The sequence below is a fragment of the Malania oleifera genome, chromosome 7 (genome assembly GCF_029873635.1).
Source record: "Malania oleifera isolate guangnan ecotype guangnan chromosome 7, ASM2987363v1, whole genome shotgun sequence".
Classification (NCBI taxonomy): Eukaryota; Viridiplantae; Streptophyta; class Magnoliopsida; order Santalales; family Ximeniaceae; genus Malania; species Malania oleifera.
Genome location: NC_080423.1, coordinates 3,877,059 through 3,949,147, shown reverse-complemented (window position 1 = coordinate 3,949,147; position 72,089 = coordinate 3,877,059). Strand labels below are relative to the sequence as shown.

The following is a 72,089-nucleotide window of genomic DNA, read 5'->3' as shown; positions in this document are numbered from 1 at the left end:
GCACTCCTTTGCTCTGATACTTTTCGCAACCTACGGTCACATACGAAGCATATCAGGGCACTTACCTTACTCAATAAGCCCTCAGGTGATTAATTTATCTCGTACTCACACATTTATACAAAGATTTACCGGTAGAAGTTCCTGAGAATAAGGAAGATTACTCGCCCATACAAGTAGCTTCCCTCTGCCCTAATACGTTATGCAGCCCACAGCTACACCTGATACCTATCAGGGCACTCACCTTCTTCGGCAAGCCCTCGAGCAGAGTGTATACCTCGCCCAAAATACATATTAGAATACCATATATAACACAGTTCTTTCTTTACTCTGTATCGTTCATTACATTCATATTCATATTCCATATTCTTATAATCTGTTTCCATATCATTCTTGTCCATATCACTTCCATTTGCCGATTTCCATTTCTGTTGTTCTCTTATCTACCATTTCCATATTATCCATGGTTAAAATAACAATTATGCGTGTAAAATTCTCTATACTGATCGAAGATTGTAGTCATGCTTCCACTCCATGACAGGTTGTGCGGTTCGAAAGCTGGACTTAACTCTAGTTGGCCTACTAGAGCTAAATCAACTACATTCTACTGTCTGTAAGTCTAATTGGCTGCTCCCACACTAGTCTAGACTCTAGGGGGACAATATCCTTCCCAGCACAATTGACCATCCCATCTCCACACTCTATCTAAGACGTGTGGGTGCACTAGCTCCGCCAAATATATCCGCAACAGTACCGTGCCCATTTTCCAGTTTACTAGTTTCCATTTTACCAGAGTTCTCAAACCATACATTGCCATTTAACAATCCTAAACACATGCATAATAAACCATATCCCATTTTGATTATTAATACATTTCTAGTATTTCTTGCATCTCATACATATATCGTAGTTCAACATAGAAATTTCCTTTTACTCAATTAAAAATAAGCCAACCATAATCATCGTTAATACACTAAAAATATATATTTAATTTCTTACATAATTGTCCAAAAAATCTGCCATTTTATATTTCCTTTTCGCAAATATGACTAGTAACACAACTCTAAGCTCATAAATTTACCATTTAAAAAGTTGGCTTTTCAGAACTCACATAAAAATCATATACATATATACCTATTATTTCCATTTTTACCAGTTAATTTCATAAAAACCCTGATTTAATATATTTCCCTTACCTGCTTTTTTGAACTACGCCAATAGGAACCCCAGAATGATGCGTGTGGCTCTCACCCAAACCCTGGATCAAAAACCCTAGTTTAATCAGATAAATCCCAAATAACCTACTATTTCAACATTTTCTCAACCTTTGAACCTTCAAAAACTAAGAATACTGACCCTTACCTCGACTTTGGAGCTATACATGGAAAGCCCAGTTTAGAAATCTGCTCCGCTAGATGTGTAAAGAATCTCCCCTAGAACACCATAGTGGTTCCCGTTTGTTGATTTGAGCTGAATCAGGACCGGATTTGAAGATAGAAGGCAGAGGAAACGATTTTTAGAGAGAGAAAATGAAGGAAAACTATTTTTTTCATAGAGAAGCAACCTTGGTTCCTTTTATACATGATGTTGCCACGTGGTTTCATCGATGAGAAGACAAGATTCGTCGATGAACCACAAAAGGGACTTCATCGACGAGAGGATGCATTCGTTGACGAAACTTAAAATCAGGAATTCACTCATTAGAGATCTTTTCATTGATGAGGAACTGAACTTCATCGATGATCTCGTGTAAAATACTTGTTGATGAGGACAAGATATTCGTCGATGAGGTCTATTGTTCTCTTTTCCACAATTTTTCTTTTTTCCCTTATCATTTATTTATCTATTCCATGATTATCTTTCCTAGTTTTTTAAATAATTATTATTTTCCAGGTCTTTATAGCTTTCCCCGTAAGGTCCCACCATGTGAACTTGTTTTATCACGAACTTCGTTGTCCCTTCTTAATTGTTACTACATAGGCTTATAATGGTCACGTGAAGACGAGTAAATAAAGCTAGTGGAGGTATTGTTTCATTCAATCTCATTCTGTCACGTGGGCATATTATGAATCTATAACTATAAAATTTCTCAAAGGAGGAAGGGTGGGGACAGGTGCTATGGGTCCATAAATCCTGCTATCTATTTTTTGGGCTCGTGATGTCATGGTCTCACAATGAATAGCAGGAAATGTATGATGAAGTTAAAAACTTTTTGTCAAAGGATGACAAAAATTGAAAAGATGAAATTCTATTAATCGTTTAACTCAAGTTGAATAAGAATTTTTAACGAAGAAAAAAGGAAAAGAAGAAGAAGGAGAAACACTCAAATACTTGTAAAGAATTGTTTCGTTATGTAAGTTTGAAACTTATTTTTAAGATTATACATTGATGTTTCAACCCATTAAATTGGTGTGGAGTTCATGTCATTGGGATTTATACCAAAGTATTACCTCATCCTTACAATTATTAATTTGAGATCCACATTTGGTGGGTTTCAAACCATTTTTCACTAGTCTTTCTTGAAAGAGAAAGGCAATCATTTGGTCCATTTGAGTCAAATGTTTCATTTGGAAAAATGATAGGAAAGGAAAGGAAAATAAATTCATAAATTAAAGGGCTTGCTTTACTTTGGGATTGAATCTTAGATGACTTTTTGTTCTGTGTAACCCTAGATTCAATCAAGTTTGCAAGTTAGTTTGGACAATTTTAGTATATTATTACAGGAAGGCAATGAGTCAACAAAGCAAGTAAATCCTAAAGCCCCCAAGGGCATGGAGGGTGGAAAGACATCAGCACGTAAGAAGGAGCATCAGGGGTTCAATTTCAGGTAGATACACTCACGGAGCCAGCAGTACCTATGGATGGTGAGAATTTACTCTGTGAGTCAGCAGCGATTGTGGATGGTGAGAGTTCGCTTTGTGAGCCAGCGGGGTCCGTGGATGGTGAGAGTTCTCTGTGAGCCAGCAGGGACCGTGGATGGTAATGGAGATGTGTCCCGGGGGTCGAGTTGGCCAAACGTCCAACTAATGCATGGAAGTTGTGTCCGCATTCTGACTTTACCTGATTAGCGAGACCTAGGGGGAGGATGTTGATCCGTAGATTTGGTGCCGCACTAGGGGGTCCGAAGGGCTTGTTGGTGGCTGGAGTTCCTATTTTTTTTGTTTTTTAAAGAAGGACAGCACCTTCATTTATTTATTAATAACCCTCACTTTTAGCGGAGGAATACCGTAGTTACAAGCCAAGCAATGAGAGATTACAAAGACAAAACTTTAAAGGCCTCCTAAACAAAAAACAACACCCACATCTAGCCCAAAAAACTGAATTACAAGTCCAAACCAAACCAAAACAAAACAAGGACCTACAAAAACAAACCTCACACAACAAAACAAACAAAAGATAAATAACATAAAGCATAAACCAATACCAACAGGAAATTGGTTAAACATATCTTATATAAGCCGTACCCATCTTCTCCAATTTATACAAACCATTAATAACTCTTTATACAAACCATTAATAACTCTAGGGAGTTGACCATTATTTGTAAACAAATTATTCCCCCCCAAAGCACCTTATCGAGCCAAGGCATCTGCCACTTTGTTCCCTTCTCTATACCAATGATTTATCGAAAAGTCTAAAAATCCCACAAATACCACAAGGAGCACTTATTGGATCTTATCCAATTTACTACAATATTCTAATCACATTCAATATCAATACTGGTATGGCCAAAATGTTTGCAAATCTTTATTCCCTCCAACACCGCTCCCAATTCAGCTTCATTATTTGAACAAGAACCAAAATATTTTGAAAAATCAAAAACAAAAGAACCTGTATGGTCTCTAAGGATGCCACCATCACCCGCCAGCCCTAGGTTTCCCAAGCTGCTCCCGTCCAAGTTTAGTTTCAACCTCCCTTGCCTCGGTTTTAGCCATCTCACACATTGTATAGTTTTAATTCTTTTATTCACAATTTGCACTTCCAGATTCTGCAATATCCGAAAATTAGCATCCTTTAACTGAGTCATTCCTGTTATATTTGTAACGACCCCGACCCGCCACATAGGCTCGAAGTGCTACTTTGGTGACGTCAGTGTACCTAACCTGATACCTTATTCATCAAATATAAACGCACACATACGCAGCGAAAATAAAATATAAAATCCTCAAATTACATTACCAGAGTTCTAACTATCTTTATACATAAATATATCCATTTTCACATAATTACATCCCATAAAATTAAACAAAAATAAAATCTCTATCTACACACTGCCTACATAAATTTACACCTCTAGCCCACTAGACCTGATTTCTAAGATTTCCTAAAAAGAGAGTTTGGAAAGTAGGGCTGAGGCAACACTCAATAAGGGAAAGATTAAATTAATGTCAGTGTGTGGCTAGCATGCATTTAGTGTACGTAAAATAACCAGTTCACTAAGTAGATAAACTCATTTATGAAAATATTCTTATTTTACACTCACACACATAATTGGCTGAGAATAGGGAAGATTACCCGCCTATACAAGTAGCTTCCCTCTACTCTAGTTGTAAAGACCCGAAAATTTAAAAGGATTAAAATAATTTAGAAAAATAAATAAATAAAATAACAAATAAATAAATAAAAGGAATGACGTGGGAAAAAAATAAAAAAAAAAGAAATTAAATTAAATTAAGTAACTAAATTATTAGTTGTTAAATTAAATATTATTACATTGGATTTAAATAATAATAAAAATAATATATATATATAAATATATTAGTTAAAGTAATATAATATATGTATATATATATATATATATATATATATATAAAAGATAAGAAGAGAAGAAAGAAAGAAGAAAGAAGAAGAAGAAAGAAGAAGAAAAGCAGAAGCAGCACGCCCCCCACCCCTGAAATTTCATTCCTGCCAGCCGCAGCCACCTCCGTCTCCATCTCTGTTTCTCTCAATTTCTCGGTAAATTTGTAGCGGATCGGGAAACGGAAGGTGTCGTTGGATTCCTGGTTCCGCTACCGACATTTCTACGGAAGCAGATTAGTCGTGGGAATAACTTAGGCACTACTCCTGGGGAAAGGTAATTTTTTCCTATTTTCTCAATTTTGCTTTAAATCTACTATTAAATCGATGAACGGGTACCATCACGTGGTCCTAATCGTTGTCGTCGTCGTTTTGACGTAGGTAATTTTTCAATTGAGATTTTCTAAGCCCTACTCCAAAGCGAGAGTGGGATTTGGGAAATTTGGTAAATTAGTTAAATATGTGGGTATAACTGTAAATTAAAAATTATGACCCTAGAAAATATTTAAATAGTACGTTATTTAGAAATAATTTAAATAGAATTAGGGTTTTTGAATTAGGACTCGGGTAAGAGCCGCGGGTGTAATTTTGGGCCCCGCAGGCATAATTTAGAAAATTAAGTGAGAGTGTTAAATATTAGTTAATTTGAGGTGTGTGGAGCCTAGGGAAGGCTAGATGGGTAGTATTTTGGGGAAATGAATTAATTAATTTAGGAAATTTAGTAATTTGACTATATTTAAGGGTATATTTATTTATTTAGAATTTATAGGTTTAGAAAATATTAAAATAATATTTTATTCGAGATTAATTACATGGAACTAGAATTTTTGATTCAGGATTCGGGTGAGCACCGCAGGAATTTTTCCGGAGTCCCTGTCGGTGTAGTTCAAGAAACAAGGTAAAGGAGAAATTTATATATTAAATCAGGTTTTTCATGAATTAAAAAATGAACATGTGTTATTTATGTATATATGTTTTTTATGTGGGTTTAAAATGCCAGCCATGAAATTTATGTTTTCTGAGTTTAGGATTCTCGATATAGTTATGTATGTGTGAAAGTAAACAAACGAAAGTGAAAGGAATTTTCTAAAAAATTATGTAAGAAATGACGTGTATTTTGAGCATGTAAATGTTAAATGTGGGTTGACTTATTTTGAGAAATATGTATGAATTTTACTGTTAAATTGTGTGGCATGAGAATTTGTGCAAATTATATGTTAAATGTATAAGATGCAAGTTAAGTAAGTAAAACAATAAGAATAAAATATGATATAGACAATGTTGCCTGTGTATGTTAAATGCAACCATATAAATGTAAGATAGCTGAAAGACAGCCATGTTAGCAGATCTAGCACACTTCTGTGTAGACTAACTGATGACAGCTAAAAGGAGCTGTGTTAGCAGATCAAGCACGTTTCTATGTAGACTAACTGATGATGGCTAAAAATCAGCTATAGTACGAAGTAATGAAATAAAATGTTATGCAATGAAATGACGATGAAATGAAATGACAAAGGTAAATGATGTAAATGGGAAAGAGTCACTTAAAGTGAAATGAAATGCAAAGTTAAGTTATGAATAGGAATGAATGTGCATGAATGTATAATGACAGAACATAATGATGTATTATGATAATATAAGTATGTATGTACGTAGAACATGTTATGATTGGGCGAGGCATACTCTTCGTCTGAGGCCTTGCTGAGTAAGGCGAGTGCACTAGTAGCTTCAGGTGTGGCAGTAGCTGCATAACACACTAGGACAGAGGGAACCTACTTGTATGGACGGGTAGGATTCCCTATCCTTAGGGCCTTTGTTGGTAAACTATTGTTAAACTGTGTGAGTACGAGATTAATCTACCACTTGAAGGCTTACTGAGTAAGGTGAATGCTTTGATATATTTTAATTGTGACCTTAGGGTTACCTAAGTATCAGAGCAGAGGGGTGCTACTTGTATGGGCGGGTAATCACCCCTATTTTTGCGTAATCTCATGGGTTAAATATTTGCATGTGATTATTTAGGTTCAGAAAACGATTTCAATGTTATATGATGATTTGCAAATGAAATCAAAATAATATCTATTTATCTCATGTTGGTCACACGCTGTTTTAATATGTATGTTTCTTCCCTTACTGAGATGTGTCTCACCCGAATATGATTATTTCTTTTTCAAGACATCCTCGAGGTCGAGCTTAGGGAGCTCGAGGGTATTTAGCATTTTGAGGGATTTAAAGAGAAAGGGTATATTTTCAAAACACTTTGGGAAAAAGTAAATATTATGTTTTAAGTTTTTATGTTTTAAGCCTGTTGAGAACAGAATGGTTGTGAAAATACTGAAATACTTTTGGAGATGTATGTATATATGGAAATGCAGGTGTTGGATGGATATGTTGTATTATAGATAGAAATTAGTAAACTCTGGTATTATGTTGCATGAAGATTATGTTTATGTTTTCGGCTACGTATGTTATGTTAATTATGGATTATCAAGGATTTTATCCGGTATAACACACCGGGCCCGAGTTTAAGGGTTCGGGGCGTTACACTAGTACCATTACTGCTACCAGCGCACTCACCTTTCTTAGTAAGCCCTCGAAGTTATCTTATTAATTAACCATATTCACATAAATTAACAGATATGCATATAAGACACTCCCTGTGACAAACACGTCATTTACTTCCCTATGGCATGGGTTGTGCGGTTCGAAGGCTGGACTAATGTCTTGGGGGATCCACTCAGATAGTAGTCATCTATACTCTCCGCTAACATACTCCGCGGGTACATGCAGCTCCAACTGTTGGTTCGATTGCCCTCACTAGGGGGGTGCATTCACCTTACGTAGGCAAATCGGATAAGGCCACCCTACACCTCTCATCACAGGTGTGGGCGCACACAGCGACATAACAAATCTCTAGCAACGGTACCGTGCTCACAATACACTGGTCCCCAGGGTTCCTAAAGCATATCATGCAATTTAGATAATAGAAATCACCATTTAAAATATTAATTCACATATATTTCCTATATTCCAAAAACCTAGCCCTCGGCCACAAAATACAATCTGGCATATAGCCATCAATTAAAACTCGACCCTCGGCCGTCAAATAATAATCTTGGCCCTTGGCCAATCAAAAAATACCCGACCACTGGCCATTATTTCAAAAACCTGCATTTTACAAACAGTTCTAGTATTTTCACAAGCATTTCTAATATTTCTCAAACAATTCAATATTTCACAAACAATTTAGTATTTCAAAATCCCAAATCCAGATATACAATAATCCATACAAATTAAATCATCTGCCACACGATTTTCCACATTTTAACATATCCCTATAAACAAACTTTCCACCGTTCACTTTATTAAAAAAAATACCATACCATATATCCTAAGTTTATAAAATCCATTTCGAACGACTGGTTTTCAAAATAACCTTCAAATTCCCAAATGAATGAATGAATGAATAAATAAATATATTTATATAAACATAACAATTAATTTGATTCAAGTTTCATAAAATTATTGACTTAACTTAATCCCCTTACCTGATTCCTAAAAAGGCTTGATAACACCCCGACCTACGCCCAAGGTGTTCAAAAATCCCTGAGCCTTGAAATTCAAATTTCACTATATTATTCGTCCCAATTCCTAGAGTAACTTTTCTCAAAATTTTCTTTGGTTCTGAATACCCTAAATAGCCTAATAAAAGCCTAAATTATCAAACTTACCCCCGATTTAGGATTGGTACCCTGGAGCTTCAATTCGAAAACCCGCTCCGGCTAGATTGTAGAGAATCTCCCCATGAGTCTCCTGACAATTTCCATTCATTAATGGGGCTTATAGTTTAGGAGAAATTGAGGTAAGTTTGAGATTTGGCCTTACACTCAGGAGATATGCCCACACCACTCCTATGACAAATCCGCTCTGGTAGAAATGTCGGTGGTAGCAAGTAGAACCCAACGGTATTTTAAGATTTTTTATCGGCCGAATAACAAAGACAAAATGGAGGAGAGTGGGAGAGAGGGAACGAACGAGATATTCGCTGTAGGGAAGGGGCGGCGGCTTCTGCATCTCAATCCTGAGATTTCAATCTCAGGATTGAATCTTCCTTTCTGATATATATAATATATATTATTATATTATTATTATTTAATTAAATATAATAATATTTATTTATTTATTTATTTATTTATTTATTTTCTTTTTTAATTTTAATTTTAATTTTTTAATAATAATTTTTGTTAATTTTTTTAATTTTTATTTTTAAAATTTTTAGGATCACTACATTCTCTCCACCTTATAAAAATTTCATCCTCAAAATTTGTTAACTATTACCAATCACATTCTTAACTCACTATTCTTATCTACAGAAGAGTCAGTAGCCACCCACATAGCGGCCCCGTCCCACGTTTATTAACTATCCTCACTTGTGGCGAAAGAATACCGTGGTTACAATACTACCTTTGAGAAATTACAATAACCATAACAAATTTTTCCAAAGACTATCCATAATTAAAACTATACACAACTAACCACACAAACTACTCTAATCCCTCTTTATACAACCATGCCCTTACCCGTCTGGCACTAGCCCTCGCTGAATAGCTGCGGGTACTTCTGGCGTATTTCCGTTTCTAACTCCCAAGAAGCCTCCTTAACTATATGATTACATCACAAAACCTTCACTAACGACATATCTTTAGTACATAGTTCCTGTATTTTTCGATCCAGAATCTGAATTGGTACCTCCTTGTATACTAGAGTATCCCCGATCTCCAACGACTCATAACTGATCACATGTGAGGGATTTATTTTTCCCACGCCATTCCTTTTATTTATTTATTTGTTATTTTATCTATTTTTTTATTATTTCAATCATTTTAATTTTTTGGGTCTCTACATTCTCCCCTCCTTAAGAAATTTCATCCTCGAAATTTGTTACCCGATCTTTCATTTCCATAATTCTACAATTTACTATATCCCACACCATAATCTCAACATCACAATTATATACTTTAAATCCAATACACATCCAAGTTCTCCATATAAAGACCAATCTCACGGCTAAGAAACATCACCATCGATGAATTTACTGTGGTTTTTTGAAACCGTCGACTGAATCATAATATCACAGAAGTCTGCCAAGAGATTTCTGCTTCCAAGCTATAAGACAAAATCCTATACTTCGCTACTTCATACCTACTTCTCAACACCTAACTTGACCTATCCATCTAGCATCCTAATCCTAGCTGTTTCCTATACTTTGGTATAAATCATCTCTAACCTAATACTTTAACATTTCTATATCTAGGCGATGTGAAATTAATCACACTTCCGGTTGGACACTGCTCTGATACCATATGTAACGCCCTGAACTCTTAAACATGGGTTTGGCGCGTTATACCTAATAAAATCTTTGATATTCCATAATTAAACCATACATACGCAGTGGAAAACAAAACTATGTACCTTAATCATACAAATAATACTAGAGTTTCCTAGTTCTATCCATAGACCATAATATCCTTCAACACCAGCATTTCCATAATTACATATATCTCCAAAACATTTCAGTATGCTCACAAACATTCTTTTCTCCACAGACTTAAAACATAAGGACATAAAACATAAACATTTACATTCCCCAAAACTAACATATGAATATACCCTTTTCTTTATACAATTCTCAAAATTCTAAAAACCCTCGAGCTCTCAAAGCTTGATCTCAAGGAAATCCTGAAAAAGATAATTTCATATTCGGGTGAGACACATCTCAGTAAGGGAAGAAACAATATATTAAACACAGCGTGTGGCTAACATGAGGTATATAGATATCATTTTAAATACATATGCAAATCATTATCATAACATTAAAACCATTTTCTGAACCTAAGCAATCACATGCAGAGATTTACCCACGAGATTACCCAAGGATAGGGGTGATTACCCGCCCATACAAATAGCACCCCTTTGCTCTGATACTTAGGTAACCCTAAGATCACAGCTAAAGCATACCAGGGCACTCACCTTATTCAGTAAGCCCTCAAGTGATAAATTGATCTCGTACTCACATCGTTCAACAATAGCTTACCGGCAAAGGCCCTAAGGATAGGGAAATCTACCCGCCCATACAAGTAGGTTCCCTCTACCCTAGTACGTTATGCGGATACTGTCACATCTGTAGCTACTACTGCACTCGCCTTACTCAGCAAGCCCTTAAGCAAAAGGTACGTCTTACCTAATCATAACATGTTCTACGTACATACATATTTCTAATATCATTTTACACAATTCTTTTTATCATTATTCAATCATTCACATCCTTTCATGTTTATAACTTAACATTTCATTGTATTTCACTTTAAGTGACTCTTTTCCATTTGTATCATTCACGTTTCACATTTTATTTCATTGCATTGTCATTTCATTGCATAACATTTTTATTTCATTTCTTCGTACTACAGCTGCTTTTTAGCCATCATTTGTTAGTCCATATAGATATGTACTAGAATCTGCTACAGTTAGTCCACATAGAAATGCTTTAGAATCTACTAACATGGCTGTCTTTCAGCTGTCTTACGTTTACATGGTTGCATTTAACATACACAGACAACATTGTCCATATCACATTTTATTCATAATGTCTTACTTACTTAGTCTGCATCTCATACATTTAACATATATTTGCACAGAATCTCATGCCACACAATTTAACAGTAAAATTCATACATATTCCTGTAAAATAGGCCAACCCACATTTAACATTTAATTACTGAAAATATAATTTCCATTTCTTACATAATTATCCAAAAAATTCCTTTCACTTTGTTCAGTTCATTTCCACAAATATATAACTAAATAAGTGGACTTAGGCTCAGAAATCATAGTTTTACATGATTGACATTTTAATAAATTATTACCTTTAATTTCATAAAATATGATTTAATATATAATTTCCTCTTACCTGGTTTCTTGAACTACGCCAACAGGGATCTCGAAAAATACCTGCGGCGGTCACTCGGACCCTGAAATTAAATTCCTAGTTCCAATAAATTATTCCTGAATAAAATACTATTTAAATATTTCCTAGGGCCATAATGCCCAGATAAATAGTAATAACCGCAAATATACCCAATTTGCCAAATTTTCCAAATCTCACTCTCGCTTTGGAGTAGGGCCTAGAAAACCCCAATTGGAAGTTTACCTATGCCAAAATGATGATAACCGTGATTAAGACCACGTGGTAGTGCCCGATCATCGATTTAACTGTATATTTATAAAGAAATTAGGAATATAGGGAAAAATTAGCTTTCCTCGGGAGCAGTGCCTAAGCCATTCCCACAACAAATTTGCTTCAGTAGAAATGTTGGCAGTGGAACCAGAAATCCAACGGTACATTCCGTTTCTCGATCTGTCGCAAACTTGTCGAGAAATTGAGAGAGAAAGAGACGGAGACGGATGTGAGTTGGGGCACGCAAAAGGAGTTTCAGGGGGAGGGGTGCATGAGTCTGTTCTTAAAAAAAAAATTAACTTCTTCTTCTTCTTCTTCTTCAGTTACTTTATATATATATTATAATAACTTACCTATATATGTATATATATATATATATATATATATATATATATATATTTCTGTTATTTCAATTAGTTTTTTTTTTTTAAATCCAACGTAAAAATATTTAATTTAATGACTAATCATTTAATTATTTAATTTATCTTAATTTAATTTAATTTCTTTTATTTTAATTTTTTCCTTCTTTTTCCCACGCCATTCCTTTTATTTATTTATTTGTTATTTTATCTATTATTTATTTATTATTTCAATCATTTTAAATTTTCGGGTCTCTATATTTGCAGAGGCCTGCTGAACAAATTTTGGTCCCAAAATCTGCCACTCACCTACTTCATCCTAGTACAACGGAGATCTGCATCGGCCACCACACAAAGCCTCATATGGTGCCATTCCAATGTTGGCCTGGTGACTATTATTATATGCAAACTCAACCAATGGCAAATATCAGATCCAACTGCCCCCAAAATCTAACACACATGCCCATAACATATCCTCGAGAATCTGAATGGTTCGTTTGGATTGTCCATCCATTTGAGGGTGAAATGCAGTACTAAAAGTGAGTTAAGAACCCAACGCTCCCTACAAACTCTTCCAGAAACGGGAAGTGAACCGCGGATCCCGATATGAAACGATAAACACGACCACGCCATGTATTCTGACTATCTCCTGAACATAGAGTTCTGCCAGCTTATCTATGGAATAACTAGTTCTAATCAGAATGGAATGGACAGTCTTCGTCAATCTGTCAACCACTACCCATATGGCATTCTACCCATGCAACGCTAAAGGCAATCCCGATACAAAGTCCATTGAGATATGCTCCCACTTCCGTGTAGGGATGTGCAGTGGTTGAAGTTGTCCCGCTGGCCTCTGGTGTTATGTCTTCACCTGTTGACATGTCAAGCATTGATCCAAAAATTTAGCAATTTCCCTCTTCATGTTACTCCACCATAACAATTCTCGCAAGTCTCTATACATCTTCGTGCTACCTAGGTGAACAGTATAGAGAGAACGGTGAGCTTCCCCTAGAATTGTCCTCTTTATCTCAGTCTCATTTGGCACACACAATCGAGTGTGAAATCTGAGAACTCCATCCTCAGCAACATTAAATTTTGTGTCCTGCTCATCCTGTACCTTCTCTACAATCTCCATCAACTCTGCATCTTTTAACTGAGTTGTTCTAATTCTCTCCCGTAAAGTCGGTTGAACCACCAGACTAGAAATGAATGCCTGATGATTCCCTTATACCAATTCTACACCTAACCTCTGCAGGTCCATCACGATATGATGAGAAGCCATAACTGCTAAGGCTGACGTACCCCCAGATTTTTGGCTCAATGCATCGGCTACCACGTTTGCCTTCCTAGGTGATAGCTAATGGTGCAGTCGTAGTCCTTTATCAACTCGAGCCATCTGCATTGCCTCATATTCAACTCCTTCTGGGTGAAGAAATACTTGAGACTCTTATGATCAGTAAAGATCTCGCACCTTACACCATAAAGATAGTGTTGCCAGATCTTCAATGCAAACACAATTGCTGTTAGCTCCAAGTCGTGCGTAGAATAGTTCTTTCATACTCTTTCATCTGGCAAAACGCATACGCAATGACTTTCCCTTGCTGTATTAAAACACAACCAAGTCCCTTCTGCAACGCGTTACTGTAAATTACAAATCCATCCTCACCTGATAAAAGGGCCAACACTGGGGCAGTGACTAGACGCTGCTTCAATTCTTGGAAGCTTTGCTCACATTTGTCAGTCCAGTCAAACTTCATACTCTTTCTCGTGAGTCGTGTCAAAGACCCTGATAATCTAGAGAACCCTTCGAAAAATTAGCGGTAGTATCCGACAAGACCTAGAAAACTTCTGACTTCCTACACATTCTTCGGCCTTACCCAATCAACCACAGCCTTTACTTTACTTGGATCCACTGAAACCCTTTCCTTGGATACACATGACCTAGAAATGCAACCTGCTCTAGCCAGAATTCACATTTCTTAAGTTTAGCAAATAACTTCTTTTCCTTGAGTACCTGAAGTACTAGTCTTAGATGAGCTTCATGCTCCTCAAGGCTCCTCGAATAGACCAAAATATCATCTATGAACACAATAACAAACTGGTTTAAGTACTCGTGGAATACCTTGTTCATCAGATCCATAAATATCACTGGAGCATTCGTCAACCCGAACGGCATAACCAAGATTTCGTAATGGCCGTACCGAGTCCAAAAAATAGTCTTCAATACATCATCTGATCTCACCTTTACCTGATGATATCCAGATCGCAGATCGATTTTAGAAAAAATCAGCGTACCCTGAAGCTGATCAAACAAGTCGTCAATTCGGGGTAATGGATACTTGTTCTTCACTGTTACTTTATTAATCTCCCGGTAGTCGATGCACATCCTCATCGACCCATACTTCTTCTTTACAAACAACACCGGTGCACCCCAGGGTGATACACTCGGTCTGATAAACCCCCTGTTTAGAAGCTCCCGTAGTTGCACTTTTAACTCCTTTAATTCAGCTGGAACCATTCTGTATAAGGCTTCGGAGATTAGTGCTGTCCATGGGATCAGATCAATTGCAACTTCCACCTCCTGATTAGGAGGCAACCCCGGTAAATCCTATAGAAAAACATCAGAGAACTCCCTTGTCACTGGTATATCTTCCAACTTGAGCTCCTCCTTCGGTGCTTCCTTCACCATTGCAAGGTAACCCTGACATCCCCCCAAAAGTAACCTCTTTTTCTGGATAGCCAAAAGGATCCATGATGCCGAATGCACGCACGACCCAACAAATATAAACTCCAACTCCCCAGGAGGTCTAAATACCACCTCCTTCCTACGATAGTCAATGCTCGTGTAGCTAGATGGTAGCCAATCCATGCCCAGAATAATATCAAAACCCCGCATATCAAGGACTATCAAATTAGCAAGCAGCACTTTCCCCTGAATCTCTACTAGATAATCCCTGGTCACCTTACTACACACTAACACTGACTCTGTCGATGTGCCCACTACTAACTCTGTCTCTAACAGTTGAACCCCTAACCCACATAATTTAACAAATCCCCGAGGCACAAACGAGTGGGTTGCACCTGAATCAAATAATATAATGGCACTATCTAACAGTGTGTAAATAGGATATAACCCGAATTAGAAATTTCACATTTAACATAACTAATGCAAATAAGGAATAATGGAATTGATATAATATACGGGTTCAAATTTAATAATTCATATTCTAATTCTATCACAAATCATTAAGGTAAAAATCTCCATCCTAACATTAACTTCACACACATACCCACTCATACTAACATTCCAACCTAAATTTACTGAGTTCAAGTTCCTCAACCTAGAAACGAAACCATTGATGGATTTACCATGGTTTTTTGAAGCTTGCGACTGATTCAAAAAATCACAGAAGTTAGTCAATAGATTTTTGCCTCCAATCTTTTAGACCAAAACCCATCTTAACCTACACACTCCGATCCCTATCTTATCACAATCTATACTCTCGTAATTATCAATCCTCAAAGTCTGCAGAACCAAACCTGGGCTCTGATACCACCTATAATGACCCCGACCCGCCACGTGGGCCCAGAGTGCTACTTTGGTGACGTCAATGTACCTGATACCTTATTCATCAAATATAAAACACACATACACAGCGGAAATAAAATATAAAATCCTCAAATTACATTACTAGAGTTCTAACTATCTTTATACACAAATATATCCATTTTCACATAATTACATCCCATAAAACTAAACAAAAATAAAATATCTATCTACACATTGCCTACATAAATTTACACCTCTAGCCCGGCTCCTCTAGCCTGCTAGACTCGATTTCTAGGATTTCCTGAAAAGACAGTTTGTAAAGTAGGGGGTGAGGCAACACTCAGTAAGGGAAAGACTAAGTTAATGTCATTGTGTGGCCAGCATGCATTTAGTGTACGTAAAATAACCAGTTCACTAAGTAGATAAACTCATTTATGAAAACATTCTTATTTTACACTCACACACATAATTAGCCGAGGATAGGGAAGATTACCCGCCCACACAAGTAGCTTCCCTCTGCTCTAGTACCATTACTGCCACCAGCACACTCATCTTTCTTAGTAAGCCCTCAAAGTTATCTCATTAATTAACCGTATTCACATAAATTAACAGATATGCATATAAGACACTCCCTGTGACAAACACGCCATTTACTTCCCCATGGCACGGGTTGTGCGGCTCGAAGGCTGGACTAATGTCCTAGGGGATCCACTCAGACAGTAGTCATCTATACTCTCCGCTAACATACTCCGCGGGTAAATGTAGCTTCAACTGCTGGTCCGATTGCCCTCACCTAGGGGGGTGCATTCACCTCACGTAGGCAAATCGGACAAGTCTACCCTACACCTCTCATCACAGGTGTGGGCACACACGGCGACATAACAAATCTCTAGCAATGGTACCGTGCTCACAATACACTGGTCCCCAGGGTTCCTAAAGCATATCATGCAATTTAGATAATAGAAATCACCATTTAAAACATTAATTCACATATATTTTCTATATTCCAAAAACCCGCCCCCCGGCCACAAAATACAATCTTGAATATAGCCATCAATTAAAACTCAGCCCTTGACCGTCAAATAATAATCCTAGCCCTTGGCGAATCAAAAAATACCCGACCATTGGCCATTAGCTCAAACACCTGTATTTCACAAACAGTTCCAGTATTTTCACAAGCATTTCCAGTATTTCTCAAACAATTTAGTATCTCACTAACAATTTAGTATTTCAAAATCCCAAATCTAGATATACAATAATCCATACAAATTAAATCATTTGCCACATGATTTTTCACATTTTAACATATCCCTATAAACAAACAAACTTTCCACCGTTCACTTTATTAAAAAAATATCATACCATATATCCTAAGTTTGTAAAATCAATTTCGAACGGCTGGTTTTCAAAACAACCTTTAAATTCCCAAATGAATGAATGAATGAATAAATAAATATATTTATATAAACATAACAATTAATTTGATTCAAGTTTCATAAAATTACTGACTTAACTTAATCCCCTTACCTGATTCCTGAAAAAGCCCGATAATACCCCGGCCTACGCCCCAGGTGTTCAAAAATCCCTAAGCCCTAAGATTCAAATTTCACCATATTATTTGTCACAATTCTTAGAGTAATTTTCCCTAAAATTTTCCTAGGTTCTGAATACCCTAAATAGCCTAATAAAAACCTAAATTATCAAACTTACCCCCGATTTAGGATTGGTACCCCAAAGCTCCAATTTGAAAACCCGCTCCGGCTATATTGTAGAGAATCTCCCCACGAGTCTCCTGACAATTTCCATTCATTAATGGGGCTTATAGTTTAGGAGAAATTGAGGTTAGTTTGAGATTTGGCCTTACCCCAAGAGATATGACTACGCCACTCCTACGACAGATCCGCTCTAGTAGAAATGTCAGTGGCGGCGAGTAGAACCCAACAGTATTTTAAGATTTTTTATCGGCCGAATAACGAAGAGGAAATGGAGGAGAGTGGGAGAGAGGGAACGAAGGTGATATTCGCTGTAGGGGAGGGGCGGCGGCTTCTGCATCTTAATCATGAGATTTCAATCTTAATATTGAATCTTCCTTTCTAATATATATAATATATATTATTATATTATTATTTTATTTAATTGTTAATAATAATAATTTAATTAATTAATTAATTTTTTAATTTTAATTTTTTTAAATAATAATTTTTTTTAATTTTTAAATTTTTTTTTTTAAATTTTTATGATCACTACAATGTTCCTGCTCAAAACCCCCATCCAATACTTAATAGACAGCCACACATCTGTACTTCTCTCTAATTTCCTCTCCATTCTAGCCGCACATCTCCTTTTCAACAGTCTCCAAACTACTAAACAAGGAATCAAACCCATCAATGATCCCAATTGAGAGAATCTAGAAGCCTTATTAAACCACATTTGGATTCTTTCTTTCCAACTTTGTTGCCTAAGGAAAGGTACACCTACCTCCACTGAAACCTTCCTCCAAACCTAGGTAGCAAGGTCTCCTTTAGTTAACACATGCTTCATGTCTTCTGACTGCCTCATCTCACAACAATTACATGCCGAAGCAAGAGAAACCCCCACCCTTCTCACCTTTTCATCAACGCTTAAGCACTCAAAAGCGGCCTTCCATATACAGATAGTAATTTTCTTCGGTAACCATTTATTCCAAACCCACTTTGCCCAATCAAATTTTGGAGCTCTAACTCTGATAACCTCCCATGCAGACTTTGTATTAAAGCAACCATCCTTTTCCGAGAGCCATAACAGTATGTCCAAAGAGTTTTTAAGATTTCCCACATTTTCCACCACTTCTTCCACTTTATTAAACCCCAAAATCCTCTGCAAATTTTTCACATCCCACGCATCATAATAACCAAATATTTTAATTTTATATGTGAATATGCACCATCTAGACAATCTACAAACAAAGGTCTTGAATCTAGAAACTTATCATACCACAATTTTACATTTCCTTCTCTAACCTTCCACTTAGATTTACTTAATAGTTCAGGCATACCCTGTAGAACTTTCTTCCAAAAGGAAGAATCTGATCCATGAGGTTTGCAAAGAGCAATATGTCCTCCTTTTACATATTTAGCTTTAAAAAATCTAGCCTATAAAGAATTTTGAGTTAATAAATGCCAACCAAATTTCATGAACAAAGACCATTGCACTTCCGAAATGTCCCTTACTTCTATGCCCCCTCCTCCACAGGAACACACAATTTCTTCGAAGCCTTCCATTTCATTTTTTCATTTCCATCCTTAAATCCCCAAAAAAGGAAGAAGCAAGCATGCCTTGTATCTTTTTTATCACCAGTTTCAGGGCATTTAGAACAGCTAATAGATGTAATGACATACTCGAAAGCACATGTCTCAACAAAACTAGATGACCTTCTTGAGAAAATAGTCTACTTTTCCAACCTTCAACTCTCTTACTGATTTTTTGAATTAAAGGGTCAAAATGACAGCCCTTCTATTTACCATCCACTATTGGAACACCCAAATATGTAAAAGGAAATTTACCTTCAATAAAACAAGTCTTTTGAAGAATTTCTCCCTTCCTCTGAACACTCAACTTATTTGAGAAAAAAAATAGTTGATTTATCTTTATTCACCCTTTGGTCAGTCCAATTTTCATACACCTTAATCACCTCCATTAACTGCCTAACAGATTTTTTTCCAACATTAGCAAATATAACAACATCATCCGCGTACATTAAGTGCGATATAATAGGTGCACTACACGGATGTGCAAACGGTAAAATCTGCTTCTTAAACAACTTTTTTTGAATTAATTTAGAAAGAACTTCTTCCATGATGATGAAAATATACGACGACAATAGATCCCCTTGCCTCAAGCCCCTTTTTGACTTAAAAAAACCTCTATAAGTGTCATGCATTATGACAGAAAACCATGGAGTAGAAATACAATTCTGAATCAACTTACAAAATCAATATGGAAAACCAAAAGCATGGAAAAAGCACTATATAAGAGGAACAAAAATACCGAGGCAACATATCACCTCTGAAGAATTCTTTTACCGCATCCATCCCATCATTTTTAATAATCTTCCAAAAGGTAATATAGAAAGAAGACCCAAACCCATCCGGTCTCGGACTACTATTCACAGAAATAGAAGAAATAGCTTCATAAACCTCCTCCTCAGTTGAATCTTCCCTCAGCTGACCTGTAGACTCCTCAAAAACCACTGAATGGATAATACCGTCCATATTTGACTATTGCACTGAACTATTTTGCCTCAAGAATTGCTCAAAATAATTCACAGCCTCATCATGGACCATCTGCATATTTTCCAACACCTAACCATCAGGAAGCACCCTTGAATTTACACAAGAATTATGCCTTTTTTGCGTAATCACAGCATGAAAAAACTTTGAATTCTGATCACCATCAATCAACCATTTCATCTTTGCTTGTTATGCCAACCGCGTCTCTTCCCTTCTATACCATACCTCCAATTCAGCCTTAGAAACAAAGAACTTTTCTTCAACTGATTCTGAGTACTCTATGTGTAGTAAATTCTTATATTTTTCCATCCTTTCCTCCAACTCTTGAATAAAACCGCCAACACGACCGAAAGTTTGTTTATTCCACACCCTAAGCCTTTTGTTTTAGCCTTTTCAATTTACCCGCCAATTTACAGAATCCTGAATCCGCCACAATGTGATCTCTCCAAGATGATTCAACCATTTTCAAAAAATCCCCATGCGACGTCCACATGTTCTGAAACCTAAAAGGCACTGGCCCATACCTCTCCATACTCGCACACAGTTGTAATATGATAGGAGAGTGATCCTAAGTATTTCTTTTCAACAAAGATGTCTTAGCTTCACCGTACTTTATAGAAAAAACATTATTAATCAGCACCCTATCCAATTTCGCCCAACTTCTCGTCAAACCTTGTTGGTCGTTACACCATGAAAGCTGATTTCCTTCAAATTTGAGGTCCAAATTCACAACTATTAATACAACCATTGAATTCAGCCATAAACGAACCTAGGTGAGGTCTACCTCCCACCCTTTCCTCATCTGACCGAATTACATTAAAATCTCCCATAACAACCCAAGTCACATCAAAACTCGACATCGCCTGAAGCTGATCCCATAAATCTCTTCTCTCAATATGATAATATTTAGCATATACAAAAGTAAAAAGTAGAGAACCTCTATCATCTGTTAACAAAACTGTTACACATTGATTTGAGGCACCCACCCAATTCACTTTAACATCGTTTTTCCAGAACAGCCAAATCTTCCCACCTTCCTCTACTTTAGAGCAAAAATTAGTAAATTGCAAATACACCACCCACCTTCGTATCTTTTTTATATCTTGAAAAGGTTCCGAAACTAGCAAAATCGAAACTTTTTGATGTTTCACAATTTGTTTCAATCTTCTCTTCGACGTGCCCAACCCTTTTATATTCCAAAACATAATTTTGTCAACCATAAGTTTAATGTTTCAGGCACTGCCTTAGCCCTCTTAGACTTTCTCAGTTGTCCATCATCCTTATTCCTTCCTTCTAATTCACCCACTGTCACATTACCTGGATTAGAGTAATATTCTTTTTAAATATCAATGCAAACCTCCATATCTCCCTCAGATAACACATCATAATTATCCACACACACTACACCCTTCACATTCCCCTCTCTCTCATCCACCTCCTCCACCAAAATTACCTCCCCATCCTTGTCCTTTTCAACTTTTCCCCTCCCTCCTTCATAAACAACTCCAGTTACCTGGGCAGACCTAGAACAACCTCCTAGTTCTACCTGCACCCCTACCCCCTGACTTCTGGTGTTGTCCACGATCTGCTTTCTCTCCACTATTTTTCTCTACCAAATTAACTTCATCCACTTTTTGAGTACCCACATTATTTACCTCATTCCCCATTTCTTTATTTTTCTCAATCACATTCGATGGACCACTCACGTTTCCATCCTTCTTCTCCTCCACCCTCTGATCCTGAATCTTCAAAACAGGACCTTCCTCTTCAACTATCATACTCTCTTTTCTACCCACTTCTTTCCAAACCATACCATCTCCCTCCTTCCTCATACCTATCTTCCTTTTATCCTTAGACTTACCTCCAAACTGGCATACTACTTCAGTGTGACCTTACCTACAACATTTATTATAATAGAAACCTCTTTTCTCATATATTACCCTTTTCCAATTCTACTTTTGTCCTACCACCAACGGAAAACCCTCCACAGGATCCTTCTTCAAATCCACTTCAAGACATAATCTCGCACCAGTGGCTCGTGTTCTATATAATGTGGCATTATCTATCCCCAAGAATCTACCAAATCTAGTGGCCAAACTTTGAAAACAGTCCATTCTATATAAATGTAAAGTCAGACCTAGTAAGAAAATCCACTGAGGTGCGATCGATGGCTCCTTGTTGACATCAAAATTCATGGACCAGTTAAAAAACCAAAATTGGCACCATGCCACCCATCTTCCTTCTCGTGCTCATGCATGAATGTAGTCCTTTTTGTTTACCAAATACAACAGAACATGATAGTAGTCTATAAAACTTATCATTGGGACTTCAGAGAGACCTCAGGATTGGATAATATGCCTCCGAAGGACCTCGATAAAAGGCCTTGCAGAAAGAAATTTAAGCACCAACGCAAATTTCAGATCCTCAGCAGCCTTTTCCATCTCCACATCCGAGAAAACAAAACGTAATTTCCCATTAATTAGTTCAGATTTCCTCAACGGGATTTTGAATTTTGAAGATGGAATTGGCCTTTTCAAGGCTTCCGCAAATGATTTTTTCCCAGCAAAACCTTCCCCCTTTTCAACCTTCCTATCCTTCGAACCACTCCTCGCAACTCGTAAACTAGCGTCGACACCTCCCCTCAACCCTCCGGTAACAGCTACCGAAGACGGCGCGGTTATGTCTTTCATGTACCTGTTTTCCATATTGAACAACAAAAAAACAAACTAAAAAAAATAATAACTAAAAAACCAAACCTGCGGTGTCCCTTCCCGAAGACCCTATGTCTGCCGTCACTGTATGTCACCGACGCAAGTTCTTCGTCACCACTTCTTCGTTGTCGCTATCTCAGTCGCAGCCCAACCCTCCTCACTGCAATGCCAGAGACGATCGCTGCCAATGCCGGAGACGAAGCCGCTTCTGCTCTCCGAAGAGAACTGCTGCCACTGCAACGCTTGAGTTCCATCCTCCTCGTGTTGCGGCGGAGATTGCTATTGGCAAAGATGCTGAGGCAGCCAAGTTAAAGCCAGCCCCAACGCCAATTCCTATGTAATAAAAAAAAAAAAAAGTAAATCCTAAATGTTAAAGCAAGATGTTCCACATTTCAGAACTGTAGATCCTACCTCGATGGAGTGGGTGTAGATGTATCTTCTTTCGTATGATTTGGACGTTGTAGGCTTATTAGCCTTTGTTTATGTTAAATAATATATTTTTTCCTAATTTTTTCGAAAAAAAGAAAGAAAATAAAATGTTAATTATGTCAAAGTTTTGCTCATTAATGTGCTACAAAGTTTTTTTATTTTTAATATTATTTTTACTTTCCTTGATAATCAAATATAAAAATTATTTTTTTTTTTAATTTTTTTTAAAATAATATTTTTTGAGCTTCAAATAGGGACTAAATGAATGTGTAAGAAAAAATCCATGAAGACGTGAAACAAGTGTAAAACGTTTTACACTTTATTTACATCTATTAATTTATTTTATTTTGTTTTAAAATATTAAATCATGTGAGGGGATGGTAAAAGAGAAATGGAACAAAATTCAAACTGGGTAATGAAAAAAAAAAAGAAGAAGGAAAAATAACTCCTTGAATGAAGGTGTAAGAAAAAAAGCAATGGAGGCGTGGGACAAATTTAAGACATTTCAAATTTCACTTCTATTGAATTGTTTATTACTTTAATTTGTTTTGTTTAAAATATTAAACCTTTTTAGGGAGCACTAAAAAATGGAATGGAACAAACACTTAATTTTATTTTACAACTCATTTAAATAGAACTTTTTAATGGATAAGAACATGGAAAAGAAAAAGAAAATAAAAGAAAGAAAAACTCCTTGAATGAAGGTGTAAGAAAAATTTTGTGTAGATCAATTTCAAAACGATTTTGATTTCACCTACATTTATTTACTTATAAGTTAGTTTATTTTGTTTCATTCTAAAATATTAAATCTTGCGAGAATGGTAAGAAATGGAATAAAATAAACACGGCTTTGAATAAAAAAAATAAAAAAGAAAAGAAAATAGGAAAACTCCTTAAATGAAGGCGAAAGGAAAATTCCTCGAATGAAAGGTGTGAGAAAAATAGAAAACATATCAAACTTTTGGTGGGTTTCAAACCAATTCTTATTAGTCTTTCTCAAAAGATAAAGACAATCATTTAGTCTATTTGAGTCAAATGTTTCATTTGGAAAATGATAGGAAAAGATCAGAAAATAAATTCAATTTTCATTATATTCCTAAATTCTCTTTAATAGCATGGCTACCTCTATGAGATTCTTATTATAAACTCTCTGCCTTTTGTATTGAGACAGGAACCCACTTATTTTTTTGACTACTAGACCTTTGGACAAGAATATAAAATTGCAAGGGCTGAATTCAAAATTAAAGGGCTTGCTTTACTTTGGGATCGAGGATAATCTTAGATGACTTTTTGCTTTGTGTAACCCTAGATTCGATCAAATTTGCAAGTTAGTTTCGACAATTTTAGTATATTATCATTGGAAGGCAATGAATCAACAAAGCAAGTAAATCCTAAATGTTAAAGCAAGATTTCCAAATTTTAGAGCTTTTAGATCCTGCCTTAATGGAGTAGGTGGAGATTATCTTCTTGTCGCAACGTCCTGGACCCGGCCCAGAGAAAACCACTCTTTGGCAAAAATGGGTGTGGCTGCGAACTGGGAAAATGGATGTGTGATTTTCGTGGAAAAGCAATTTGTGATGGAGTCGCCACTAACCTTTTGAAGTGCGATTAGAACACTTGATTGCTACCCCGTTAGGGGTAGAATCAGTCTGCGTCATTAGAGTCGAGTTCGGGAGTACGGTTACACGAGGGGAAGGTATTAGCACCCCATAAGCGCCCGTTCTTACGAACGATACCAGATTAATCGAAAATTATCCCCAAAATAAACATGATAAGCCTTTAAAGATTACTCCCTTTCAAGAATCAAAAAAATGAAAATACTATAGGTATTCCCTCAGAATCGGGATAATCTAATACTCCAAAGAGCCCGCGCCCTTGGTTGCAATCATTGGGATGAAAAATCAAGAAAATAAGATACAAAATACGCTCCCGGAGGTTTTAAAATCTGTAGTTTTTTTTAAACAAGAAAATACTATTCCGGGAGGTTTTTGAAATTTGTTCGGGATGAAAATGATTTTCTGTGCCTAAAAAATATATATTTTTTATTTTTCTAAGTGTGAAAACATTTTTTTGTGATTTTTCCCGAACTTCAAAAATAACTCAAATAAAATCAATGGAAATCAAAGTATGAAAATATTTTTGGGATTTTTGACAATTTTGTGATTTTTGTGAATTTTCTGGATATCTAAATAATAATATACGAGTGAAATGGAGAAAACCGGCATGAACCGGTTCGGGGGAGGATGAACCGGTCAAACATTGGCTAGTTCGGAGGAAAACTAGTTTAAGGTCTTGGCCAAGACCATGAATCAACATGCGTTGCCTTACGCGTGAGCTGTGTGTGTTCAAGTGTATGTTAGAGTGCATGAATGATGCATGGTGCCTGTGTGAGCATGAATGCATGACCATGTGCATGCATGGATGAGCGCGTGTATGGACATGCGTGCATGCATGAATGAGCATGTGCACGAATGTGCGTGCATGCATGAATGAGCACGTGCCTGAATGTGCATGCGTGCATGGATGTGCACGTGTATGAATGTGTACGTGCATGAATGTGCACGTGCATGAATGAGCACGTGCACGAATGTGTGTGCGTGCATGATGGGCACATGTATGAATGTGTATGTGCATAAATGTGCACGTGTGTGAATGAGTACATGCATGAATGTGTGTGCATGCATGAATGAGCACGTGCACGAATGTGTATGCTTGCATGATGTGCATGTGTATGAATGAGTACATGCATGAATGTGTGTGCATGCACGAATGAGCACGTGCACGAATGTGTGTGCGTGCATGATGTGCACGTGTGGGAATGTGTGCGTGCATGAATGTGCACGTGTATGAATGAGTATATGCATGAATGTGCATGTGTATGAACGTGTACGTGCCTGAATGTGCATATGTATGAATGCATGTGCATGCATATGAACAATGACCTCAACACATGAATATGCGCATGCATGTGAGGCACTGGTGAGCATGCATAGGAGTGGTGCATGAACGGGTATGCACATGTGTGCGTGTATGCATGAGTAACGACCTAGATGATGACACGACGCATAAACATGTGTATTCATGGATAGGGAAGAATGCACACGCACAGTGTGTGAATGAGCATGCATATGCATGCATGCGTGAATGGGCAATGACACATACGGTGTGTGAATGGGCATGCACATGCATACCGACATAGACTGACAATAACCTAGATAATAGTGTCATGGGTGATATCGGAATGCCCAGGTGTACGTGTGCATGGATGGAAATGAGCATGTGACTGTGTGCATTGCATGCATATGTATGCATGTGGACGTGGGTGTACGTGCGATTGCATGTATGTGCATGGATGTGAATGTGGGTGTATGTGAATGCATATGAATGCATGCATGCATATGTGTGTGAGTGTATATGAATGTGTATGTGAATGCATGCATATGTATATGTATCTGTAGGTGAGGATCCAAATGCATGCATGGTATGAATGGGCATGCATATGCATGCATGCATGAACGAGCAATGACATGATGCATGGAAAAGAACGAACCTACATGCATGCATGATGTGCGGTAGGTATGCACATGCATGAATGAATGAAGTCGTGAGCGATGATGCAATGCATGCATGTATGAATACATGTATACATGCATGTGGGTAGGTGCAAATGTGTGCACAAACATGTGTAAACAACATGTGCAAAAATGTGTATGCATAAATGTGTGTAAAGGAAATAATATACAGGTAAGTAAATGTTAGTATGCAAGTTAGCATGTGTTAGTATGCAAGTTAGAGTACAAGAAATTAAATGTTAGTATGCAAGAAATTAAAGGTTAGTATACAGGAAATTAAATATTAGTATACAGAAAATTAAAAGTTAGTATACAAGAATTTAAAAGTTAGTATAGTGGAATTTAAATGTTAGTGTACAAGAATTTAAATGTTAGTATACGGGAAATTAAGAGTTAGTGTGCAGGAAATTAAACTGTTAGCATGAGTTAGTAGAAGCATGAGTTAGGGTTAGTATGAATGCAAGTAAAGAAATAAAATGTTAGTTAAAGTTAGTAAATTAGCATGTGAGGGTGTGTGAAAAAGTGTGTGAACAGTGTGTGTTAATGTGTGTGAGTAGTGTGTGTTAATGTGTGTGAACGGTGTGTGTAATGGTGTGTGTAATGGTGTGTGTCTTCACTCCGGCATTTTCACAAACACCGCACTTTCATGTCAACATAACCTAATGAGAGTAATGTATGAATGTTGTGCATAGGTGTGTGAAAGCATGTGTAATGTGTGTTGGTGTGTGGATAGGTGGGTGAATGGGGTGTGAGAAGTGTGTATGGTGTGTGATGAATGAAGGCATGGTGATGATATTTGGTTGTAATGGAACAACCATGGCATTAATTCAGCCTATATAAGCATTTGAGAAGCCAAACCTTTTGTTGATAATGCAGAAAGCCAGCAGTGTCTTGGGCTTTAGTATGCACAATCTGAACACACTTCCTTCATTAAGTCATTTTCACAAACACTTCGCAAACACAATCCACCGATGCACTCACTTCATTTAAACATTTTGACAAACACCTAACATGCAAACACCATCCAACAACACAATCACCTCAAAAAATTTCACAAGCATCTCACATGCAAACACAAACCACCAACGCGCTCACTTCATTAAAACATTTTCACAAACACCTTGCACGCACACGATCCCCAAACACCATTTCTTCATTAAAGCATTTTTGCAAACACTTTGCATGCACCCAATTCATCAATCCTGCAAGAAACAAAATCTCCTTGCAAACCCATGGGATGTGGGGAAGAGAGACAAAGAGAGTATACCGAGAACACTGCAAGAGCCGAAGGAGATGCAGGTGTGAAAGTGACGATGGGAACCGTTTGAGAAAGGAACTCGGATGGCGGTTCTGTGACTTTTCTCTGCAGTAAAAGAGGGTGACGCTATTCTGTGAATAAGGATAGGGTGCTGCTATTAGGGGCGGCTGCAGGTGGTGGTGGTGCTCGGGAGTTGGTGTTGCAGAGGAGAACCACTGGTGCTGCTGGTGAACCCTCGGGTGGCTGCTACTGGAGGCTGGCAAAGAGCAGCTGTTGGAAAGTCGTCGGGTGCTGGAGCTAGTCAGGTGCTGGAGTTGCAGGTGGTGTCGAGTGGTTTGGGTTGCTATGATTGAATCCGAGAGAGAGGGAGAGCTGCTGGTGTGGTTGGTTAGTGGCCGTGAGTAAGGCAGAGATATGGGAGAGCTGCAGAGAGTGAGGCTGCTGGGGGTTTGTTGCCGGGAGGTGATTACAGGTGGTGGGTACTCAGTTGCTGGGTGTTTTCGTGGGTTGTTGCTGCTGGCCGTGGAGTGGCTGGATCTGAGAGGGTAGAGTGTGGGAGCTTGAGAGGCTAGATGGTGGCCGCGTGTTATGCTGGAGGAGGAACGGGGTGGAGTGTGAGGGCGTGGGTGAATGGGAATACGGAGTTTGTAGTAGTTATTGAAGATGATGGCAATGGCGATTTTGTGTTCATGGCTGCTGATCCCAACCCATTTAGGAGATGAAAGAATGGGAGAAGAGAGATGTGGGATGGGGATTTGTTGCGAGTGAGCTTGTCTGGCTTGCATTGGAGATGGTGTAGGGCGAGCTGGTGAGGGTGGCTGTGTGGTGGTTACAGGTGATGGGTGGCGGTTGTTGTGGTCGGTGCTAGGTTGCAGCGGACTGGTGGCCGAGGATTATGGCCGAGAGAAGATAATGGAGTCCGGGTGGTGCTTCGGCGATGGAGCTAGAGAATGGGTAATGGCCAGCGAGTAAAAACTAGAGAGAGCGAGAGAGAGAGAGATCTCAGATGGGGCCTGAACCGTGCGCCCCGCTCCTCGTGTGAATAGTGAATGACCTTTAAAGGTCGTTTTTGTTTTTTTTTGTTTTGTTTTTTGTGTTTTGTTTCTTTTTTTTGTTTGTTTTGCAATAATAATAATAATAATATTATTATTATTATTATTAATATTATTATTATTATTATTATTGTTGTTGTTGTTGTTGTTGTTATTATTACTATTATTACCCTAACATGATAATAGTAATAGCAGTAGTAATAATATACTAATAGTAGTAATAATAATATACTAATATTTAGGATTTTTGTATTTTTTTAACGACCCTTGTCTTTCTGAAAAGAGAGACTCGGCCGAAAGTTAAACTTGATTTCCCGGAAAAAGGAGGACCCGGATTCCATTTTCTTAAGATGCTTGGAATTTAGTCAAAACGAACTAGGACTCGGTAAAAACAACCGGACTTGCTGAAAACGAACCGAGACTCGATAAAAACGACTGGATTCACTGGAAACGAACCGAAACTCTGTAAAACAACTGGTCTCACTGAAAACGAATCAGGACTCGATAAAAACAACCGATCTCACTGAAAACGAACTAGGACTCGGTAAAAACAATGAGACTCATTGAAAACAAACCGAAACTCGGTAGAGGCATCGAGATTTGGAAAAAACGGATCGGGACTCATTAAAGACAAAAATAGGACTCAATGAAGACATCGGGACTCAATTGAAACTCCAAACCGGGACTTGGTAGACACACCGACACTCAATTGAAACTCTAAGACTCATGGAAGACAAAACGGGACTCGGTAAGCATACCGAGACTTAATTGAAACTCCGAGACTCATGGAAGACAAACCGAGAGTTGGTAAAACATATCAAGACTCAACTGAAACTCCGAGACTCACGAAGGACAAATCAGGACTCGATAGACAATCGGGACTTGATTGAAACTCCGAGGTTCCTGGAAGACAACACGAGACTCGGTAGACAGACCAGGACTTAACGAAACTAAACCGGGATTCGGCAAGAAAAACAAGACTCATTGAAAATGGAACCGGGATTCGATGAAAACAACGAGACTCATTGAAGACAAACCGAGACTCAATTGGGTCTCTCAGAAGGGTCCTCCAATTTCCGGAGCATGAGGTCAACTTTATGTGTCAGGTCTGCTTGGGGTAGTCTGGTTAAAATTGGGGTGTCGACACTTCTTTCGTATGATTTGAAGATCGTAGGCTTATTAGCCTTTCTTTATGTTTAAAAAATATAATTTTTCCCAAAAAAAAAGAAAATCAAATGTTAATGATGTCATAATTTTGTTCATTAATGTGTTATTATTATTATTATTATACTTTCCTCAATAATCAAACATAAAAAATGAATTTCTTTAATTTTTTTTTAAAATTTTTTGAGCTTCAAATAGGGCCTAAATGAAGGTGTAAGAAAAAGTCCACGAAGACGTAAAACAAGTGTAAAACGTTTTACACTTTATTTTATTTATTAATTTATTTTATTTTGTTTTAAAATATGAATTCTTGTGAGGGGATGATAAAAGATGATTGGAACAAATATTCATACTGCATAATGAAAAACAAAAAAGAAAAAAGAAAAAATAAAAAATAACTCCTTGAATGAAGGTGTAAGAAAAAGCAATGGAGGTGTGGGACAAATTTAACACATTTCAAATTTCACTTCTATTGATTTGTTCATTACCTTAATCTATTTTGTTTAAAATATTGAACCTTTTGACGGATGGTAAAAATTGGAATGGAACAAACACTTGTTTTACAACTCATCTAAATAGGACTTTTTAATGGATAAGAACTAGGAAAAGGAAAAGAAAAGAAAAGAAAGAAAAACTCCTTGAATGAAGGTGCAAGAAAAATTTTGTGTAGAATAATTTCAAAACGATTTGGATTTCATCTATATTTATTTACTTATATGTTAGTTTATTTTGTTTCATTTTAAAATGTTAAATCTTGCGAGAACGATAAGAAATGGAATAGAATAAACACCACTCTGAATAAAAAAAGAAGAAAAAAAAGTAGAAAAATTCCTTAAATGAAGGAGAAAGGAAAACTCCTTGAAAGAAGGTGTGAGAAAAATAGAAAACATATCAAACTTTACCTTAATTACTTAGTTAGTTTCTTAGTTTATTTTATTTACTTCAAATTATTAATGGCCTCTTCGCTTGTGGAAGATAATTTTATTTTTTTCTTTCTAATTTTTTAAGAAATTACAAAATGCCTCCTTGTTTTATAGTTTTGAACAATTATATGGCAAGTTCAGTCATGAAAAATAACTTTTTTACTTTTAATTAACAATTTTAATTTTTTTAAAAATACCATCTTATTTTTAAAATTTCCAATGCTTATATGGAAAAATCTGGCAAACAAAGTTATTTTCTAGCTTTTCTATATAAATATTGGTTTTTATTTCTAGTTTTTCTATGCAAATATTGGAAAAATGAGAAATGGTCGTATTCTAAAAATTTTTAATTGAAAATAAAAAATAAGAAATTTTCTATAAGGAATGATATATTCCCAAGAGAGGGGAGCCGAATTTGGTATTTAAAAATATTCCTAGGTTAAATTCAAATTACATACAGTCTTTCACAACCTAGGAGTAGTTGCAAATTACCCGAATATTTAGAGCATGTAATGACCCTAAAAATATATATACAATTAAAGTATAATAATAATAATAAAATAATAAAAATGATTATTAACTTAATATCAATACATAGGTGCTTTTCTGTAGGATCCTTGATTTCATGTTTGATATTTAAGAAAGACCTTGTCTTAGTGAATGCTCAAAAACTATTGCGGCTTAGTCACTCCCTAGAGGTTGGCCTAGTCAAAATGAAATTTTATAAGATAAATAAGGTAAACATTGTTTGTACACGTAATAAGTACATATACATAAAATAATGTTTTGACTTACATAATTTGTAATAATAATAATAATAATAATAATAATATATCTTCAAAATGAAAAATCATACTTAGATCATATTTGAAGTACTTACAAAGCTTGTCCTAAAAACTGATTTAACTCCTTTTTGCTTTGAGTTCACTTTGTTGCTGATGTTTGATCTTTCAAACTTTTTTTGAGCTTTCATTATATTCTCTTTAATCCTCATGCTCTCATGATCTTCAAGCTTTATCTTTGAATATATTTTTGAATCCATGTTTTATGCTTCATATTGATCATCCTTCTTTGAAATATAAGCTTTCATGAATTCTTTAACCTTGCATTCATCATTGAGTCCTGAAAAGACATCACTTAACCAAATATGTTAAGTTCTACTTGTTTGTTAGCATCAAAACAAAATGTTAAACCTTATAAGACCAACATTCTTTTATTTGGGGCAAAAATCTTGTACTCTCCCAACTTTCTTTCTTTCATTCATTGAATATTTTCTATAAGAGAACATTTTGTTTGGGTAATTTATTTTTGATCGTGTTGATTGCAAAAACATCTTTTAAGCATAAATTTTAATATTTTCAATACTTTTTATTGCTAATCTTTGTTGGAGAAATATTTAATTTATTTTGATCTTTGAAGTTTTCATTGCTTATTCACTTCACATCAAAGAGCATATATACATTGTTTTTGCAAAAATTATTTTAGAGCAAAACCCTAAGTTCTCCTACTTTGTATTGAAATATGTTTTTGGGAGAATGTTGTTGTTAGGGTTTAAATGTGTTTGAAAGATACTCTTACTCTACTGAGCATAACTCATATCACATTAGAGTGCATGTATTGAGTTTTATTGTGTACATTTCTGCTTATATTTTTCAAAAGCATTTTCATGTACAAAAATGGTTTTAATGTACTGGTTGGGTCCAGCCCGTCAATTGAACTGGAGAGTCTCAGCCCCGTAAATGAGACCGGTTCGGTTCAATCCGAAATTGAATTGGGGAGTCTCAACCCCGTAAGTGAGACTAGTTCAACTCAACCTAGTAATTAAGCTGGGTTTTCCTTACCTCGTAAGGAGAGGATGTAAAAAACTTTTACTCCACCCAGTTAAGTGAGTAGGTTTAGTGGAATCCTTGGGGGGTATGCCCAAAGCGGGGATGTAGGCTGGTTTTGGCCTAACCTCGATAACGAATCTTGTGTCTCTCTTTCCCTATCTCATTTAAATTACTACACTTTAAATTCAATATGTGTATGCCTACTTATTTACTGTTATATTTAGTTGCATGCATACATTTACATTGAATGAGATACACGTGTATGCATGAAGCAATAGCTTAATCATTTTACATACAGCGTTTTATATTAAATGAGATATGATATGTGGTGAATCGGCGTAATTGTTTAAATTAGCAAAAAATGATTTAAAATCCAATTCATTCCCCTCTTGGGATTACATCAATTCAAACACTATGCCGAGCCCACAAGACCGTGTGGGGCCTACATGAGTCCCGAAACTGTGCAGGACCCATAAAATCATGTGAGAACTATTAGAGTTACATAAGACTCACTTGGGTCTCAAAGTTGTACGGGGCCCACAAGACCATATGGGGCACATATGAGTTTTCAAAATTCGAACTTAATCTTTTTTATAAAAAAAACTAAAATATAGCTTAAAAATAATAACAATGATAATAATAATGATTTCAAAATAATAATAATAATAATAATTAATTAAAAACTAATTAAATGAGAGTGTCGGACCTTCATCCCCATCCCATACCTCCCATCCGAAGCCCATCCCATGCCCATCCTATGTCCATTCTTTGCCCATTCCTTTATTTTAAAAAAAATTATAATTTCACCCCTCTCCTCACACTTTTACAAATATATTTTCTTTTCCAGAATTTTTCTATAAATAGAAAGTTCTCAACCTTCATTTTTCACAAAAAATTTCCAAAGGAAGAGAAAAATTAGTGAATGAAAGAATTAGTGGTGGGGGGATAATTTTTATTATAATTAAAATTCTCATTCACCCACTTTTTCGATCTCATTTTTTTGAGATATTTGTTGTGACCATATTATAAGGTTAAGTAAGAGGTAAGTAAATTTGATTATATTAGATTTTTATTTATACCCGAGATTATTTGTAAGTAAATGCTAGTTATTTTCATAAAATTATCCTAAATTTATTTTTACGCATATTTAATTATATCAGTTTTATCTTTAATATATTTGCGTTTATTTTTTAGTTAAGAAATGTTCTAAACCCCTCGGGTATTTTATAACATTAATTTCTATTTAAGAAAATATTTTTAACATTAAAATTGTGTAGCATGAGTTTATTTCTATGTTGCATATTTCATGAAAATATGAGTACAAAAGAGATTTTCATGATATTATTTTAATTGTACAAATTATATAATAAAATATTTTCAAAACCCTTTATGACTCAAATGATACAGAAAATTACGAATGCTCGGTACCGCAGCTTAAAGTTTAAACGGATTAGAGTACACTCACACTATTTACAGAGTGATTTTATATGATAATGAATTTCTCTTGAGTGCACACTCGGGTCGGACTAGGGTTTAATAGGAAAAATCTTACTTAATGATTATATATGTTGATTTAGTTTGGCCGATCAGTCAGCTAAATCTAGTTTTCGGACCGCACAACCAATCATTGGGGTAAACATGACTTACGACTAACAGAAACATGATCTACGGCTGACAAAAACATGACTTACGGCTAACAAAAACATAATTTACAACTAACATGCCTAAGGGTAATTTCTATAGTATATGTATATACATATTTAATTATGTATATAGAGCTATTGATAATTTGAAGAAAAAGTATATGTTTATGTGAACATGATCATTTTTGTGCTTAAATGATGATCTAAAAGAAACGTGTAAGGAAAAATATATATGTATATAATTAAATATTATAGTTACAATTTTAAAATTAAAAGTTTAATTTAACAATTACAATATATGGTTATAAAATTTTATTACTGTAGTTGATGGTAAAAGTTTTATGTAAAAATTTTTAATTTCATATTTATTTTAAAAGCAGTTTTGAAATTATAGTGTTAAATATTATTTTTACAAAAGTATAATATTATGAAAGCTCATTTTGACTACACACTAATAATAATCTTATTTACTTACTAAGCGTCGTTTCACCCTCAATCGTTTGCATTTCAGATAATTTTGAAGAGAATACTAGAAATCTGGCGTAGCAAATGCATGAGCGGGAGTAGAAAGAGTAGCGTAGAATAAAAATTTAGCATAATACAATTTAAAATATGTTTGTGTATTTTAAAATTTTAGAAATTTTCATTTTAATAGTTGAGACATATATTTGTAATAAATCTAATTAGTGCTCTAGTAATAAAAATAATTTAGATTTATATGCGTTTGCTGAAAAATTTATATGCAGGAACTCACTTGAGTTTGGGTCCTTACAAAGCATGTGTGTAAAGTAATCAAGACAATAAATAATTAAACATACATGTATAGAAATTAAAATGTGAAAAATAAAGAATTGATACAATATTTGTTATCGGGGTTCGGCCAATCTGCCTACGTCACCACCTTAAGCCAGCAGTTCAAGGATTCACTAAATGCTCACTTTAACTGGGCGGAGTGACGCCACTTACACTCTCTTTATGGGGCGGAGACTCCCCAGCTCAAATTACGGGGCTAAGACACCTTAGCTCAATTACTAGGCTGAGCCAAACTATACACACTTTACAGGATGGTGCAAATCCTAACTTTCCTAACAGGGTCTGAGCTAATATGGGACTCCTTTACTGGGTGAGTCTTGTTGGGTCCAACCACATAAGTAAATAAAAAAAAAAAGAAAAAGGAAGCCAATATGCTTGAAGTCCGTTAAGGCAATTAAAGGAGGTAGCAGTGTGGAGTGCCAATATAGGGAGAAAAAAAGAAAAAATTGGAGCGCCGCAACAGTGAAAAAGAAGTGTGTGTGGCAGTGTATGAGGCAGTAGTAGTGTGTTGTGTAGTCTTTATCAACTTAACGATCGGAAGGTCTTTTATAATCCGATTTTGCTAAAATTTGGAGAGCGCCTTTGGGATTCGTCGACCTTCGATTTGGACGGTGGAAATCGATTTTAGAGCTTTGGGGGACCTGATTTTGTAATATTAAGTTATATATATAAAGCATAGGTGCAAAGCTTGTTTGCATACCTCCCTCTGCCCACGATAGTTAAGTAATTCATCAATTAGTCACTCCACCCTAAAAATATTTTTAGGTCGTTTTTATCATGACATAATAATATAAACTAATATAATTATGATTAGATCTACCGGGGAATTCTAATATGTCAATATAGTGCACTGAATATTAAAATGTTAAAGAAGTGAAATTATGACACTAAACCTATTTCGATTCCATAGGACTACTTTTTCACATAAAAAATAGTTTTGAGGAACACTTAAAGGTACTTGTCATATTTTTTTGTTTGTTACATATATTTTAATGACATTAGGCTTGATATATTTTATGTGCCTAGGACACTAGTAGCCTTCGAAAGAGTTCATGAATGCTTGTTTGGTTGTGGAAAATAGCCTTTCATTTAATAGTTTGAATTTGCATAGGATTATAAAAATGCCAACTTATCTTTTAGTTTTTCAAGATTTATATAAAAAGGTAGATAATAAACGATATGTTTTAATTGCAAAAAATCATTTTTATATTTTAAATTTCCAAATAATCATATAATGCTTCACAAAGTTATTTTAAATTTTCTTTAAATTCTTAAAAAATTAAATTTAAAATTCAAAATTTATGTTATCAAATACAATCTCTATAAATACAGTTTGTTAAGCACCTTAATACGAACGTCATTAAACTGACTGGTACATATGACATCAAATTAAAGAAGCACGAATCAAAATGTACCATAACTATGGGCAAACAAAAGCATTTATCCTATGGGCTGCCCATGCTCAGACGAATATTACACTCCACAAAATGCTTTTCTATGTCATTTTCCTCTAATTGCATTCGAAACTAACCATTGCTTGGAAAATAGTTGACGAATCTATGCACATTTGTGTTAGATTGACAAACTAAATAGAAATATTTGTGGTATATAAGTAAATCTAAGCAATAATCATATTTACTATAGCCATCTAATTGTTGAGAATTACTAATTTGTGTTTGTATTTAACTTATGTTAAATATCTTACTAATTTGTGTTTGTATTTAACTTATGTTAAATATCTTGTTGTCATATTATTGACTGAGAATGTTATTTTGAATAGATTATTACCGATATATTTGTAGAGAAGTTAAAACTAATGACTACATTTCAAAAGTTACCTTTATTTGTTTATTTAATAATTTTGCTTTTGTTTTAAAATAGTAAAACCATGATAACAAAAGAAAAGGGAATGGAACAAATTCAATAGAACTCTTTAATGGATAAAAAAAAAAGAAAAAAAAGGAAAATTTCTTGATTGATGGTATAAGAAATAACTCAAATTCAATAGAGCTTTTTACGGAATAAAAAACGAAAGAGAAAATCAACTTGAATGATGGTTTAAGAAAGATTCCTTGAGTGAAAGTGTCGACAAGTTTAAGACGTTTTAATCTTCATTTGTATTTATTTATTAGTTTTTTTTATTAAGAAAATGTTGATATTTTTTAATTTAAAATATATTTAAAAATAATAATATAATATCCTATGATATAAGTATCTAAATACTATTTTTTTTAAATATTACCAAATGTCACTTATGCATTTGAGCCGAATAATGTATATTTTTCCCAAACCAGCACGTGAGCCGACTTCTTCCCTAGAAAAATGTGCGCATTACGCTACATTAGCAACCCCCAAAAAAATTGCCAAAAAAACACATTTCCATGGCGCAACCCTTTCCTTTTTCCTGCCAAATCTAGCAAAAGTCACCGCACAAATAATCCTCCACTCTCTTAGAACTCACCTAACATTTGCCCAATATACCAAATAGCTTATTCCAAACACTCCAAGCATAGTCACAATGAATGGAAAAATGTGATGATGATTATGAACAATTTAAGTAGAGAACACATGTAATGACTCGAAGAATAATGATATTTAAATAATAAAGAGGGAGGAAAATGGAAACAGTAACAGGAGGAGGCAGCCGACGAGGGTGTCCTTCATCGATGAGTAGATATTGATAGTATATCTAGGCAACTCCGTCGACGAGAGGGGAAGTTCGTTGACGAGTTGCCTTCTTGACCTCGTCGATGAGGTGATGTGGCTCGATGACGAAGGCCACAGTATAAATAGTGTGAAACTCAGTTTTTAGGTAGAAAATTTACTGAAATCCTTTCTCTCTCCTCTCCCCTACGGTTCTTCTTCCCTTTTTCTTTGATTTCGGCCCCGTCGTTTACCGGATCGACGATATGAGTCCACCACAATGCTCTTGGGGAAGTTCTTCCTAAGTCTGTTGGAGCGGATCGTCGGTGGGACGAAGTTGGATTTCATCATAGATTCAGGGTAAGGTCTTTTTGTCAAAGTTTGGATTTCCAACAGTTGTAGGAAGTGTAGTACACAAGGAAATAATGATATTTTGTTTTGAGATATATGATTTTTAGGGTATTGAGTGGGGAGTCCTGCGGGTGTAGGACCCATCACAATAGGAGATTTTAGTAGGAGTCAGGTAAGGGAAATATGCTATGTTAGGCAAACCTATTATGATTCAGTATAAATTATATGTTTTCAGCAAATTATTATTCAGATTATTTATGCAGTTTCAGAGCCCGATAATGCTGATATTTAATTGTGTGGCATGAGTTAGTATTAGCAATACAAGGCTTCCATAATTTTCAGAATACCATGATTTTCAACATATGCGCAGAAACTTGTATTTTGCAGTATTTTCAGAATATTATGATATATCTATTTTAAAATCCTAACATTCAGTTCATACAGTAAATAAGATATTTCAGTTATTCAGTTAAGCAGATATCTCAAAAACTCAGTTATTACAGTTTACTCAGCAATTTATATGATGTTATGGTTATTTCGGATGTTATAGAATCATGGTAAAAACAATATTTTAGAAATATCAGTTACGTATATAGTATTAGACCTTGATGGACCATATTCAGCAGCAGAGCACGGTACCGTAGCTATATTCAGTTCAGAGTGCAACCCCTATTTAGATAATAGGTGGTATTCAGAAGTCGATCGTGCTTATGTTATGGACAGGCTCCCCATCAGATATGGGTTGAGGGGGCCGATCTGACTGTCGGAGTTTAGTTAACTTACCCTGGTCGGCTAGCCATGTGATGCCCCAATTTTTGTACAATTTTTTTTATAAACAATAATAAATAATTTACATGTTATCATAAACAACATCCACAAATCGGCTACGTCAACAATCCTACTACCATTCATACAACCCAACCCGCATTGGGTATAGGGTTAAAAATTATTTCATTATACAACTTAACAGCAGAATATAGTATATACATATTAGTCAGAATACCATACCCAGAGTATCAATATACATCTATATACATCACCATAACAGACTCAAAAACAACTCAACTCTAGGGGAATTACACCTCCCCTAGTCTAAAAACTCACCCTGGGTGTCAGGATCCCAGCTCCCTATGATCACGGAGCTCTATCACTTGACCTATCCTTGTTCCTTGAAAATTTTAGATAATTTGAGTAAGACACATCTCAGTAAGAAGGAATAAATTATTTACAGTGTGTGGCCATATGAGTTCAGTTATAACATGCTTTACTTTTTTTCAAAACAATACTTCATCTGAGAAAATACACTGATATTCACATTCTCATAATCATATAGATATACAACACAAACTTTTATAAGCTTTAAAATCATTTCTTAAGTTTATTCATTTCTAACACACATAATTACCCGCAAAATTCCTGAGAATAGGGAAGATTGCCCGCCCATACACGTAACTTCCCTTTGCCTTAACACGTTATGCTGCCAAGAATGGCCACATCTGATACCTATCAGGGCACTCACCTTACTTAGTAAGCCCTCAGGCAGAGAGTTTTACTTTGTCTCAATTATTTATTTTATAAAACACACACTCTTTCATTTTTCATAATCATTTCCCATTTTAACTCATTACATATCTATGTATACATAAATTCACATTTATGTATTTTACATAATACATTAGATCACATAATTCAAATTCTCAACACATTCACGATTTCCATACTGAACATACCTCCCCAATGACATCAGTAGGAATCTCACAACACAATTTCCGTACTGAGCATACCTCCTCAACTGCATCAAAACTTCACAACACAATTTCCATACTAAGCATACCTCCCCAATGACATCAGTAGGAACTTCACCACACAATTTCCATACTAAGCATACCTCCCTAACGGCATTAGTAGGAACTTCACACACACAATCTCCCTATTGAGCATACCTCCCCAACGACATCAGTATAAACTTCACACACACACACACACACACACACACACACAGTGTCCATACTGAGCATACCTCCCCAACGACATTAGTAGGAATTTCACACACACACACACACATAGTCTCCATACTAAGCATACCTCCCCAACGACATCAGTAGGAACTTCACACACACGCATTCTCCATACTGAGCATACATTCCCAACGTCATCAGAAAGAATTTCACACACACACACACAGTCTTCATACTGAGCATACCTCCCCAACAGCATCAGTAGGAAAGGAATACCACCCACCTGCAACTATTGTGCGGTATTGACATATCATCAATCATATTTCAGTATATCTCAATTTAATTTAATATAAATATTCTCATCATTTTTTGTGCACATTTCATCATCTCATAATAATATATATCATATTTCACATATTTTCACATTTCCCAAAATACTCATATCAGTAATTTGTACAAACTTATTTTTCATGCAAATAATTTCTACTCACGTACAAATATCACATCAATCATTCTCATTTCAATATTTTTTCAAAAAATACACATCATTATTATTTCACATTTTTCAACATATGTCATGTGTCACACAATTTTCATCTAATACTCATAATATGTTAATTTCACACTGCAAAGCATCACAGTTTAATATTACTCAAATGTCACACAATTTATCTAATATTTATATCATAATAATTTTAAGGCAAAATACCGTATGTTTATTTTCACATATTAATTCACACAGTAATTCTAAAAATATTGTTATAATTTATTCCCCTTACCTGACTTATTGAGAGTTTCACTAGAACCCAAATCCTTCGCCCTTGGCGCTCGAAATTCAACTCTGCAATTTGCATTTTCCTCATATTAATTAATTCATTTCCCCAAAATAATACTCATCTAACCTTCTCTAGGCTTCATACACTCCAAATTAATATTTAAGCTAATATTTGACACCCCCACTTAATTTTCTGAATTTTTCCTGTGGGTGCCAAAATTACACCCACAGCGCTCACCCGAACCCAAAATTTTGAAAATTCTACTTCAACTCCAGATACTCAACATTTTAGCATTTCTAAATTAATCCTAATTAATTTAAAACAAGTCCCTTAATAACTCCTGTATCCCAAATTTGGGGTTTTGCCCACGACGACCCCACAAGAATTTTGTCCTGTTAGACTTGTAGAGAATCATCCCTAAATTCTCGTGGTGGTGTCCGTTCATCAATCGGGCTTATAATTTGCAAGAAATGAGGTAAAAAGGGATATTTGACTTACTCCAAGAGATACGTCTACACCGCTCCTACCACTAATCCGCTCTGATAGAAATGACAGTAGCGGAGAATGGAGTTTAGCGGTATCTTCCGATTTTCGATCAGGCGAGAATCCGTCATGGAATTGAGGAGAGAGGGAGAGAGAACCCAAGGAGAGAGAGAGAAAAGTTGTGGGAAGAGCTCTGCGCAGGCCTCTTTCTTGGAGAGAACACCTGAAACTTCTTTTGAAGTTTCAGGTGAAGGAATCTATAATAATAAAAATAATAAAAACATATTAATTAATATTAATAATAATATATTTTATTAATATTAATAAAAATAAATTTTAATTATTTTTTATTTCTATAAATTTAATTAATTATAATTTTTTTTAAAATTTTTTTGGAATCACCCCACTAATCTTATATAGTCATTTTTGGAGTTATTACAAGCCAGGTTAGGTCCCGCCTTCGAACCGCACAACCCTATCATGAGGGGTTAATTCATGACTTCAGTTATCCATCTAGGGAATTTTCACAATTATTATATATATATATATATATATATATATATATATATATTATGATGAGATTTACAGATGACAGTTATACTTATAAGTATTATCAGTATTATGAATAGAAGATTCTGAATAATCAGTTTATGTTAAGCTACATAAGCATGTTTTATATGATAACAAGTATACAGGTTTTCTCAGATTTGTTATACATGGTATTATTTTGTTTAGATCAGATTTTTCAAGTTTATGACTCACTTGCTACACCCTAATAATAGCATGTTTCTTCTTACTGAGCGTCGCCTTATCCCGTTTAATTGATATTTTTTAGGTGATCCAGTTAGGCGAGCAAATCAAGCTCGCAGGTAGAGGGGTTACAGTGCTACCCTGCCAGTAGGGTGAGTGTTTTTGGGAAAGAGGGTATATTTGTGTAGCCCTAGTTCAGTTATGTATGTATATTTTGGGAGCATTTAGCACTCTGGTATTGTATTGTATATGTATATGGTTGTGGATACTCGACCTCAGCTTCTTACTGCTTAGGTTGATATTTTATTCCATTAGGAGTTATCAGCGCAGTTTAACTTAATATATATAAATATATAAAAAAATTTAGCAGGTTGTTACAACACATGTCTAGAGATATAGCCTTCTAAGGTCTCTTAACTTGTAGCAAGTTACTGGTATTAATTCTATGAAGCATAATCAACCAGGTAAAAGCTTTAATTTTAGAGGGGGTTTTGGCCTTCCAAATGGAACTATATAGTAGGAAATAAAAATTTGACCTATCAAAAAATCACAAGAAGATTTACATGAACAAACACTTGAAGAATCCAGTGACCAAGGCCGCATATCCTCCTTTAAAGAAAAACCACAGTTATTCAACAAGACTAGCAAACAAAATAGCTCTCTCATCTCCCTATCTTTTAATGATCCGTGGAAGTGAAAAACCCAATTAAGAAGGCAAATGACCATCTGAATCTACAATAAAAGATGAAATGGAATCATCCTGCACTGAACTTAGGTGGAAAAGGCGTGGAAAAGAAGTAGACAAAACTACATTCCCCAACCAAGTATCTTTCCAAAACTGGATATTACTACCTCTAGGAATTGAACATGGGGAATGAAGAGGGAACAACTCTGGGAGATAGCTTTCTATGGACTCTCCAAAGAACATCTAAATCTCAAATCAGTGTTCCAGCCATTCTCATCTAATCCATACTTACTTTCAGCAACAAAATGCCACATAGATAAATTATATAGGAGAAATTACCAAAGCCATTTAGCCAAAAGGGCTGTGTTTTTTAGACACCAAATTTCCTGTACCCAAACCACCCTCCTATTTAGACCTAGCCATCACTCCCTAACAAACCAGATGATCCCTATTACCCTGCCCCCGACCACAAAAGTCCCCTCATAATCTTATCAATCTTATTAGCAACCCCTTATGAAATCTTAAAAATCGAAAGGAAATATAAAGGATGCTAGAAAGGCAGGGCTGGATAAGAGTAATTCTACTGCCTAGAGAAAAAAGAGCACCTTTCCGCCCATCCAATCTCTTAGAAACCCTTTCCACAACCGGATCCCAAAAACTAGTAGACCTATGTTTACCCCCAAAGGAACCCCAAGATAGGACAGTGGCCAATCCAAAACACTACACCCCATCTCCACATATAGCTCCCTAACATTCTCAACAGCCATATTGATAGCCGCGATACTGCTCTTACCCGTATTAATCTTAAGCCCAGAAAGCTTCTAAAAAAATGCTCTGACCCCCTTAATCATTCATCTACTCTCATCCTCCTTTTGAAAATTAAATTCAAATTCTGCAATGTTATTCCAAACTCAAACATGCTCTCGCATTTTTGCCTGATTCTAATAACCATATAGCCATTGTCGACGATTGGCGAATAAGACAAAAAAAGCCCATGCGTAAGTCAAAGAATTCAGTGATCGAAGTTCTTGAGTATTGGGGTACATCCCTCTTGACTATCTTCGAACATCTTTGGAATCCAAACACTGTAGAAGGGCAAGAAAGGAGTCCACGAAGACGTGAAACAAGTGTAAAACGTTTTACACTTTTTTTGTATTTATTAATTTATTTTATTTTGTTTTAAAATATTAAATCTTGTGAGGGGATGGTAAAAGAGGAATGGAACAAATATTCATATTTCATGATGAAAAAAAAAAAAAACAAAAAAGGAAAAATATCTCCTTGAATGAAGGTGTAAGAAAAAGCAATGGAGGTGTGGGACAAATTTAACACATTTCAAATTTCACTTCTATTGATTTGTATATTACTTCAATTTGTTTTGTCTAAAATATTAAACCTTTCGAGGGAACGGTAAAATATGGAATGGAACAAACACTTAATTTTATTTTACGACTCATTTGAATAGAACTTTTTAATGGATAAGAACACGGAAAAGAAAAAGAAAAGAAGAGAAAGAAAAACTCCTTGAATGAAGGTTCAAGAAAAAATTCGTGTGGAATAATTTCAAAACGATATTGATTTCACCTACATTTATTTTCTTATATATTAGTTTATTTTGTTTCATTTTAAAATATTAAATCTTGCAAGAACAGTAAGAAATGGAATAGAATAAACACGACCCTAAATAAGAAAAAAAAAGTAAAAAAGTAGAAAAACACCTTAAGTGAAGGTGAAAGGAAAATTCCTAGAATAAAGGTGTGAGAAAAATAGAAAACATATCAAACTTTACCTTAATTACGTAAACAATTTCTTAGTTTATTTTATTTACTTCAAATTATTAATGGCCTCTTAGCTTGTGGAAGATAATTTTATTTTATTTTATTTTCTAGTTTTTTAAGAAATTACAAAATGCTACCTTGTTTTGTGGTTCTCGAAAAATTATATGGCTAGTTCAATCATGAAAAATAAATTTTTTATTTTTTATTATTTTTTTAAATTTTTACAAAATACCATCTTATTTTTTAAATTTCCAATGCTTACATGGAAAATCTGGTAATCAAAATTATTTTCTAGCTTTTCTAAATAAATGTTCGTTATTATTTCTAGTTTTTCTATGCAAATATTAGAAAAATAGAAAAAGGGGGTATTTAAAAAATTTTAATTGAAAATAAAAAAAAAAAGAAAATTTCCACAACTAATGATGCCCTATAATGTTTCATTTAATTTTTTTTAATTCAAGTATTGAAAAAGTGGACAACAAGATCTTAAATTTAAAAAAATTGAAAATAAAAAATAAGTTTACTTTTTTACAGGTTAATCTAAACTATGGCATTCATAGCTAGGTACTCACTACTATATCAAATTAATCTTCCATTTGTTTTGTGGAATGAAATTAGAAAAGAAATCGTGAGAGAAATAAAATCAAGATAGGAATGAAATTACTTTTGGAATGCAATTATTATATTTGGTTCGTAATATAGAAAGACGGTTGGAATGCATTTTCAATTTATTTTCAACATTTGATATTTTTCAATGGCTTATATAATAGAATGAAAAAAAAAAGTTATTTTGTTAAAAACTCATAATACATAATTATTTAACAATAAGTGGGTTCGTCGACGAACACCTAACCCTCATCGACGAGGTTTCAAGCCCGAAATCAGTATTCTCGGTAAGTTCTTGTCGACGAGACACGAGTCCACATGGACGAGCCTAAGAAGGCTTCTCATCGACGAGTGCTCTACATTCATCGACGAGACCTTGATGAGTCTCTCTTGAAATTTTCCTTTTCTCTCTTTCCTTTTATTATTTAATTACTATAATTCTTCGGGTCTCTACATTCTCCTCTCCTTAAAAAATTTTGTCCTCTAAACTTACTATTCGTATTGAACACTAGGGGTGTACACGGTTCGGTTCGGTTCGGTTTTTGCCAAAACCGCCAACCAAATCGAACTCCTCGGTTTTCAAAATGACTAAACCGAAACCAAACCGTACACCATCGGTTTATGAACAAACCAAACCGTAAACTTTGCGGTTCGGTTCGGTTATTTTCGGTTTTACTAAATTTTGAACTATGAAACAAAACCCAAGTTGGGCTGCATCAATAGGCCACAACCCATTTTATAACTCATGGGCCAAGGCTTTACTTGCAAAGCGTCGGATCCAAATAAAATATATAGGGTGGGGATACTTGTATTCTTCCCATTCCCAACCGATGTGGGATGCAGGAAGAAAGCACGGAGCACCCTCTCCCTCTCTACCTCTGCGGCTCTGCCTGTCTCTACTTTCTTCCTCTGTCTATACCTCCCTCTCTACCTCTGCCTGTCTCTGCTTTCTTCCCCTTCTTGTGGTTCCTGCTCCTGCATCTTTCTTCTCTCTGGTTTTCTGCATGAGAAGGTCGCCGCCCACTGGGAAAGGCTGCAGCCTGCAAGCTAGATTGTTCAGCGAGGCTATCTCGCAGGAGTTCATGGAGTTGCAGTCGTCGAACATGTCGGCGGCAGATTTGAAGGCCCAAATGGCGTCAAGCTTGGAAAGAAAAATCTGGTGTTGAATGCTGATTACCCAGATCCGAGGATGCAAACAGTTTCGGGACTGGTTAGAGTCCATTCCAGATCGAAGATGGAGATTGACGATTAAACCTTGAAGAACTACCATAAGCACTTGAACTATTCTGACTTTGGTAGGCGGTAGCCATGGTGGATTCGGAGGTGGTTCTCGCCGGCGACTAGCGATCCAACAGGCAGCATAATCACTATTATATAAAATTATACAATTATTATTTATTAATCCGGTTTTCAATTTTTTCGGTTCGGTTTTGGTCCAAAACCGAAACCGAAACCGAAACCGAAACTGAAATTTTTTATATTTCAAAACCGAAACCGAAACCGCAAATCGAAAAATCGAACCGAAATGTGTTTCGGTTCGGTTTCAGTCCGATTTTTGGTTTTTCGGTAACTTTTGTACACCCCTATTGAACACCATCCATTGAGGAAAACAGACTATTTATTTTATTAATTACCCTCACTTATGGTAGAGGAATACCGTGGTTACATAAGCTGTTCAGAGAGATTACAATTATACCCATAAAAGAAAAAAATCTCCCAAAACCAAAACACTAACTACCCTATAAACTAAAATACAACTATACATTCATAATTTTGTACTGATTAAAATAAAACTATCATTATCTAAACAATACTGACTATTACTATATTCTACTAAAAAAATATGAGTATTTCTGTCTGATTTCCTCTTCAAGCTCCCACGAAACTTCCTCTATGGCATGATTCCTCCATAGGACTTTTACTAATTGAATTTTCTTGGTATGCAATTCCTGTTCCTTCCTGTTTAAGATCTGTACTGGTGCTTCCTCATATGCCAGTGAATCTCTGAGCCCTATCCCAACATAACTTATCACGTGGGAAGGGTATAGAACGTATTTCCTTAATATGAAAACATGGAATACATGAATTCTAGATAAAGCTGGTGGTAGAGCTAGCCTATAGGCAACTGACCCCACTCTCTTAAGTATCTCAAATGGGTCAATGTACCTAGGGCTCAACTTACCCTTCTTCCTAAATCCCATAACTCCTTTAGTGGAGCTACCTTAAAAAATACCTGATCTCCCACATCAAACTTTAACTCCTGGCGGCGAGCATTTGCGTAACTTTTTTGTCGACTCTGAGCTGCAATGATTTTGTCTTTAATAAGTTGGACTTTATCATATGCCTGCTACACCAACTCTGGTCCCAATACTCAACTTTCTCCCACTTCATCCCAATATAATGGAGAACAACACCTCCTACCATATAAAGCCTCATATGGTGCTATCCCAATGTTGGTCTGATAGCTGTTCTTGTACACAAACTCGACTAGTGGCAAATACTGGGTCCAACTACCCCCGAAATCCAGCATGAACGCTCGCAGCATATCCTCAAGTATCTAGATCGTCATCTCTGTCCGCCCTTTCGTCTGAGGATGAAAAGCGGTGTTGAATGCTAACTGTGATCCCATCGCCTCCTGAAAGCTCTTCCAAACCCGTGAAGTAAATCAGGGGTCTTGGTCTGAGACTATAGATACTGGCATACCATGAGAGAGCACTATCTCTTGAATGTATAACTCTACCAGTCTGTCCATAGAATAGTTGACTTTGATAAGGATAAAGTGAGCGGTCTTCGTTAGTTAATCTACGACCACCCATATAGCGTTTTGTCCTTGCCGCGCTAGCGGTAGCCTTGTCATGAAGTCTATGGAAACATAATCCCATTTCCATTCAAGGATGTAGAGTGGTTGCATCTGCCCTGCCAATCTTTGGTGCTCAGCCTTTATCTGCTGACACGTTAAGTACTATTTCACGAATTCAGCAATCTCTCTTTTTATGTCGCTCCACCAGAAGGATTCCTATATATCCCGATACATTTTCATACTACTCGGATTCACAGTGTAAAGGGATCTATGAGCCTCCTCTAAGATCGTCCTCCTGATCTCGGCGTTTACAGGAATGCATAGTCTGGCACGAAACCTTAATGTTCCGTCATCTGAAATAATGAACTCTTCCCCCTATCCATCCTGTACTATTTCCATTAGTTCTGCTAATTCTGAATCACTCCTCTAGGCGGCTTTAATTCTTTCTTGCAAAGTAGGCTGAACCACCAGGTTCGCAATGAATGCCTGGTGATCACCCTCTATTAGCTCCACTCCCAACCTTACCAAATCCATTTGGATAGGGTGCTAAATCTCCACTGCTGACAATACTGCTCCCACTGACTTTCGGCTCAGTGCATCAGCTACCACATTTGCTTTTCCTGGGTGGTAATTAATAGTGCAGTCATAATCTGTAATTAATTCCAACCATCTTCTTTGCCTCATATTCAATTCTTTTTGAGTAAAAAAATATTTCAAACTTTTGTGGTCTATGAAGATTTCACATTTTCCTCCTTAAAGATAGAGTCAAAATCTTGAGAGCATACACCACTGCTATAACGCCCCAACCCTCTACGTGGGCCCGGAGTGCTACTAATCCATTCATTTACCTGATAATTCACATTCTAATATCATTTATACAGCGGAAAACATAGCTATATTCTTCCAACAAATATAATACTAGAGTTTTCTACTCCTATCTATACACCATAATAAATTAATCATCCACCTATATTCAAATATATACACATTCCAAAACATAACCTACATTTCCAGTGTTCTCAACCATCCATATCTCATAAGACTTAAAACATAAACCAAAAAACATAAAATATATATATCAAAATTAACATAAAAATATACCATTTTCTTTTTCTATTTCTCAAAAATGCTATAAAATCTCAAGCTCTCTAAGTTCGATCTTGAGGAAATCCTGAAAAAGATAAATTTATATTCGGCTGAGACACATCTCAGTAAGGGAAGAAATAATATATTAAAACAGTGTGTGGCTAACATGAGGTAAATAAATATCATTTTAATAACATTTGCAAATCATTAACTTAATACTGAAATCATTCTCTGAACCTACCAATCACATGCAAAGGTTTAACCCACGAAATTACCCAAGGATAGGGGTGATTACCCCCTCATATAAGTAGCACCCCTATGCTTTGATACTTAAGCAACCCGAAGATCACAACTGAAGCATACCAGGGCACTCACCTTACTTAGTAAGCCCTCAAGTATTAAATTGATCTCGTACTCACACCGTTCAACAATAGCTTATCGGCAAAGGCCCTAAGGATAGGAAAATCTACCCTCCCATACAAGTAGGTTCCCTTTGCCCTAATACGTTATATAACTATTGCCACATCTGAAGTTACTAGAGCACTCGCCTTACTCAGCAAGCCCTCAGGCGGAGAGTACGCCCCGCCAATCACAACATGTTCTACATACATAGATACCTCTAATAACATAATACAGTATTTTTTCTGCCATTATCCAATCATTCACATCTGTTCATGTTTATAGTTTAACATTTCATTGCATTTCACTTTATGTAATCTTCAACATTTCATCGTTCACATTTGTCAATTCATTCCATTGTCATTTCATTGTCATTGCATAACATTTTCATTTCATTTCCTTCGTACTATAGTTGGTCTTTAGCCATCATCAGTTAGTCTACAGCTTCTTTCAGCTATCATCAATTAGTCCACACAGAAGTATGCTAGAATCTGCTAACATGACTGTCTTTCAGCTGTCTTACATTTACATGGTTGTATTTAGCATACACAAGCAACATAGTCCATAAAATATTTTATTCTCAATATTTTACTTACTTAACCTGCATCTCATACATTTAACATATATTTGTACAGAATCTTATGTCACACAATTTAACAGTAAAATTCATACATATTCCTGTAAAATAGGTCAACCCACATTTAACATTTATATGCTGAATATATTTCATTTCTTACATAATTATCCAGAAAATTCCTTCCACTTTCCTTCAATTCATTTCCACAAAATCATAACTAAATAAGTGGTTCTAGGCTCAGAAATCGTAGTTTTACATGGTTGACATTTTAATAATTCACCCCAAAATATACATATATTATAACATAATTTATTACCTTTAATTTCATAAAATCTACTTTAATATATAATTTCCCCTTACTAGATTTCTTAAACTACGCCAACAGGGGCCCCGAAAAGATGCCTGCGACACTCACCCGGACCCTGAATCAAAAATCTCAATTTCATTAAATTAACCCTAAATAAAATATTATTTTAATATTTTTTGGGGCCATAATTTTTCAAATAAATAGTTATACCCTCAAATATAACCAATTTGCCAAAATTTTCAAATCTCACTCTCACTTTGGAGTGAGGCCTAAAAAGCCTCAATTGGAAATTTACTCATGTCAAGATGACGATGATTACGACTAGGACCTTGTGGTGGTGCTTGATCGTCGATTTAACAGCAGATTTAATGAGAAATTGAGAAATTAGGGGAAAATTACCTTACTCCAGGAATGGTGCCTACGCCGCTCCCACAACATATTCACTCCAGTAGAAATGTCGGTGGTCGAGTTAGGAATCCAACGACACCTTTTGTTTCCTGATCGGCCGAATATCCGCCGAGAAATCGAGGAGAGAGAGGAAGAGGACAAAAGGAGAGAACTGAGAGTTGGAGAGAGAATTGAGCGTTGGGCGAGAGTACAGAAAGATCAAGATTTCAAATTTGAAATCTGATCTTTAGATTGCATCAAATGCATTCTTACATATCCACTTATTATTATATTAATATTATATATATATATATATATATACATATATAATTTAATATACATATCTTTATTTCAATTTTTTCACACTATTCATTTTATTTGTTTATTTAATTAATTAATTTAATAATAATTAATTAATTAATTAATAATTACTCTTAACTTTTTTTTCATACTATTTCTTTTTACTTATTTATTTAATACATTAATTTAATAATGTTTAACTAATTAATTGATTAATAATTTTAATTAATTATTTTTTAATTTTTTTTTTTAAAATTTTCTTTTCCGGGTTTTTATAACTGTAGCTAGCCCTAAATTATGCACAAGATAGTTCTTCTCATATTCTTTAAGTTGCTTGGATGCATAAGCAATAACTCTCCCGTGCTGCATCAACATGCACTTGAGCCTCTTCTGAGACGCATCACTATAAATGACAAATCCATCCTTTCCTGATGGAATAGCCAACACCAAGGCAGTAACCAGCCGCCGTTTCAACTCCTGAAAGCTCTCTCACATTCATTAGACCATTCAAACCTCCCATTCTTTCTTGTAAGCCATGTCAAGGGACCTCACAGTCTGGAAAACCTATCTACAAAGCGTTGGTAATACCCTACAAGTCCTAAAAAACTCCTAATTTCTTGAACATTTCTTGGCCTCACCCAATCTACCACTACCTCTATCTTGCGTGGGTCAACTACTATACCATTCCTAGATATCACATGCCCTAGAAAAATGACCTGCCTCAGCCAAAATTCACATTTCTTGAATTTCGCGTGCAACTTTCTTTCCCTTAATACCTACAATACCAGCCTCAGATGATGTTTATGCTCCTCAAAACTCTTCGAATATACTAGTATATTATCTATAAAAATCATAACAAATTGGTCTAGATACTGATGGAACACCCGATTCATCAAGTCCATAAACGCTGCCAGTGCATTCGACAGACCAAACGACATAATGAGAAACTCGTAATGCCCATAACGGGTCCTGAAAGCCATCTTCGGAATGTCCTCCGCTTTAACTCTCACCTGGTGATAACCTGACCGGAGATCAATCTTGGAATAAACTAGAGTCTCCTAGAGCTGATCAAATAGATCATCAATTCTAGGAAGAGGATATTTATTCTTTATCGTCACTTTGTTTATTTCTCTGTAATCAATGCACATCCTCATGGTCCCATCTTTCTTCTTCACGAATAAAATTGATGCTCCCCAAGGCGACACTCTAAGCCGATAAAACCTTTTTCTAATAGCTCTTGCAACTAGTCTTTTAACTCTTTTAATTCTGCTGGAGCCATTCCGTAAGGCGCTTTTGACTTGATTTTACATATTATTTTTTTCCTTATAAATATATATTGTGAAATTTCCTTGCCCTAATACCTTTTATTATAAATCATACCACCACCATGGTCCTAAACTACCTATGCAGCGGAAAACAGAGATACATACAACCATATCAATATATACAATACCAGAGTGTCAGAATATTTCCTAAATTAAGCATACACAACCATTCCCAAAATACAATCATCTAGACCTAGGGACTACTCAAAAATGACTTCCCATAATACTCACCCTACAGACAGGGCAGTACTGTAGTCCCTTTATCTGCGAGCCTGATTTGCTCGCCTAGTTAATCACCTGAAAAATGTTAAATCACTAGGACGAGACAACGCTTAGTAAGATGAAATATGCTATTGCTAGTGTATGGCAGGTGAGTTTACACACTTGTAAAATCTGATTTAGAAATACCATAAATAATTGTGTCTGAGAAAACACATATAATTATTACAATATAGCTCATACCTATGTTGCTTAACATAAACTGATTTCCTGAATATTCTATTCATAACACTTCTAGTATTTATAAGTATGTCTACGGTTTCTGTAAATCTAAATATACATATATATAATAATTGAGAAAATTTCCCTGGATGGATAACTGAAAGTCATGATTTAACCCCTCATGACAGGGTTGTGCGGCTCGAAGGCGGGACCTATCCTGGTTGGCCGACCAGGATAAGTCAACTGAACTCCAAAAGTCAAATCAGACTCGTCAATCCTAACTGATGGGGAGCCTGTCCACAACATAGGCATGATTGACTGCTGAATATCCACATACTATATGATTTATGTGATTGCACTGTGAACTGAAAATAGCTACGGTACTGTGCTCTACTGGCTGAATTTGGTCCATCAGGGTCTGATACTATATACATATATAATTGATATATCTATAATACTGTTTTACCATGATTTTGAAATAACCATAACTAACTGAATGTTTATTATCTGTATAATTGAATATCTGTCTGAATATCTGAGTATCTGAGTGTTATGGTTCTGAAATCATGATATTCTGAAATTTCTGAAAATATATGTTTCTGTACATATATTGTAAATCATGCTTCTGAATATACTGTATAATTTCTATCTGTATGTATACTGAAAATTCATCATTTTATGAAATATATATATCTCATGATATTTTTTACTAATATACTGTAAAACATGATATTTCTAGCTGCATAAATACCGTGCTAAACTGTTATGAGCTCATGCCACACAATTTAAATAATTAAATTCACATGTTCTGAAATCTGTGTTTTCTGTTATACAAATATTTTATGGTCTGAATAATAATAATCTGGTAAAATATGTAATTTTTGCTAATAACCATAATAAAATTCCTAGCATAGCATATTTCCTTTACCTGACTATTTGAACACTAACTGCTATTTATAGAGTCACACGTGCGTAATTTATAATTTCAACGTCCTGAGATAATACACATATAATTTCCCAGTCAAACAACTGAATTCATCTAAATAATTATCGCGTACATATTTCCCCGAATCCACATATGCACAATTCCTAAACTATAATCCATATATCATTTTACCTGCGTTTCTGAAACACCACCCACTGGGGTCCTCAACCCTTGCCTGTAGGGTCCCAAAACACCCTATTCTTGAAAATATAATACCCTGATTTCACTTCACAAAACTCTAGCATATTCGCATATAATACATAATCTGGCCTCAAATGAACTGGGTAATACTGAAAATACTCAAATAATTTACTTACCCTAGTTTTGGGATGGTTCCCAAACTTCTCAAATCAACATTTCACTCCAGCTATGTTGTAGAGAATCTCGCCAGGATCACCGTGGTAGCTTTTGATTGTCGAACCGGGGAGATACGGAGCCGACATCTTAGAGAGAATTCAGAGGAACCGTGTTAGAGAGAGAGAGAGAGAGAGAGAGAGAGAGAGAGAGAGAGAGAGAGAGAGAGAGAGAGAGAAAGAGAGAAGAACTTTAAAAATGAATTTTCTTCGTTAAAAATCCGAATTTGGCCTACTTATACACCTACCCTTATCGACGAGACACGTCACTTCGTCGACAAAGCCAAGAAGGAAGTTTGTCAACGAACTCATAACCTTCATCGACGAATTTCAGGCCTTGAAATTACCCCTCTCGGTAATCTTTCATTGATGAGACACATAGCGTGCAATGGATCCAAAAGGAATTTCGTCGACGAAGTTGGTGGGTTTGTCGACGAACCCTAGTTTCCCCCCCTTTTAAAATTTCCTTTTTCCTTTCTTCTTTTATTCATAAATACTATAATTCTTTGGGTCTCTATAGCTTTAGATATTGGTGCTGTCCTTGGAAGCAGATTAATTGCGAATTCTATCTCTCGATTAGTTTGTAAGTCAGGTGCAGAGACCTAAAGAATTATGGTATTTAAATAATAAATGAGGGAGAAAAAGAAAATTGTAAAAGGGGTCACAGTAGGTCCTCGTCGACGAAGTGGCTTATTGGGATCGTTGATGGGGACACGTGTCTCGTCGACGACGAGTTACCGAGAGGGCTATTTTAGGACCTAAAATTCGTCGATGAAGGTTATGAGTTCGTTGAAGAAATCCCTTCTTGACCTCGTCGACGAAGTGACGTGTCTCGTGACGAAGGCTAGTGTTTAAGTATGCCAAATTCGGATTTCAGCGAGAAAAATGGCATGCAAACCCTCCTATTTCTCTCTCTTCGTCCCCCTACTCCTTCTCTCTAAGATTTTGGGTTTGTTCTTCGTCGGATCGACGATTTGAAGCCGCCACTCTACTCCTAGGGAAGTTCTCTTCAAGTTTGCTGGAGTAGATCGTTTGTGGGGTTAACTTGGACTCTATCTCAAGTTTAGGGTAAGGCTTTATGTTGAGTATTTTCCTTTCCTACAATTGTAGAAAAGGTTGCATTAGAAGAAATATTGAAGTTTTGTTTAGGGCAATATTATGTTCAAGGTGTTGAACGGGGAACCCTATGAGTGCAGGACTAGTTATTGTGTGGGCTTCCCAGAAAGTCAGATAAGGGGATAAACTAAGTCAGGATTTCATGAAAATGTATTTACTATTTTATAACATTTAATTTCAGATAAATATGTATTTTGTAGAATTATGTTGGAAACAATGCTGTTGATCAAAAATATGGATTTCATGTATATTATCAGAAATATGATTTTAGAACAAATTTTATGTTCTGATTATTACCCCTTTTGTGTGGCATGAGTATTATTTACTATGAGAATTATGATGATGAAATATTATGTTTACAAAGTAAGTATGTTATTACTGCATTCAGGAAAAATAATAAAATGATATAGGGATTTGCAAATTGAAGATTTTATATGATGTACCGGCGTAAGGGCCAAGGATTCTATATGATATACCGGCGTAAGGGCCAAGGTGTTTATATGATATGTTATGCCGGCGTAAGGGTCGTGAATTTTATATGATGGGTTATGTAAGGTTTTATGAAAATATTAACATGATAGATATTATTATGAAATAACCATGTATCATTATTTGGAAAAATACTACATGTTATCATAACCTGGTTGGCTTGGTTTAGGCTTTCACGAAGCATGGTACCGTAGCTATATGATCACGATCATGTATATGTTAGTGCTACCGCTTGTCGTAAAGGGCAGTGGGAGATCGGCAGTCGATGTGGTTTATTGTAGTGCAGGCGTCCCTCTGGTGTTCAGACCAGGAGGGGCAGACCCATCGTATTTACAGACTTATGTTGATCTAGTGTGGTCGGCTAGCCATTACTAGGTCCCGCCTTTAGGTCGCACAACCCAGTCATATGGGGGTAAGACATGACACCGGCCAGCTATCCATCCAGGGTGTTTTTCATGTACAGTTATATGAGATGATTTATATCTATAGAAACTCAGTATGATATACGATGTTATGATAAAATATGTTTTCCCAAATATGATACAGATAGTTTTATCAAGTACAATTTTTGTATTGTTATATGTATAACATGAAAATACTCATGTTGCCACGCACTGATATTAGTTTATTTCCCTTACTGAGATGTGTATCACCTCAACTATATAAACATTTCAAGAGCCAAAGATAAAAGAGCAGAGAGAGCTCCGTAGCGTTACGATTCAGTTGTTTTACCCTATCTGAAGGGTAAGTCATTTTGCTAGGGTCGGATAGATTTTTGGGTGGTGACCCTAGGCCACTTTTGGATATTTGGGGATACGTGTATGTATATGACAGTTGTAGTAAAACTCTGGAATTGTGTTGGCTGGATAAATTGATATGTATATGATTTTACGTTTCCTGTTGCTTAGGTATCTGTGTTGTATTTCAGGTACATCCCTGGTACCCATAGGTCCAGGTTGATTATGATTTGTCAAGATTTTTATATTGGATATTATTAATATAAAAAAATTTGGTAAACTAGGTAGGTCGTTACACCAGGTAACTCCTCCGAAAAAATATCTAGAAATTCTCTAACCATTGAAATATAAGTAATCTTTAATTCTCCCTCTAGCCTCTCCTTTACATAAGCTATGAATCCTTGACAATCACCCTGAAGCAGCCTCCTTACTTGTAAAGCCGACACTAACTGTGGTGGGGCACGTACACGTGATCCCACGAATCTAAATTCCTACTCACCTGGGGGTCTGAAGATCACTTCTTTCTGATGACAGTCAATGCTAGCATGATTAGCTGCCAACTAGTCCATACCCAATATCACGTCAAACCCTTGCAGGTCTTGTACCATGAGACCAACTTGTAGTACTTTCCCCTGAATGGCCATTGGAAAATTCTTGAGTACCTTTCTACACCTCATTGTAGATCCAGTTGGGGTGGCAGCAGACAATTCTACATCTAATAGTTGTGCCTCAATCCCAGATAATTTAGCATAACTCGATGATACAAATGAATAGGGGGCACCTATGTCAAACAAAATAACAATTTTATATGGTAAAGTAGTAAAAATACTTGTCAAGACATCTGCGGCAGTCTCGATGTCTCCTGGCATCAAAGCATAAACCCTTTTCGGGGCTACATTCCTCTGCTGGCCGCCACCCCTGGGTGTCTGATTATGTCTCTAGATCTGTTTAGGGGCTAGTGCTCTGTTCAGTGACCACTGACACTCCCGTGCTACGTGTCCAGGTCTACCACAACTGTAACAAACATTGCTCCCCAACCAGCATGCTGCTGTATGTCTCTTACCACAAATAGGGCAAAAAGGGTATGCCTGCTCACCCCGATACCTGTGATCCCCTATCTCTTGTCTCTAAGCTCTGCCAAATCTATCTCCCCTCCAATGGCCTTGTCTAGAACTCTGCTGAAATCATGGAGGTGTAGGCCTCTTTCCCTAAGTCAATCCCACAAATTTTGCTACCTTCGCCTCCCTAACGGTGGCGGGAAAATAGTGATCAAAGAAGATTTCTTTAAATCAGCACTAGGTCAGAGCTAATGGTACTTGTCTCTATTCCTCCAGTAATCTCGTAGCCGTCCACCACCTTTCGGCCTCACCTATTAGTTTATAGGCAGCATAAAGAACCCTCTACTCATTGGTGCAATGGAGGACCATCAGTATTTTCTCGATCTCCTGCATCCAATTCTCAGCCACTGCAGGATCGGCTCCCCCTGAGAATGCTGGAGGATTCATCTTCGCGAACTTTTTAATAGTAGAAACTTGATCTATCGATGATCCTCCCTACTCTCTAGAGTTACGTGCAATCTCAGCCATAACTGCTGAGCCACGCTAAGCAGTACTGCGTCTGAATCACCACCGCCTGTACCAAAGGGGCCTGTACGATCGTCTCCACTAACATGAGCACTGCTTCCCCAAGGGTCCATAATACAATAAAATAAACATAGTCCGAGGACCTTGTTCGTATAATATAACCAATATATTCATCAAATTTTGAAATCCCATAACATCAATTAGTCTATCGTCCTTACCCTCACCTTAAGATTCAGTTTAGTAATTGAGAAACACAACTCGACCATAGTTTACTATGACTTTCCTAAAATCGTCACCCTAGGAAAGACACAGAAACCACAACAGAAATTCTGCTTCCCAATCACTAAATAAAACCCTAAATACTTGTCTTCATTCCCCCAACATTGATTCACCCAATTCCTAATCTATTCCTATACTCTAGTATTATTTTTGCTGCACTCTATAGTCTACAGAACCTAGCAACCTAGGCTCTAATACCAAATTGTAACGACCTAAAATTTTCATCCATTTTTTTTCTTTATATTAATATAATTTCTAATACCTTGCATGAACATATCTATCATCATCACGACCTAGAGTGGGACTGTGGTATCTTGTGCATTTCATATAACACCTAAGCAGTAGAAGTACATACATATCCAACATATTCTATAATACAATACCAGAGTACTATATATCTAGTTGTACCCATACACACATATACATAACACTTCCTAAAAGTCCCAGACCAACCCAAAACTCACCCCAAAAACTATGCCAACTCTACACCACCTCTACCTTTGAGCCGACTCTGCTCGCTTCTCTGGATTACCTGAAATATTTAATAATGTTGGGGCAAGACACCTCTCAGTAAGGAAAAATATGTTATTACCAGTGTGTGGCATATAAGTTAGTTGGCAGCATATCATTTAATTAAACACTTTATACATCAAGTAAAACATCTATATAATAACATATGCTTATGTCATTTAGAATATGAAAAATTTTGAGTTATCTATTCAAAAGTACTTCTATCAATAATAAGTAATCTTTGCTTTCTGTATATACTATACATAAACATAAATATGTAATCTTCCCCCTAAATGGCTATATGTCATGACTTACCCCCTCATGATTGGGTTGTGCGGCCCGTAGGTGGGGCTAAACACTGGTTGGCCCTCTAGTGCTAGACTAACTGTATGCATATCTAGATGCCTATAGCACGAAAGGCCCGCTCCACCTAGTCCGGACGCCAGGGAGCTCACAACTCTACTTGAGGCACAATTGGTTGTACCATACTCTATCTAAGACATATGATTGCACTATCTATACTGTATCGCAACGATATTGTGCTCTGTAAACTGCTGTATTCCATCGGGGTCTGATACTGTATAATAATATTTCTATATAAGTCTAACTGTTTTACCATGATTTTGTATCAACTATATAGCCATGACGCTGTAATAAGTGTATATCTATATATTCTGTAACTGTAATTGTGTATTCTGTATGTCATGGCTTTATACTCTGTATAATTTGTACTTCTGTATATCATGGTTCCATAAAATTCTGTATAATCATGGTTTTGTATATTTCTGTAGAATCATGTTTATAAAAACACTGTATAATCATGTTTTGTAATACTCTGTGTAATCATGATTATGTAACATACTGTATAAACATGATTCTGTGAAATACTATATATCATAATTATGTATAACCATATAAACTGTAATTCTGTAATATTCAGCATAGTTGTAGCTCTGTAAAAGCTATATAATCATGTTTCTGTAAATCTGTATAACATATTTCTGTAGAAACTACATTAACGTAATTCTGTAACTTGTGTGAACATTCTATAATATCTCAATATTACTTATGCCACACAACTAAATAAAATCTCTATAATCATACCGTATAAAACTGTATAATTTTGAAGCTCTGATATGTTCAAAAATCATATTCTAATACTTATGATCAAATACTATACTTTACTAGTAAAGTTTCTAATAAAACTGGCATAACATGTATTCCCCTTACCCGACTATCTAGCTCTAGATACTATTTAATAATCTCACGCATGCAGCATTCATAATTTTCAATACCCTAAAATAACACTCATATAATCCCCAGTCACACAACTAAATTTGCCATAATAATTATCATATCCATATTTTCCCCAACTCCACATATCCAACATTTCTAAACTATAATTTACCTGAGCTCCTGGAAAGATATCCATTGGGGTCCTCAACCCATACCTCTAGGATCCCAAAAATACCCTAACCCTGAAAACATAATACCTTAGTTTTACTCCACAAAACACTAGTAAATTCCCATACAACACAAAATCTAAACTCAGATAAGCCTGGTAATACGAAAAATGTCCAAATAATCAACTTACCCTGATTTTGGGATGGTGCCCAAGTTGGCCTAACCAACAATCTACTCCAACAAACTTGAAGAGAATCTTCCCAGGAGTAGCATGGCGGCTTCCGATCGTCGAGCCAGTGAAGAACGAAGCTGGAATCGTAGAGAGAAGGAGAGGGAAACGAATTTGAGAGAGAGAGAGAGAGAGAGAGCCTGCATGCAATCCTCGTAAAAAAAAAAGGTGATTTTTGGCCTTATATAGAATGCTTGTCCACGTGGCCTCATCAACGAGCCACGTCATCTCGTCGACAAGTCCAAGAAGTGGGTTTGTCGACGAACACCTAACCCTCATCAACGAGTTTTAGGTCCTAAAATCAACCCTCTCAGTAAGTTCTCATCGATGAGGCATGAGTCCACGTCGACGAGCCCAAGAAGGCTTCTCGTCGACGAGCACTCTGCGTTCGTCGACGAGACCCTGCTGAGTCTCATTTGAAAATTTCCTTTTCTCTTTTTCCTTTTATTATTTAATTACTATAATTCTTCGGATCTCTACAACATACTTCCCCACCTAATGATGTTCCCCTTTCTCCTACCCTCTTCTACCCCACCTATCCAAGTTTGGCGATCCAAACATCAGATTCAGCCACCGGCCTATTTATGGGATTTTCATGTTGAACAAGCACTCCCGTCTCGACCTATCCCACCATCTGACTTGGTTTTGGTTCACTCCTCAAGCACTATTTTTCCTCTCTCTAATTTTTTTTCTTATGATTTTCTTTCTCCTACACACCGTGCCTTCACCACTGCCATCTCCCTTGCACAAGAACCCAAGTCATTCTTGCAGGTTATGCAGGATCCTAAGTGGTGTGATGTCATGCGTGCTGAGATTGATGCCTTGGAAGCCAACCATACTTGGACTTTGACTCCTCTTCCACCCTACAAGAAACCCATTGGTTGCAAATGAGTATACGAAGTCAAAAACAATCCATATGGCTCAATGGAACGTTATAAGGCTCACCTTGTTGCTAAAGGCTATAATAAGAAGGAAGGTATCGATTACTCTGAAACCTTTGCTCCTGTTGCAAAAATGGTTACTGTTTGCACTGTTCTCACCCTTGCTGCTGCAAAAAAATTGGCATCTTCATTAACTTGATTTCAACAATGCCTTCCTGCATGGAGACCTCGATGAAGATGGCCACATGCACCTTCCTCCTGGTTTTAGATGAAATAGGGAGGACTAAATCTACAAGTTCAACAAATCCCTATACGACCTCAAAGAAGCCTTCAGGTAGTGGTATGCCAAGCTTTCTTCCACTCTCATTAGTTTCAGATATAAGCAGTCTAAAATCGATTATTCCATATACGTCCGATCCTACAAAAATAGTTTTACAATTGTCTTGGTATATGTAGACGACATCATCTTGACAGGAAACAACTTGGAACAGATTGATGCACTCAAGAAATACTTGGGAGAATTTTTTAAACTCAAAGATCTTGGCATTCTAAAATATTTTCTGGGTATAGAAATGACCCGCTAAAAAACTAGCATCCTTTTATCACAAAGGAAATATGCCTTGGAGATACTTGAGGAAACTGGATTTCTTGGTGCTAAACTAGGAAATCTACCCATGGAACCAAATCTAGCTCTTAGTGAGATTGATGGAGAACCACTTTCAGATCCATCTTCATAACGAAAATTGGTTGGGAAGCTGATATATTTGACCATTACTAGGCTAGACTTAGCATACACCGTACACATTCTGAGTCAATTCATGGACAAACCTTGAACATCTCACTTGGATGCAACACATCGAGTCTTATGATATCTCAAACAATCATCTGGACAAGGAATTTTCCTGTCAACTTCTAGTAATGTTCAATTACATGCATTTTGTGATGTAGATTAGGCTCAATGTAGAGATACTTGGCGATTAGTCATCGGATACTGTATTCTACTTGGAAAATCACCAATTTCTTGGAAGACCAAAAGGAAAACAACAATTTTACGATCCTAGGCTGAAGCAGAGTACCGATCTATGGCATCAACCTATTGTGAGATTACTTGGTTACAACAACTTCTGACAGATCTTTAGATAGCACATCCACAACCAGTCAAGTTATACTATGATAACAAAGCAGTTGTCCACATTGCAACGAATCTAATATTCCATGAACGAAAAAAGCACATAGAGATCAATTGTCATCTCATTCGAGAGAAGCTCTAGAAGCAATTCATTCAAACCATTCACATACCTACAAGTCAACAACCAGCAGATCTATTTACCAAAGCTCTTGGATCTACACATTTCAACCATCTACTGAACAAGTTGAGTGTCATTAATATCCACTCCAACTTGAGGGGAAGTGTTAAGGATATGGGAGATTTGACATTAAAGATTGATGAGAGAGAATCACTCTTGAGATTAGTCAAAGAAGCAAATAAGGGATGATTTGTTAAGATTGATATTATTGATTGATTTGGCTTGATTGTAGGTAATTGATTAGGCTAAATTGGTGTAATTTTTCTGTAAAGAATGTGTATAAATAGGAGCCTCTGTATAATGTAATCTTCACACCGAAAAATATACGATTCTCAATTTTCCTTCTCTCTTTGTTTTCCCTCTATGAATTTCTAGACTCTGAATTTAGATTGTTTGCATACCTCCCTCTGCCCACGATAGCTAAGTGATTCATCAATTAGTCACTCCACCCAAAAAATCTTTTTAGGTCGTTTTTATCATGACATAGTAATATAAACTAATATAATAATGATTAGATCTCACGGGGAATTCTATCATGTCAATATAGTACATTGATTAACATGTTAAAGAAATGAAATTATGACACTAAACCTATTTCAACTCCATGGGACTACTTTTCGCATAAAAATAGTTTAGAAAAGTTAAGGAACAATTTAAGTATTCTCCAATAAGGTATTTGTTATATTTTTTTTGTTACATATATTTTAATAAGGTTAGGCTTGATATATTTTATGTGACTAGGACACTAGTAGCCTTAGAAAGAGATCATGAAAGCTTGTTTGGTTGTAGATAATAGCCTTTCATTTTCTAGTTTGAATTTGCAAAGAATTATAAAATTTAAACTTATTTTTAAGTTTTTCAAGATTTATATAAAAAAGGTAGATGATAAAAAATATGTTTAATTGCGAAAAATTATTTTTATATTCTAAATTTCCAAATAATCATATAATGCTTCAGAAAGTTATTTTAAATTTTCTTTAAATTCTCAAAAATTTAAATTTAAAATTCAAAATTTATGTTATCAAATACAATCTCGATAAATATAGTTTGTTAAGCACCTTAATACAAATGTCATTAAACTGAATACTACATGTGACATCAAAAGTAGTACGAATCAAAATGTAGTATAACTATTGGGCAAACAAAAACATTTATCCTATGGGCTGCACATGCTTAGACGAATATTGCACTTCACAAAATGCTTTTCTAAGTCGTTTTCCTCCAATTGCGCGCGAAACTAACCATTGCTTGGACAATAGTTGACTAATCTATGCACATTTGTCTTAGATTGACCAATTAAATAGAAATATTCGTGGCATATTAGTACATCTCAACAATAATCATACTTACTATAGCCATCAGATTGTTGAGAATTACTACTTTGTGTTTGTATAACTTCTATGTTAAATATCTTATTGTCATATTATCGGTTGAGAATATTATTTTGAATAGATTATTTTATCATACATACCTTTCAAAAAAAAATATTTTATCATACGTGAATTCTTTAAAAGTGTTATATTTAAAGCTTGTGATATCTAAATTAGTAGTTCTAATAATGCTTCATATACCAATATATTTGTGCATTGTGCAATAGAGAAGTTAAAATTGATGACTACATTTTAAAATTTACCTTTATTTGTTTATTTATTAATTTTTCTTTTGTTTTAAAATAGTAAAACCTTGATAGCAAAAGAAAATGGAAATGGAACAAATTCAATAGAACTCTTTAATGGATAAAAGAAAAGAAAAGGAAAATCCCTTGATTGATGGTATAAGAAATAACTCAAATTCAATAGAACTTTTTAAGGAATAAAAAACGAAAGAGAAAATCATCTTGAATGATAGTTTAAGAAAGATTCATCGAATGAAAGTGTCAAACAAGTTTAAAACGTCTCAAACTCCATTTGTGTTTATTTATCAGTTTATTTTTTTATTTATTTTAAAATATTATGCATAAATTACACATGTTTTCTAGCGATAATTATTCTCCGACACTTTAAGATAACTATTGAAATTAATTGAGATAACCTCTCCTTCTCAATTGATGTTGTTATTTTTCATTTTTTTTGTAAGCATGCAGGAGTTGTCACATTTGATAACTTTTTTTCTCTCTACCTACCTCTTTCTCTTTCTATTTTCCTTACCGTCTTACCTTGATTTTTGTACTAATTTTAATCCTAGTTGCTCTTCAAACAAAAAATCCTAAGAAAAGGTTTCTAAACTCCTGAAAGAGAGCCTAGGAAAAAAAAAAAAACTCCCAAGAGAGAGCGAGGTCTAATCTAGGTTTTAACAAAAGTAGTGCTCAAAGTAGAGCCTCACCCAACCATTAATCTGTTTTTGTATGAATTCCTATCTTAATTATTTGCAAGATATGATTATACAATTATCTTTGAACAAAAACTATTTGAGGATGTAGGAGAACACAAGCTTATCAACGCAATTAAAAGATAGAACAAGAAGAAAAAGTCGGGGCCATGGGTTAGGCTAAATGAGGCCTAATGTAGAGACCCGAAAAATTTAATTTATGAAAATAATAAAGGAAAAGAGGAAGGGAAAGAAAAGAAGAAGAAGGAAGGAAATTTAGAAGGGGCAAGCGACAGGGACTCGTCGACAAACCAGTTCTCTCGTCAACGAGCGTTCTTCATTGGCTCGTCGACGAATCACTTATACTCGTCGACTAGCCCATGCCTATAAAAAGATCGCGGGTCATTTCTTTCAGTGTAATTTTTCTCTCCTCTCGTTTTCTCTCTCTACCCTACGACCCTAACTCTCTCTCTCTCTCTCTCTCTCTCTCTCTCTCTCTCTCTCTCTCTCTTTGATTTTCGCTTCGTCTGAACCCATTTTGATGATCAGAAGCTACCACGAGGTTCGTGGAGAGATCCTCTACAACTTAATTGGAGGTGATCATTGATTTGGGGTTCTTGGGCACCATCCCAAAATCAGGGTAAGTATAGTATTTTAGGGTTTAATTGTTAAATTGGGGTATGTGAAGCTTAGGAAATACTAAATGAAGATATTCTGGGAGATGAGTTGATTGATTTGGGGAAAAATGTGAATTTCAGGGTTTTGAGTTTCGAACTCCGTGGGCGTAGGATTTGGGTTTTAGCAAGCCTCTCAGTAAGTCAAGTAAGAGGAATAAATTATAACAGCTATTTTGGAAAATGAATTGTTGATTTCAAGTATGTGAAAATGAAATATGATATTTTGCCAGTGGTTATTATGTTACAAATATTAGATGAAAATTGTGTGGCATGAGAAATATAAGTTTATACTGGGAATGTAGTTGAAATTGGGATATATGATTTGCATTGAGAGAAATGAGATTATGATATATACTGAAATGTTTTATACATATTTGAAGTTATGGTAAATCTAATTATGTTTTATATACATAATTGTGATGGTATGAGATTTTTATATGGAAATGAAGAAAAGTGACATACAGAATGGTTTTATAGAAAAACGAAGAAATGTAATATATATATAGATGTGCAATTTACTAAAAAATGATGAAATGTGGTATATTGATATGTTTTATTGGGAAATGTTGAAATAAGGGAGATGAGATATACACTATTATGAGAATGAAATGTGTATAGAAAATGATGAGAATAATACTGATGTGATGAGATGAACGTGAATACTGAATTGTGAATACTGAAATGTGAATATAGAATTGAGAATATTGAAATGTGAATATGGAAATGTGGAAATGAGTACCTTAATGGACTGTTGTCGATAGAGAGCACGGTATCGTTGCTAGTGAGGTGATAATGCAACCACACGGTCTCGTGGAGAGTGTGGCGAGACAGTCGAATGGGCCTGTGAAGGGTTGTGATGCCCTCCTGGGGTCTGGACTAGGATTGAATAGGCCATTCATACTACAGACACGTTTCCCCTTGATTTAACCGGGTAGGCTAATCGCGGTTAGGTCCAACCTTTAGGGCGGCACAACCCAGTCATAAGGAGGAAGCATGACGATGAGATGGAAATATCCTCAAGGTAATCATGAGTTACAGACACGTAGTGGATTCTATACTGGCGGAAACCCATGAGCTAGATTGTGATTATTCATTACAGGCACGATAATGGACAGTCATGGGTTACAAACACGTTGTGAAATATACTGGAGGATACCCATGGGCTAGAATGTGAAAACGAAAATGAGAAAGAAAAGATTTTGAGAGCTTTCGAAAAATATGTTTTACACACATATATGATTATGAGTACATATATATATATATATATATATATATATATTCTCTCAGTTGTTATATTTATTAAAATGGAATGTGATATGATGTAATTGAATTCATACTGCCACACACTATGAATAATTTATTCTCTCTTATTGATAGGTGTCTCACCCAAATATTTTAATATTTCAGGGAACCATAACAGACCAAGAGATATAGCCCCGAGATAGAGGGGAACTGGTACCCTGATAGACAGGGTAAGCGTTTTGTGCTGGGGATGTGTTTGTGTAATCCCCTGAAGTATGTTATGGATTTTTGGGACGTGTATGGATGTATAAAACTCTGATTATTTGTATTTGGGATGGTATGTAAATATGGACTTCCGCAGTTAGGTATGTTCTTATATGATGGACTGGTCACTCGGTATCCCACTTTGGGTCGGGTCTTGATGATACACGATGTCAGAGTTTTGATATAACAAATGATGATAATTATTATTATTTATTTAAAGAAAACAAATATGGTGGAAAATCGGGTTGTGACAGTTTGGTATCAGAGCTTAGGTTGCTAGGTTCTGCAGACTCTAGTAAACAGCAGAATACAATACCAGAGTATAGGAATGGATTTTGATGAGGGTAGATGATGGGTAGACTGGGATATGAGTCAGTTATTGTGGAGGATAAGATTGCAATGTAGGGTTCTATCTTGCAACCTGGAGGCAGGAGTTCCGTGGTTGTTTCTGTGATTTTCCTGGGGTGACGAATTCAGGAAAATCATAGTAAACTATCGTCGGTTCTTGTTTCTAAGTGGTAGGACTGAATCTTAAATTGGGATTGAGGATGTTAAATGGTTAAAGCAGAATATTTTATGGATCCTAGTTTGTTAAGCATATTAGTGGTATCATGAAGATAGAATTCTAAGACTATTTTGTATCATTTTCAGGACGGAACCTGGAAGTAGTAGTGCACATGTTGGAGGTGATGATGCAAGGCTTTCTAGTATGGGTGGAAGAGATGGCCAGGGGTTTAGGGGATCGGAGCTACACAATTGAGCAGTTCATGCGTATGAAGCCCCCATCGTTTTCTGGAGGGGCTAACCCATTAGTGACAGAGAATTGGGTCCAGGATATTGAGGACATGTTGGCAATGCTCCCTTGTACTGAGGAGTAGAAAGTGTCCTTTGCTGCATTCAAGTTGATTGAAGAGGCAAAACGCTGGTGAAGATCAGCGAGATTACTAAAGAAGCAAAGACCTGAGCCTATAGCGGTGACCTGGAGCCGCTTCAGGGAGTTGTTCTTCGAGCGGTACTTCCATGTTACTTTTAGTAGCACAAAGGCAGTAAAGTTTTTGCACTTAACGCAGGGGTATATGACGGTACATCAGTATGCCGCTAGATTTATTAAGTTGTCTCGCTTTGCTCCTTACTTAGTGCCAAATAAGGAAAAGAAGGTGAGAAAGTTTGAGGAGGGCCTGATTCAAAGATTATATGAGCAAGTTGTAGGCTTTCGGGACCAAACTTTTTCAGAGATAGTTGATAGAGCCACCATGATTGAGAGTGGCCTACAGAGAGGCGTCGCGGCACAGAGTCAGAGGAAGAGGCCCGCGCCTTCAAATTTTCAAGTAGGGTCTAGCCGAGAGCCTTGGAGGAGGCAAGATAGCAGAGGAGGTCGGGGACAGTGGATGGGAGACCAAGTGGTACAGGGCAAACTGATGCCCCCTCTCTATTCCATATGCTACAGGAGACACCCGGGAGAATACCGGGTCAGAGCGATGGTATGTTACCGATGCCATCAACCGGGTCACATGGCGAGAGATTGCTGAGCACTGCCAGTGAATACGCTTGCTCCTAGACCATATCGAGGAGGTCACTAGGCACCCCAAGGCAGTTAGTAGAGGAATACCGCCCCAACACAAGTCTATACGCTAACATTAGGAGATGCTAAGGTGGTATGAGATGTCATGACAGGTGCTGTTTCAATTCTGTCATATAGAACTACTGCTTTGTTTGATTTAGGGGTGACTCACTCCTTTATTTCCCAGGAGTTTGTTAAATTTTGTGGGATAGAAACCCAGTCGCTAGATATTAGTTTATCCATTTCTATGTCGTCTAGGGCTATAATGTTATGTAAGAAGGTACTTAGGAACTGTCCATTTTATATTCAGGGGAGGTCTTTATCAGCTAACTTCGTGGTCTTAGATATGTATGGGTTCGAAGTGATTTTGGGGATGGACTGGCTAGCTGCCCACTATGCAAGTATTGACTGCCATTAGAGAGAGGTAGTGTTCAGACCTCTAGGGGGACAGGAGTTCAGATTTGTGGGATTGTGTGTGTGCATCCCACCACAGTTACTATCTGCCATTCAGGCGAGGAGATTATTGCTAGAAGGCTGTCAGGGATATTTGGCCTGTGTGAAGGCGGTGTTAGAAGGGGAGTTGAGGTTAGAGGATATCCCGATAGTGAGGGATTTTCCTCATGTATTTCCTAAGGATTTGTCGGGACTACCTCCTAATCGTGAGGTAGAGTTTACAATTGATCTAATTCCGTGGATAACGTCGATTTCAAAAGCGCCATATAGAATGGCACCAGCGAAATTGAAAGAATTGAAAGAACAGTTGCAGTAACTGTTAGACAAGGGGTTTATTCGGCTCAGCGTGTCTCCCTAGGGAGCGCCGATATTGTTTGTGAAGAAGAAAGATGGGTCGATGAGAATATGCATCGACTACAGAAAAATTAATAAAGTGACTATCAAGAATAAGTACCCACTTCCTCGTATTGATGATTTGTTTGACCAACTATAGGGGACCCAAACTTTCTCGAAGATAGATCTACGGTCTGGGTACCATTAGGTGAAGGTCAAGGCAGAAGACATTCTGAAGACAGCATTTAGGACTTGGTATGACCATTTTGAATTTCTGGTTATGCCGTTTAGGTTGACAAATGCTCCTGTAGTGTTTATGGATCTGACGAACAGGGTCTTCCACCAATATTTGGACCAATTTGTGGTGGTATTCATTGACGATATGTTGGTGTATTCAAAGAGCCCAAAGGAACATGAGGAACATTTTAGGATAGTGCTTTAGGTGCTGAGAGAGAAAATTGTATGCAAAATTCAAGAAGTACGAGTTCTGGCTGAAACAAGTTACCTTCCTTGGACATGTGGTATCCAGGAGTGGTATTTCGATGGATCCGAGCAAGATCAAGGCGGTGGTGGACTGGGTACGACCGAAGAATGTGCACGAAATTAGAAGCTTCTTGGGTTTGGTTAGGTAGTACCGTAGATTTGTTGAGGGCTTCTCTAAATTGTCGAGTCCTTTAATGAGATTGACCAGGAAAGGTGTAACACCCTGACTTTAGAACCATTTTAAATATATATATATATATATTATTAATCTAATAATACTCTAATACCATAATTTACAGTCAAAGTCAATCCGGACCCATAAGTTCCGGGGATTTACTTGTTTATACATACATACATATTACCTAAGTAGTGGAACCAAAATACACTTTACATATATACAACACCAGAGTTTCACTGTTTCTACATATACACATATATATACCCCAAAAATCCATCATGAGTTTGACCCGACTACTTACCCTACAACTAGGTAGTACCTACGAATTCCTCTATCACGGAGCTTACTCTACTCGTCTGTTGGGATTTCCTGAAATATTTGTAATGCTGGGGTGAGACACCTCTTAGTAAGGGAAATATACTAATATCAATGCGCGGCAACATGAGTACTATCATACTATAAACATATACTGCAAATAATGTAACTGTAATATATACATATCTTAAGCTGTAACGGATATCATATGAAAATCTCTACTTTCAAACATATTAAATCATAATGAATTTTCATATCTTAAAAATCATCTGTTAAATCTGTATTTTACTGAAATTATACCCTGGATGTAAATCTGTGTATCATGACTCTATTCCTCATGATCCGGGTTGTGTAAGAACCTGAACCATGATATAAGGGTTAATTATGTAAAAGAGGGGAAAAAATGGAATTTCACAGATTTCGTCGATGAGGCCATAATTCGTCGACGAAGGTTGAAGGCTTCTCGTCAACGAAATTCAGAAGCTCGTCAACGAGTGAATGCTGAGAGGCCTAGGAAAATTTGAAATATCTGGCTCCTCGACGAGGCTGCCGATTCGTCGACGAGGCTAGTGGAGAATTTGTCGATGAGGACCCCAGTTCGTTGACGAATCTACTCGGGTCAAAGGCCTATAAAAGATATTTTTGGGTTGCTTTGGGGCTAAGTTTTCCCCAAACTCTCTCTCTCTCTCTAGAACTCTCCCTACACACACTCTCTCTAGTTTTCTTTGCCGATCGTTGCCCGGTTCGTAAATCCAAAGTTACTATGAGGATCAGGGAAGGATTCTCTACGTTTCTAGCGGATTGGAATCTCATTTCGAGCGATTTCGGGTTTTAAGCTAAAATCGAGGTAAGGCTCGGTTTTCATTTCTGATTTAGTATATGTGTAGTAGTACGGATTTAAAGCATGTATTGTACTGTGGTTTGTAGGTTTTGGAGTCTCAGTTCGTAGTTTTGAGGACCGTAGAGTTTGTAGTTGGAATTTGGGTTAAGGTAAGCGGATTCAGTTTATATCAGTTTATTTTTGAAATTAGGATCGGTAAGCTTGTAGGCTACGATCGTATGTATGTTTTGGATACTTATTTGGAGAAATCTATCGGGTAAAAATATGGGATTTTTGGGTTACAATTTTTGGAAAAATTAAGGATTTCGGGT

General features: G+C 36.1%; 1 protein-coding gene across 1 annotated transcript; it reads left to right on the top strand.

Moving 5' to 3' along the window:
• Nucleotides 1-62,024: 62,024 nt before the first annotated feature.
• Nucleotides 62,025-69,143, top strand: LOC131160064 (uncharacterized). The gene is made up of 3 exons (XM_058115380.1): nt 62,025-62,151; nt 68,266-68,461; nt 68,546-69,143. The coding sequence occupies exons 1-3, from the start codon at nt 62,025-62,027 to the stop codon at nt 69,141-69,143; spliced, it is 921 nt and encodes a 306-aa protein (XP_057971363.1).
• Nucleotides 69,144-72,089: the final 2,946 nt, after the last annotated feature.

Bases quoted from the DNA above. Each gene is read 5' to 3' on its own strand.
- LOC131160064 (XM_058115380.1), top strand. From the start codon at position 62,025: ATGCCTTCCTGCATGGAGACCTCGATGAAGATGGCCACATGCACCTTC. The intron at 62,152-68,265 runs GTAGTGGTATGC...TATCATTTTCAG, and splicing joins GACCTCAAAGAAGCCTTCAG to GACGGAACCTGGAAGTAGTA. The intron at 68,462-68,545 runs GTTGGCAATGCT...ACGCTGGTGAAG, and splicing joins GTCCAGGATATTGAGGACAT to ATCAGCGAGATTACTAAAGA.